This window comes from Dipteris shenzhenensis, chromosome 12, assembly GCF_047967505.1.
Source record: "Dipteris shenzhenensis isolate YYH24624 ecotype China chromosome 12, Dip_SZ_1.0, whole genome shotgun sequence".
NCBI lineage: Eukaryota > Viridiplantae > Streptophyta > Polypodiopsida > Gleicheniales > Dipteridaceae > Dipteris > Dipteris shenzhenensis.
The window spans coordinates 24,314,581-24,386,669 of record NC_141607.1 but is presented as its reverse complement, the minus strand read 5'-3'; the positions used below and the strand labels follow the sequence as shown (position 1 = coordinate 24,386,669).

General features: G+C 43.9%; 1 protein-coding gene across 2 annotated transcripts; it reads right to left on the bottom strand.

Annotated features, from left to right (window-relative positions):
* Positions 1 to 14,684: 14,684 nt before the first annotated feature.
* Positions 14,685 to 70,481, bottom strand: LOC147896015 (plasma membrane ATPase-like). 2 transcript variants are annotated; one of them, XM_087382934.1, is made up of 21 exons: positions 70,382 to 70,481; positions 70,002 to 70,091; positions 69,788 to 69,886; positions 69,456 to 69,593; positions 69,211 to 69,345; positions 68,941 to 69,120; positions 63,861 to 64,067; positions 63,596 to 63,715; positions 62,987 to 63,106; positions 55,098 to 55,220; positions 54,730 to 54,834; positions 54,491 to 54,635; positions 35,308 to 35,472; positions 28,616 to 28,854; positions 28,356 to 28,388; positions 28,144 to 28,225; positions 27,799 to 27,959; positions 27,490 to 27,663; positions 27,210 to 27,392; positions 15,082 to 15,254; positions 14,685 to 14,945 (listed from the first exon to the last, which is right to left on the bottom strand). In XM_087382934.1, exons 3-21 carry the CDS (start codon positions 69,854 to 69,856, stop codon positions 14,840 to 14,842), a joined length of 2,658 nt encoding a protein of 885 aa, XP_087239060.1. In that variant the 5' UTR covers positions 69,857 to 69,886; positions 70,002 to 70,091; positions 70,382 to 70,481; the 3' UTR covers positions 14,685 to 14,839. The 2 variants fall into 2 exon arrangements, with proteins under 2 accessions (XP_087239060.1, XP_087239061.1); XM_087382935.1 differs by lacking the exons at positions 63,596 to 63,715; positions 63,861 to 64,067; positions 69,788 to 69,886; positions 70,002 to 70,091; positions 70,382 to 70,481 and having other exon boundaries at positions 69,456 to 69,519.
* Positions 70,482 to 72,089: the final 1,608 nt, after the last annotated feature.

Sequence of the window (72,089 nt, the reverse complement as noted above, 5' to 3'; positions counted from 1 at the left end):
ATTGGGCTTTTAGTCTTTCATGCCAACAAGGAGCCATGGGATAGTCTTGATGAATTCTAAAGATTAAGAGGTGTGGGCAAGAGAACAAGAGCTTCCAAGTATCACAACTAACTAACAATGTAGTTGAGTATAATGCTTTGATTCTTGGTTTGGAGGGTTGTATTCAAAGTCAAGTTAAAGAATTGGAAGTAAGAGGAGATTCTCATCTTATTATAAAGCAAATGCAATGGCATTACAAGATAAGAAGTCCTCATTTAAAGGAGCTTAATCAAAAGGCTATGGCACTATGTAGTCAATTTGATATTTGCTAGTTTGTTCATATAAACAAAAAAGAAAATCAAAGGGCAGATGAGTCAGCTACTCAAGCCATTGTAGTACAAGACCGGGGGGTGGTTTCTTTGGTAGATGCTGGATGGCCAGAACTGCAAGATGTTCAGCAATATGTGGAAGAAGGCATGTTTTCTCAAGGGTTAACTCCACAACAGAAGCAGAGATTGGTTACTTTTGGCAACGCCTCCATAAGGATGTATATGAATGCCACCAATGGAACCTATCAACTTGAGGATGTTGATGGCATGGTGATAACCGAATGCACAAATGAGTATCACCTTAAATTCTTCTATGCTCAACCACCTTGAGGGCCAGTAGACCCTCTCTGTCTCACTAGAAAGAATCTGCTGGGGGGGAAAGATGTGATGCCAAAAATTGATATTTTTAAATTTGGCATTGGTATTGTTTTTTCTTATGTTTGATGAGAGTTTGAGTATCAGCCTAGTGGCTCTCACTTATTTCTATTTTCTAAGATATTGTATGGGATTGAGAGGATGAGTGGAATGGATCATTGTAAATACCATGTGTATGAATGATAAATACCTTTGTATGGAGTGAGAGTTATTTGTGTATGGGATATTATGGGGTTCTTAGAAAATAGGAAGAGAGTCATATAAAGAGGTGGGCTCATGTCCATGTGTTCTGATAATATAAGAGAGATCACATGCCAAGCATGTGGAAGGCATGTGGAGGAGTGTGGAGTCAAGAGGAATCCTTCTAGAATTTCTATGTGAAATAAGGAGGATGTCGACATATGGAAAAGAGAGGGTCCCTATGGGCTCCATGTGGGGAGACTCTTGACTTTGTCAATATTTTAAGAGTCTTCAGCATCTTTTGATGGGACACATGGCAAGAGTAGTCAAAAAGGAGATGGATGGTGACATACGGGCTTACGTATTGATAGGGAAAGGAATCTACAGGCAAATGGGTGAAGGAGGGTGATAAAATATCTATAAAAGGAGCCCTCCTCTCCCTTGTTCAACATCTCTTCCACCATTAGGCCTCATGTTGTTGTAGCACTAATCTCCTCAAGCCTCTTCCATGAGCCTTCTCTCCCTCTTGTAGATATTCTCTTATGTAGACTCTTGAGTCCATCTCTCTCTAGTTCATTCTCTCTCTATGAGTAGTCTTGGAGCTTCACTCCCTCTTGTACATATGAAACCTCTTCTTCTCCCTTGTGTTTGTAGTATTTTGACTTGCATTAGAGTGGAGTCTCACTTTATTCGTAATGAAGGTCACTTCAGGCTCTCTCTCTTGAGTGTCTCTTTCCTTTTTCCATTGTTTTCTCTTCTAAAGTGCTCAAAAGTGTTGTCTATTCGGCCGCTCATTGCGCATACATGGTTTATCTATTTCCCAAGCCACAAAGGGAGCTCTTCCTTTCCTCCTAGGTGACCTCTATGGGACTTGGATCGTTGATAAAGTCTAATCATAGAGGTAGCATTCTCTTAAGTCGGCACCAGTAGAAGGAGTAGGTGTTTTTCATGACAGTTTGACCCCCTATCAGTATTTTGCTCATAACTTTTTGCTCGGTGGTCTGATTTGGACAAAACTTACATCAGTGTGAAGCTCTCTTCAAGGAGCATCATGATATTCTTCAGTTATTGTATTAGATGTTAACCCTAAAATCTATGACTCTCTGTGTGACTATTTCATTTTCAGATAGTTTTTACCCCCGTCAAGTAAACTGCCCATATCTTTTTGACCCTTCTCTTTTTCTTACGAAACTTATATCAGAGCGAAGCCTATTTCAAGCATCTCAATATGTGATTGAGTATTTTATATCATGTCTTTGTTGAAAGTTATGGGTCTCTATGTCTTATGACAGTTTGGAGAGTGTTTTGAGCTAAGTATAAAGGTGTCTATGAAGGAGGTGCAATGTTTCCTTGGAACCTACCCATCCGACCCAAGCATCCCCTTCAAACTCCTCAATATATATCAATGCATGTCATGTTGAGCCACAAGATTTTCTTTCAACAACGTATCGCTCTTCTCTTTGGCACATACCAGCTTGCTAAGATCATGGCCTCCGTTGATCCTTTCCTTCTCCCTATGCTTGAGTACAACATCACTTGGGATGTTACCATCTTCATTCTCATATAAGGGAGGATAGTATGGTGTGGCCTCTTGGTATAAAAGCTTCTTTTTAATGTCCCTTTCCCAGTGATGAATATCTCTATCACTCAGTTCGAAAGCAACAGGAAGTGAAGAGGTGCATGAAGTTTATTACCCCCAACTTCATGTCACAACATTTACACCTGCTCCACCATCCACTATGGCTTGGACTTCATTATATGCTTTGTGGATCAAAGGCACAGTAATGTTGCGTATGTCATCTCTCTCACCCATCCGCATAGGGATATCTTCAATGTCATTCATAGGTGGAGAGGGATTTGCGAGTTCAATCCATCATTTGATACTCTCCCAGAGATTGGGACAATTCTGTAGGAGGATTCCAATGGGAATTGACATAGGGCAACTCAAGATGCTAGAGAGTGTGGCTCCTTCAAGTTAACGTGGTGGTACATTATGTTGTGGAGTTTGTTGTTGGAATAGAGGCTCGAGTACAATATCAATACTTTGTGGGTCCAAGTCATGGATTGGGTTTTGAGTTTGTTTCTCAGCCTCAAATTGAGCTTGTTTCTCAACTTCAAATTGAGCTTGTTCCTTTTGTACCCATTATTGAAGTGCCTAAAAATGAGCCTTCTCCACCTCTGCATTTGGGTATGGAGCTTCTTTTATTTGAGGCTCGGGAGTTGATGTGGATGAGCTTGGCTGCTCATTACTTGGCAGAGGTGGAGGCACTTGTGCTTTCTTTTTAAGAAGTCGCTTTGGTTGGATTGGAATGTTAGGGTCCTTAGTGGCCTCTTTCTATTGGCATGTAATTACATTCACAGCTTGTGATATTACACTTGCCGCGGACCCAGACTTTGATGGTCCACCTCAATGATGCCAATTGGGACGTCAGGCTTAGCCTTTGTTTGTTGTGGGACTTTATTTTTCATGGGACAATCCATACAGGCATGTCCTATTTCTCCTTGTGGATATCCTCAATCCACATCTCCATATCATGTAGTCCACATCCTAGGGTGGCTATGCTTTCCTTATACCATACCTTAGCCTTTAGTCTATGTGCACATGGCAACAAACCTCTCAACACCTCCCCTTGGTGCCATGATCCTTTGGCTATTGCAAGGTGGTCAGATGTGAGTTACAAGATCAAATCCTCCCCTGGAGGGTGCCTGGTGCAGGAGTGTGAAGGTGCCCTACAGAAGGAGTGGAACCAATAACCCTCTTACCTTTGTTAGGTTTAGACAGATGTGCAAGAGAAGGACTTGGCACGAACTCAGCATGGTGCTACATGACCTCGGCCACGTCTTGGCATTGTTCTCAAGTAAGGCACGGGTCTCTACCAAAAGGTTCTCCCTAGGTATGTGCTCCTGCACATGAACACCTGAAAGGGGGGCAGGAGCAGTCTCATCTGCACATGGAACCAAGATAGGAATGTCTTATGCTTGAAGAGACGGCCATTAGTGGTAGCGTGAGGTAGAACTGGCTCCCCAATTCTAACAGGCACCCAACGGGGGATGACCGAAATAGTCTATGCTAAAGAAGTACTAGGAGAACAGGCTAATGGTCCCCGCTGCACTGAAGAAGTACTAGGATGAGAGGCTGACGGTCTTGGCTATGAAGTTAAAGGTCTAGTGGGGCGTGAAGCAATAGGAGCTGGTTGTGAGGAAGATCCAGGTCAGCACGTGGAGCTAAGAGGCGCACCCGTGGATCTTTTACGTCTTTTCTTCTTTCTTTTCCTTAGGCAAATCTCTGGCAAAGTGCCCAAGGGTCCTGCAAATCCTACATTGATCCTATCTCCTTGAAATCTTGACTCTCTATTTGAAGAAGGAGCCATCTGGATGCTGAAGCATAATGTGGTCATCCGAGATGTTAGGGTTAGAGACAATGACTCTAACACGCAAAACCCCATCGGACCTAACTATCTCTATTGCTGAAGAAGGCATCCTAGGGAGAGGGGGGATCTCGGTAACTATCCCAAAGGTGACTCCAATGGAATGCAAAAGTCAATGGTACACCTAAGGAAGGTTAAAAAATCTGATGAAGAGTGACGTCGTCCAGCTGTCCTCCTCAACAGGATCAAACCCCAAGGAAAAAGGGGTCAAAAAATCCTCTTAGAGCTCAGTGCTAATGGGCTAGCTTGAAGCATTGTACCTACTACCTCCGAGGAGTCAAAAACAATCTGAAAGAAACCTCGCTCAAGCTGACAAACATCTGTGAGGTGCCCTGTGAGGTCTCTAGGTAGAGCGGTGAGCATCCAGGCCCTGGCCTGTAATCTAGAAGGGTGGGACCCATGGATGCGAGCAATGAGCGAAGTTGGAGCTCTCCTGCTTTGTATCTTTTTTGAGCTACTGCAACTCGTCTTTTGAGAAAATGATGGTTTTCGTGGCCGGTGGAAGCGGATGAGGATTGGTTGAAGGTTGAGCCATTGTCAAACAAGGTGTGAAGGCCAACTCGAACACATAAAAGCTCCATCCGACCAAAAAATGCTGCTAGGAAAGGCTAGGAAGAGGAGGAAAAGGATAGAAAGAGGATGAAGGAAGAGTAGGGGGAGGTTGAGGAAGGGGAGGGTGAGGGTTATGGGGAGAGAGGGGGATAAAGGAGGCTAAGGGGGGGAGAGAGTCTAGGAGAGGGGGTAGCAAGGGGCGAGATGAGAGAAGGAGGAAGCCGAGAGAAGGAGAGAGGGTTAGGAGAGTAGGGCGGAGAGGGAAGGGGGGTGTAGAGGGTAGGTGGAGAAGGAGGGAGGGCTAGGGAGTGAGGGCGGAGAGGCTAGGGGTAGGCAGAGAGGGTAGAGGGTAGACGGAGGGGATAGAGAGTGAGGGCAGAGAGTAGAGGGGGTGTAGAGGGTAGGTGGAGAGGGAGGGAGAGGCTAGGAGGTAGGCGGAGAGGGTAGAGGGTAGGCGAAGGGGCTAGGGGGTGAGGGCAGAGAGGCTAGGGAGTAGGTGGAGAGGCTAGGGGGTAGGCGGAGGGGCTAGGGAGTGAGGGCAGAGAGTAGGGGGTAGGCAGAGTGGTGAGAGGAGGGCAACGGGGCTGAGAGGAGAGGCTGAGGGGGTACAGGAGGGAGAGCAAATGGCTGGCAGAGAGGAGGACCAAAGTCGAGAGGAGAGGGGAGGCATACGGCTGAGGTGAGGGAGGGGAGCAACATAGGTTGGGGAGGAGCAGCAGCTTCTCGAGCTAAAATGTCTTTCTCAAATAGGTACTTTTCGGAGCTCCAGGCCTTGGCTACTCCAAAAAATGAATTTTAGTTCTATCCCCTACAATTTAGATGAGTAATGCAAATAATTAGTCTTGATTCTCAAGTGCAGAATATACATAGTGCTAAAAATATTTTATACTTCAATGTTGATCATTGGAGGACTCAAATGGGAGGTCGATTCTATAAACAGCTTTGCTCTACATTGGGCCTGAGACATAGTAGGGAGAGGGTTTTGTAGTTGATTGACTACAAGGGGGTTTTATAGTCAGATCTTGATGGCACCTTGCAATAGCTACTACTGATTTTTATGCCTCCCTCTTAGCAAATCATGGCATTATGGCTAGAGATGATGCCAAATATGCTATATGGCATAGTATTACCATTTTGGTGAAACCAAATATGCAAGTCTCCAACCTTGGTTGTTTTCTACCTCCTTCTGAGGAGTGTTTTTGCTCCTACTTAATAGAAGTATTTTTTAAGGGAGGGGGGCGCGGGGGGAGGGGGGAACATGTGAGCCTCACTTGATGCATCCTTCACTAATGCATGATTGGGGACCATGTTACCTCATCCCTGTAGGGCATTTGGGACTTTGGAGTTATGCCTAATTGACTTACTGAGGGTCTCATACATCTCATTCCAAAGGGAGGTTGCAAAAATTCGGTGTCAAAGTGGAGGCCTATCACATTTTTAGGCACTTGTTACAAAATTTTAGCTAAAGCAATCAGCATATATCTGCAGCCGGGGAAAGATTTTAGAGTTCTAGATCAGTTCATCAAGGATGTCCTCTTGCCCCCTTTCTCTTTTTGTTTATGGCTAATACTATGAGTATCTTTCTTAGATCTCAAATTGATATTTTTGGGCTGAGACAGGAGCAAGAACTTCTAGATAGTGAGTTGGCAGATGACAAAAAAGGAGCTTCCTCTTGATGCTCTCCAACACGGGAGCAAATTGTTGTGATGGAGAGATGCCCATCCTGGCCAGGCATCCCAAGTATCTGACAGTGACTCCGCTCTGAATGCAAGTGAAACCAATATTAGCTCCCACCGATCCAAAGTGTGCTCGTCATTAATCCAAAGTCCATGGGATTTATTCCAATTCATGTGTGCTCTTGCTACATTATAAAACAAATCCAAGGAAGCTGTGAAGGAGGTAAGAGTATGAGGAAGGGCATCCAAGAAGACCATAGTGGAACTATCCAAAATTGACCTTGCTTCCAAGGTGGTTGTTGTGAACAAAGTTCTACTAGCCACAGCTTGGTTTATTTTTTCTTATTGGTGCCACTCTAGGGATTGTATAACTCATCTTAAGAGACCTATAAGAAATATTTTATGGAGTGGAATAGATGGTACATCAAATGGGGATCAAATGCTTTATCTAAGGTATCTTGAGAGACCTTGATCCTTCCTATGTGAGAAGGGGGTCGCAATGTCATAGATCCAAACTTGCACTTTGCAAAGATTGTGGTTAGAGGACTTATGCCAATGCAAGAGCTATGAAAGGATTTCTTTATTTGCTGCATACGCTCCTGTACTATTTCTTCAAGTGGAGACTGGATCCCTCCTCTCCTCTTATGGCTGTGATATTGAAGGCTTGGTCTAGCTTCACAAGTACTCTTCAAATATTTCCACCCTCCTCTCTGAAAGGGATCAACAGGCAACCCATCATGTGGAATGAAAGCATACTGGATGAGCATGGCGACCACTTGGCACTTCTCATTATATGCAGTGGTCTAGATGGGAGAGAGGCGATGCCTCCTTTGTGGGATCCTGGAAAGCTTTCATAAAACTTCCAAAGGAACACCGATTACAATTGACAAGTCACCTATGGGATTGCAGAATGAGAGGATTATTTAGAAGGGGATTGCTAGGATTTTCAGTACGTTTGCATCTTTCCCCTTCGTTATGACCAAGCGTTTGGTGGCTTTCTCTTCATTTTTCTTCATGAAAATGACTTTTATTAAGTGTGAAAAAAACCTACAAGAGCTACCTCAAAGAGGAAATACACCTACATTGCATGAACTAAAAGTCGTCCAAAATGGATCAACAAAGAACTTAGTGTAAGAAGCTAGAAAGAAATCAGGAAAGAGGTTGAAAGTGCCACCTTAGTTCTACTATAGACTTTGACACAAGAAGGAAGAGCCTGTTTCTAAGAAAAATATCCCTCCTATTAGAGGCTACCCGGGAACCTTGCATGGTCGCTCAACTAGCCATCAAAGTATGTGTGGTATTGAGACATAGAACTAGCAGTTTAGTTCTAGTTACATCTCCAAAACACATATTGAAGAGAGGGAAGGAGGTAGCAACACTAAATGAATTCAAAGCGAGGGTTAATCTCTGCCTTTCTATATCACTACAAAGATGTAGACGTCAAAGGTCAGGTTGTACTGTAGCATTGGATATAAGAAGGGTTGAGGGGAAGCATTGATTTGAGCTAATCTGTCAACTTCAAAAGTAAGGGCAACTCTTTGCTAAAAGAACATCTTATGGCTCAACACAATGTGAACATATGTGAAAGGCATAAATTGATAAGGATGATTGGGTTGAATTGGACGAAGCATTTTCAAATCTCAACTAGTTCCAAAGATAAGGCTAAACACAAGGATTATAGAGAATGATACACCATGTAGGTAGGTAGCATACTAGGTAGGTGGCATACTAATTCAACTATATGAAAGACCGACCAGCTGCACGAGGAGATGGTTTGAAAGATTAAAAAAACCTCTTATGAAAAACTGATATTGTATGATCAAAGGGATTTAAGAGAGCTTTGCATCCATGTAAGAAGAACTAAAATCAAACCTTTGAGGGAAGAACTCTCGCAGCTTTACTAGAGACTAGTAAAACTGTCCCAAAACACAGACCCGATTACTCAAAAACCAATAGATTTTTTCTCTTCGACTAAAACTAGAGATCTAAATATTTCACTAGATGAATCTTGAAAATACAAAGATTCTAATATAACTTTCGTGAAAATCCGAGTTCGGAGTAGAAAGTTATGATCGTTTGACTTAACGTTGTCAAAACTATCCGACTTTGAAAGGTAGTAGCAATTTGTTAGAAAATGGAGTCAAGATGAGTTAGTTTGGTGTGTTCTACTGAGTTCTAGTCTAGTGTGTCCTATGGATTCCACATGTCACATTGGGAGTTATCCCATATACATTGGTGTTCATATGTGTGTGTGTGTGTGTGCTCTCTCTAAGTAAAGAGTAGTACTTGTCTAGTGTCAAATCAAGTATCAAGCCTACAAGCTCTTTGGTCTACATGGTGAGTACTTTCATTTTGTTTATTGCTTTTGCTATTTCATTTTCATTTCATATGTCTCTCTTTGAGTATTATTATGTCTCTCCCTAGCCTACCCTCTCTCTCTCTCTCCCTCTCCACCAAGCACCATCATGTGGTATTAGAGCCTCCTTTCCTACCTTTCCCTTCTCCATGCTCAATCTAGAGGATAATGGAAGCCCGCAAATAGAAGCCATCCTCTCCTATATGATTGATCTCCCTTCCACTCCTTTCTCCCCATCTTGTTCTCTTCTCCTACCTTAGCCTCACCTTCAGAAGCTATGGAGCTTGGTTTGCTGCCCATGTGAAAAGGAGCAACTTGGTCACCATTCTTGCAAGCATTAGTGGGCATCCTTGTAGAGGAAAAAGACAGCCCTTTTTTGCTCCGAAATAGCTCGTTTTTTTTTGTTTCGGGGGCGTTTATGTGAAAGAAATATTTGCTTACTGTTGTGGAGATGTTTCTACTACTGGTCGCCCTAAAAATGACCTCATTTGAAGCCCCCTTTTGAAGAAACGACCTACTTGAAGAGAGTTGCTCCTACATCGACCATTGGCGTCATTATGCGTGCCATTGCTGGTCATTGCCTCTTCTCTTCCACATGAGCTGCGCTATCCTCATTTTGCCCACAAATTGTTGCTCCATCTCTCACATGATAACAAATCTATCCTCCACCTCTTTTGCCTTCAGTTCCAACCCTCAGTTACATCTCTTTTCTAGCTCCTAAAGTGCTGAAGATTGAAGTTGCTATTTCCCAAGGTACACAATGAGCTCTCTCTCTTCAAGGGGGAAGGATTCCCTACTTGGAAAACTAAGTTTCAGTTGCTCCTCATGAAAGAAAATGTATGGGATGCAATTGAGGATGATGCTCCCACAACGGATCCTCAACAACTCAAGACATGGAAGCAACATAACTCAAAAGTTATTGCTATTATCGTATTTTTCCTCGATGATACTTTGATTCATCACATCGACTTCAAATCAACATCCAAGGCAATATGGGTGTGTCTCAAGAATCCTTTTGGTAACAAAATCACAAAATCCAAGGTTTTCTTAAAGTTGCAATTTTAAAATTTGAAAATGGATGATGGTGATACCTTGAGTGCACATTTGGCAAAAATGCAATCTCTTGTGCAACAACTTTCCAGCCTGAAGTGTCCCTCAAACGACGAGGACAAAATGGCTGTCCTCATAAAGAGTATGGAAGGAGTTACTTGTTTTGAGCATACTCTTGTAATACTTAGGCTTGCCATGACTACCTTTGATGATAGGGTGACTCTTCTTCTTGAAAGAGATCGCTGCAACAAAGAATCTCCAATCTCTTCTTCAGATACTATACAGAGGCTCTTGCCTCCACCAGAAGATGGTAGCCCAAGCCCAATACATGGAAAGACAAAGCCATTCAAGCCTCTCAAGTGCATCTTTTGTAACAAGCTTGGTTAGACAAAGGACAGATCTACCAAAAGCTTGCCAAACAACAAACTAAGAACCATGCCAGTTGGATTGCAGCCGCCATGAGTGACGATGAAGATGATGACCCTCTGACACAAGTTCATGCTCATATTGCTCCTAAAATCCGATATCTTTCTTTCCCTCTAGAGGACAATGGAGATGATGATCCATACATTTTCTAAACATGTTCTATTTGGGTACTTTGTCTTGGGATGTTTTCCCAAAAATGAATGCAATAAATCATGTGTGTTGAGTCAATAAAGGTCCTCTGCCTTAGATAGTCCTCCTAAATGATATATTGCTTTTATGTTTATGGTGTTTAGCTCCATGTCGCTAATTAGTCCGTGGAGCCAAGAGGGGATGTAATGTGGGAGCCATGCATTGGATAGGTCTATATATCAGGCCTGGCATGTGAGTTCCACAATGTTGGTGCATTGGTCTCCTAGACCTCTAAGTTGGTCATGCATCCATGCACGATGAGCCTCTGAGCCATGCTATGTGAGCCGCTGAGTCTATATCATGCTTACTAGCCTCTGAGCCATGATCACTTGTCTCTGAGTTAGCATAGGAGCCATGTCTAGTTCTAGACTGTCACTTCACAGTCCGCCGATGACCGTTGTTGTCATGTCTTGTTATTGGTTCCTGTTATTGGTTCCATTCTAACAGTAACTTACCTTTCCTCCATGGGAGGGTGCTAGAAAATGGAGTCAAGATGGCCAGTTTGGTGTGTTCTAGTGTGAGTTCTAGTCTAGTGTGTCCTATGGATGCCATGTGTCACATTAGGAGTTATCCCATGTGCATTGGTGTTCATATGTGTGTGTGTGCTCTATATAAGAGCTGTACTTGTCTAGTGTCAAATCAAATATCAAGCCTACAAGCTCCTTGGTCTATATGTCAGTACTTTTGTTTTGTTCATTGCTCTTGCTATTTCATTTCCATTTCATTATGTCTCGCTTTGAGTATTATTATCTCTCTCCCTAGCCTACCCTCTCTCTCTCCATCTCCACCATGCACCTTCACGATTTCCCTCAGTGTTGGAGGAGCTTCAATAATTGGTAGTGGATGGAGGTCGCCTATCAGAGTAGGAAATGCACTCATAGCAGATCTGGAAAAGCACTCCTCATGTGGACACATGAAGCTTTGAAAAAAGGAGGGAAGAGATAAAAGAAGAATGAGGCAAAGAAAGCATAAGCTTTTTTCAAGACATCCAAAGCGAAGAGAGGGATACAAAGAGAGAGCCTAATGCTCTAGGGAGAGAGAGAAGGAAGGAAAAGATAGATACAAAGTGATGGCATAGCTACAAAGAGATAAAATGAGATGCTTGAGAGGGAGGAGAGAGCCCTCTTTTATAGAGGAAATCTCACCCTCCTTCACTTTGTTCTATTTCCAACTAGTAGATTCCTTCACCCCTTGGTGACATAAGGGCATGGGTCACCATCAAATATCCTTTTGGGCATATTTTGACAAGTGTCCCATCACAAGATCTTCATGACTCTTTAAAATTTGAGAAGGTCAAGAGTCTTCCCCTTTGGAGCCCACAGGGACCCTCTCTTTTCCACATGTCAACATCCTCCATATTCCACATAGGAATTCTAGAAGGATTCCTCTTGACCCTATACCCTCCGCATGGCTTCCATGTGCTTGGCATGTGACCTCCATATTATTTTAGTCCATTATTGAGTCCATGTAGTCATTTGGCCCACTCAAAATATATGACTCATTTCTATTTTTCAAATACAATCCAATAATATTTCACTTCAAACACTCTATTTCCATACCAAGGTATTTATGATTCATACTCATGGTATTTACAACTATTCACTCTAGTCATACTCACATACCACACTACTAAATTATTACTACATGAGCGATTATCATCAAACAATCGCCGAGCCGTAATGGAGACTAGTTGCCGCCGCCGCCACCGTCCCTCACTGCCAGCTTGTTCATCATGCTACTTGTCTCCTATCGCATCATCTTGTGGGCCCCTCAAGCTTATTCCACAAGTATTGTTGTTGCGAAGCCTCTTTGATATGTACAAAATCAAGATTGAAAAATATTAAGTTTTGGTGTCATAGTATTAAATATTCAGATTGTAGCCAGCACCTGCAGCCATACCCTTGATTAGTTTCTTCTGGGTGACAGATTTCACTCTAGGGACACGTGGCTAGGAGCCTTTACGAGATCAAGGATCCCACTTCAGGACAAGGATCAGATGGGGATGCCTTGGTCTTTGATGTTTACTCTAGGGTTAGGTTATCTAGATCTATGGATGATATTATGTAAATTGCACTTCAGTATGTTAGGATTGTGAGTGATGTGAGTTCTCATTCCCTTGAACTCATAGAGGCTTTGGCTTTATGTAGGTGTCCCTATAAAGTATTGTAGTGGGACTCCGGGGAGTGGAAATGGATTGATGCAGGGCATCAAGAGAAGAGCCTCCCCTTCTTTCAGTACACGGTTACTAATGCTAGGAGATTTCAGCTCCGCCTTGGAGGTTGTAATCCTACCAAAGCTCCTCATTGGGAGAATTTTCTGATTTTTGCTGATTTGCAAAATTCTTTTGGAAGAGACTCTAAAATCTCTTAGGAATAGAAAAATCTTTCTTTTCTTTTGGCGCTCTATTCATGGAGGGATTACAGTAAACCAATGGAGGTCGAGGTTTGAGGCAGATTCCATATGTACTCGTTGCCTCTCTATTGACGAGTCTATTTAGCATTGCTTATGGGATTGCAGACAAGCGAGGATCATTTGGAAGGAGATGGCTAGACTTTTGAGCAACTTTATGCATTTTCCTTTTTTAATGACCTGGGGCTAAGTAGCTTGGCTCTCTCTTTTGGAGCCTCCATTGAGGACACTTGGTTGAGGGCCATGTTTTCTAAACAGTGTTCCTGGCTCTTTATACAGACCTACACATGCATCTGTGGTGGATATGTGGGGGATTCCGGCAAGCATAGTTCATAAAAAGAACTTCTATTTAAGTATGAACAGAACCCGAGAGAGCACGTTCAATGAGGAAATACATCATGCAAGCATGAAAAAAAAAACCTAGAAGGGGCCAAGAAAAACCTTTTCGAAACAAACAAGAGATAAACCAAGGCAGAGGCTGAAAATTCCATCTCAATGTTGCTGTGGACAAAGGAAAAAAAGGGGATCCTATCCATTCCCTAAGGAATATAATCCTCCCGAAAGAAGCTGCTCGTGAGGTCCCCTGCATGCTTGTCCATATACCATCAACATATGAATAGTATCATCCATATAGCCATCAGCATCAACATTTGAATAGTGTCTATCTAAATAATGGCCAAGGTGTGAGAAGGGTAGACACTATTCAAATGCTGATGGCTATATGGATGATACCTTCCAACGCCTCTGTGCATCTGGCTCTCCAAATATGCCATGCTGAAATACTCGCCAATATCTCTCAAGAAGAATCCACAGAAGCATGCACGCGCATGAATTGTGAGAAGGGAACATCATCTAGAGAGCATGAATCAACTAAATATCATTGTATCGAGAGAGCCCAAGAAGGTTCATGTCTCTTATAGAAGACATGAGGCCCCAAAAGTGAGAGCCAAGCCATCCCTCTCATACCATGGCCAATATTTGGACTTACATGGTTTGCAGTCCCATAGGTCATATTCAGCCTCTTATGGACGTTGATGTACCATCACCTCATTTCATTATTCTCTCTCTCTCTCTCTCTCTCTCCACCTCCACCGTTTAGTGACATAAGACTACTGTAAAATAATACCAGTAGAGCAACCCCTAGAATTTCTTCTAGATCATATGACCAAGACTATACAAAGTTGTTACTAGTAACCATGTTGCTGAGTGAGAAAGCAAATGATGTTTCTTTTTTACATGTAGTTTGTGTCAGAAGGCTGACATCAATGTCATATTGATACACAACCTCATGGCCAAAGCCCAGGGTTCTTCATGTGCAACAGTGGCCACCATGACAGTAGCTCTCATGAGAGAATGGGACCATGGTTCACAGCCATAGGGCCTTCATGGCAGTTCCATCTTTCAGACTGTCTATGCTAGCCTCATTTCATGTCAGCTTGACATATTTGAGGGTTTCATAGAATTTTATCCTGATTTCATAAACTGTGATCATACTTAATAGAAAATTCATTTTCTTGCGAAATTTGGATGAAGCATGAGAAAATTTTGTTACTATAAAAACATGTTAGGAGAAACATTGTACAGATCCTAGAAAGGTCCAATGAGAAGCTCAAAGTAATTATAAATAAATCAAATGAAATGTAGTATTCACAGCTTACAGAATTTAAATTAAATGCATCAATATAGCTGCCACTAAAATAAATACAATGAGAGACAATTTACTATAGTAATCTCAACATAGGACCTTCCTGTTGTACAATACTGTATACAAAAGGATAGATCCTGCTCATGATGTTTAATAAGGTAACTCTTTTTCTTTGCTGTAATAAATCTTTTATTGAATCTTATTCTTAATGTTCAATGATGATGTGATCCTAAAGGAGAATGAAATTACAAAATCACAGTTCCTGTGATAGTTTCCTGTATATTTTTAGTACTTGAACCTGTCCATGCAATAGCTTCAGCCTGGCTGTTTGAAGTATTAGGTTGATGCAACCTATAAGAAGAAGAAATCAATTAGCAAACTTATCTAGTGCAGAAATATCGATGTTCTAGAACTTATCTGAAAATTTTCTGGTTTCGCAAAACATGCACTTGCCCATGACACCAAAGGCAAATAAGGCGACTCTTACCGTGCAATTTCTGCTCGCCACCTAGCTTGTTCAACGATACGTGATACTCTTTTAGATTGGTTCCTTTCAAGAAATATCTTAGTGTCCATAGGTAGTTTAGTTATAAGCTTGGACTGGACCGATTGTGCCGTTCTTTCCCCCTGGGCGTAGTCTCTTTTGCTTGTAAATGCAATCTGCAAAAGCATGCACATAGTTAGCCACATATTATTTAAATATATAAGCTTCATGTATAGGATCCCCCAAACAACTCATTGAAGCTCCCAAGAGGACTACAAGATGGAAGATAAAGGGTGAAGGATGGAGGCAATATTATTACAATAGAAGGAAAGAGGCATACACTATGTCAGCCCAAGGCTCGGTGGGTCCAACAAATAGGGCCCTAGATGAGTTAAGGAGGCTTGTGCGTAGAATCCACTAACTAGAGCTCAAGGGCAGTGATTGAGGGAACATGCCTTAGGAGAGGCCCCCAGTCACTAGTTTGAAAAAATATATTATTGAGCTAATTATGAAGTGATACATAAGAGCAAGAGTCCACATATCAAAGAGCCAAAAGTAGGCTACTCATGCCCTACCTTAGGTGATTAGGGGATCTACTAAAAACTCTTGCTTCAGCCTTCACCTTTCCAAGGCAACTATATAACGTGCATTCAAGGACTAATTTTAAAACCCTTTATTTGTGCTTTTTTAATGAATAAAACACACCGCTTTTCTGTTCAATATATGGACACCCCTTTAAATGGTACCCTTTTGTATGTAAAAAGGTTTGAAAGAAAGCAGACAAAAGGGTAAAAAAAGTTTAAAAGAAAACATATCTAAATCCCTTCCATTAAACACACATGCTATGCTTACATATTTATGAGCAATCCCCTTGAGTGTCAAGGTAGAAAGAGAAAGATAAATAATTTTGTATATGAAGGAACAAAAGGAGATGGTTGTGAGCACTAGTGAGCAAGAATGTGGTCACACAGAAGGCAGAAATAGCAGCAGTAGGAGCTGGAAATGAGGCGGAATTAGCAATAGAAGTTGGGGTGGAAAGAGCAGCAGCAGATGGTGGCATTTTTGAGACTCATGGCCCAGCAAATCTGTAGCGAAACCGAGGCTAATGGCACAACAAATCCGCAGAAAACTTGAGGCTGATGGTTGCAGCAGAAATCCGCAGCAAAACGTGCAGCAACTCCATGAATCACCTCCACGAATCAGCTCCAATGTTGTCATAGATCAGCAGCTCATAGAGAGGCTAAGGGTGGAAGGGCAAAAAGGGGCTGCCTTCCAAGAAGAAAAGAGGGAGAGTAGCTCCTCTTTCTTGGCCTCCCCTCACCTCAATCCCTTGGAAGAGCAAGGAGAAAGAGGGAAATGACTAGGAGAAGGAAGGATGGTGGAAGAAGGAAAAGGAGGAGGAAGGATAGCTCTGATATCACATGAAGGAACATGGTGGAGAGGAAGAGGGTAGGCTAGGGAGAGAGAAGATAATACTCAAATGGAAACATAATGAAAGTGAAAGGAAATGAAATGAGCAATAGACCAAAACAGAAAGACTCACATTAATAAGCTTGATGTAGACTCCTTGATGTATGTGGATGTGACACACAAGTACAATCATATATAGGATAGGCACACACTAGAATACCTAAGTGTATATGGGATATCTCCCAATATGACACGTGGCACTCACACATAAGACTCTACTAAAAATCCTAGTAGAACACACTAAAACACACTCAACTTGACTTCATGTTCTAACAGACATGCTATATGGCGGTGTCTTTTTATTTTTTTCCCTATGAAATAGACTTCTATTAAGTATGAAAGAACCTCCTAGAGCAAAGCTCAATGGAGAAATACATAGTGCAAAACATGACAAAATAAATCCAAGTACAATCAAGCTCCTGTAGAAGGGAGAAAGAAAGAAAGAAAGTCTATTAACGTCCATTGGAGACCAAATGGTCTATGGGACAGCAAGAAACCCTCTAGTACATCTGCTTTAGGGAGGGCACATGGCAGCTCCCAAGGAGTGCAAAAAGCAACCCCAATTATTTAGAGTAGGTACTTGATATTCTGGAAGAGTAAACAACTATACATCAGTTTAAGACTGAGAGTCTTTTGGTTTTGATTTAAACTCTGATTAGTGCTACGCCTTCACGGTAAACTGCCCATTTTTCATGCTTTCTGGCAGCCCTGACTTTAGCTAATTCAGTTGCCTTAATCTTGAGTTGAGTTTGTGAGAGAAAATAATCAAGGTTGAGGCTGATAGTGCTAGCTTAATCCTATGGAGGCTTCTAAGAAGAATGGGGAACCTCTCCACTCTCTCATGAATGCATTCCTCCTAGTAGAGACTGCTTGTGAAGAGCTCTGCATGATCCTCCAAGGTATGTACTGTGTCAGTCTAAATATAAGCCAATATATATGCTAAATGGACCTGGGAATCATCCAAGACCTTTGTACATCTGGATCTTAATATGCCACACTGTTATGCTAGCCAGAATCTCCCACGAAGTATCCACCGAAGCATGTGCATGTCTATAAAGAGAGCCAAGAACCTAGTCTAGAGAACATGACTCAACCAAATGACATCAAATCAAAAGAGTCCAAGAAGAGTCATGTCTCTCATAGAACATCTGAGGCCCAGATGAGAGAGCCATGCTACCAATCCCAAGGTCATGAAGAAAGGAGACCACTTAAAAGTGCTCAATAGTCTAGCGCTCCCCATCCAAATGATGCCTTTTTGCAGTACCATAGGCAATGCTAAATAGACTCATCTGTAGAGAGGAAATGAGAACAAGTGGAATCAGCCCCGAACCTGCACCTCCCACTGGTTCACGGAAATCCCTCCATGAATAGAAATCCAAAAGAAAAGAGTGATTTTTCTGTTCTCGAGGGATTTCTAGAGCCTCTTCCAAAAGGATTTCTGCAGATCACCATAAATCTGAAAAATTCTCCCAATGAAGAGCTCTGGTGGGCTGGAATTACTAACGGTGTATTAAAAGAAGGAGAGTCGGTGCTTGAATCTATCCATCCCACTCCCTAGGATCCCACTATAAGTACTTTATGGGAAACCTCCATAAAGCCATAGTCTCCATGAGCCCAAGGGGATATTATGAGATTTAGGGTCCAGGTACCATCCTGACTCCAAATCTATGCTCCACATGACCTACCATCCTAGCATTCTGAATTGCAATTTGCAAAAGAATCCCATCCACCGATCTGCATAACCTTCCCCTAGAGTAAACATAAAAAATCAAGGCATCCATATCTAATCCTCATTGTGCCACAAGCTGAAGCAGGATCCCTAGTTTGTAGAGACTCATAGCCATGTGTTCCCATAATGAAACATGTCTCCTGGAAGAACCCAGTCCAAGGATATGGCTGCATCCATCTGTTGGATTTTTCTTGCACTTCTTCTGAGGTGACTTACCAACTCCAATCTGCGATCAACTGGGAGCCATTTGAAGATCCTTCATGAACTTATAGAGGAAACAAGACCTCTCTCTCAAGAAGAACATGGCATATAATGGGAGGTACCTAAGGATCTGCCATGCTCGTCAAGTATGAAGGAACATGATGGAGAGGGAGAGGGGGAGAGAGAGAGAGGGCAGGCTAGGGAGAGAGAAGATAATACTCAAATGGAAACATAATGAAAGTGAAAGGAAATGGAAATGAGTAATAGACCAAAATGGAAAGACTCACATTGATAAATCTTGATGTAAACTCCTTAATGTGTGTTGATGTGACACACAAGTACAATCATATATAGCATAGACACACACTAGAATACCAAAGTGTATATGGGATATCTCCCAATAAAAAATGACACGTGGCACTCACACATAAGACTCTACTAGAACTCCTAGTAGAACACAATAAAACACACTCAACTTGACTTCATGTTCGAACACCCCCCCATGAAGGAAAGGTGAGGGACTACTGGAATGGAGCCAAGAATATAACATGACAAGGACGGACTACTAATCTATGCACCCGAAGTAACTCAGAGGCTAAAGTTTGAGCTATGTTGAGAGGTTGATCCAAGCACTCTCATGGCCTAAGACTCAACATGACTTAGAGGCTCATGTCTTAGCATGGCTACATGACTAGCTCATAGGTCTAGGAATACACCAATATCCTGGCAGATAAAGAGACCCTATCAAAGACAATACATGGCTCCCTCAATACATCCCCCTCCTAGCTCCAAAACAGGGTGACATGGAGCCATACACCATAGATAGAAAAACATCATTTTAGGAGGACTATCCAAGGATGAGAACCTTTATTGACTCAAAGAGATTATTACATTCAATTTTTAGGGGACTACCTAGGGCAAAGTACCCATATACATCAAGCTCATGGACATATTTTAGAAGACATATTCATCATCCTCATCTACCTCCCGAGGGAAGGATAGATTTCAGAGATGAGCAGTGAGAGAAAAAGTTGATATTGGAGTGTCATCTTCTTTTTCTTCTTCACAAGTGGTAGCTCAGCCAAGTTAGCATGCTCCTTGGATTATTGCTTGGCAAGCTTCTGAAAACAACGGTCCTCTGTATGGCCAAGCTTCTTACAATACGTGTCATGATCTGTGATGTACCTTAGACTTATGGATGGTTTGATGAATGGACACTTGTGGAAAGGTCAATGTAACCAGAAAACATGTTTCGCCTAGGCGAAACGTGTAGAAACGTTTCTAGGCGAAACATTTCGCCGAAACGGGTGAAACGCGTGCAAAACGCCCTGGTGCCAGAATGTTACTTTTTTTGACTCTTTTGAGAGTGCTCAGTGTGTATATGTGTATCTGAGAGCTCTTTTCACACAAAGAGAGAGAATATGGAGATAACTATTTATGTTTGCTACATAATTTATAAAAAATATAAATTTTATACCCGTTTCTAGGCATTTCGCTTGGCAAATTCTTGTGACACTGGGAAGGGTATGCCCTTTCGATGGGACACTTCCCAGTGTGTGACTCTTCACTCTCTATATAAGAGAGGCCCAACTGTATGGATGACACACTACAGACACTCAAGCAATACAAATATTCCTTGTTCTCTGCTATTCAGTCTCCTTTCTGTTCCTAAGCACATTTCTAAATATAGTAAATCTAGGATTTCTTACGTTGTTATCAGAGCAGATTTTCGCTCCTGCCTGTAGGAAATGGCCCCCACCTTCTAGTTCCTATTTGATACCTCTACTTCCGCTAGAAGAAAATCCATGAACGTTGTGCATGGAAGAGATGGAGAGAATGAGCGTAAAATTTTTTAGCGCCAACCCCACCTAAGTCATCAGTGGCCTCTCCATCTTCCTCACATCACAAGTTGATGTGAAAGGACATGACAAAAATCGTGTCTTTTGATGTGCTTGGGTTGTCCCAAAACCAAGGGACATACCTTTTTCACCATTGGACGCACCTTTTGATGAAGAGTTTTTTACTCCTCACCCAAGGGACACACTCCATCGTGAAAAAGACACCTTTTCTTATAGGGACACCCCTTTTTAAAATCGGGATACATCCCCTCATGAAAAGGTACACCTATTCCAAGGGTCATTCTTAGAATAGGCACACCTTCTGACCATAGGCATCACCTATCACTCAATATCGTGTTCAGATTGCACAACCAGCCCACTTTGGAGCCTTTGCATCGTGGGTCTTTTGTGTCACATGCCCTTCTAGTGACTTGGACTACATCCTATATCTTCTGCGTGAGCCACCTCAGTTACACTATTTCCTCAGCACAGTCCAGGTTGTGTTTCACTAGACACGTAGATACCCAGAACCCAATATTCCACACGAGTTCACTGCCCACCTTTGGAGACCAAGACAGTATTTACACTCTAAAGGCACTCCTTCTCTTGGATATCCTCCCCTTCCGACAGCAGCTCCTTACCCTTTCTCAGATCCGTGGACTCTGCAACCAACTCTTGTCTTCTTACGAGCAGTAACACCCATTTCGGCATCACCAGTGTTACCTCCTTTGCCAGATTTTCCATCCTACCTCGCCTGCCCCATCCAACATGAGCAATCTCAAGGAGCAGCCAGGATCTTCCTCCAGGAATGGTACAAACTAGAGCGCAGTCTCGTGCTCTTCTCACAGGGACCTCAGACATGTCGAACTACTCGCGTCCAACCTCTGCGGAGATAAGCAACTCTAATCCAAAAAAGACCCCTGAAGTAGATATACATGGCGAAGCATTACTTCAACTTCAAATTTCTCAACTTCAGGACATCATTTTCAATTTGGTCTAGAAAGTCCAACAACTCCAGGATTCTCACAATACCACACATACAGAGGATGACGTGACGCCACTCGACAACTGTGGACCCGATTCCACCAGAGGTAGAAAACGTTGAACTTCGTGCCCTCGACCACTTACTGGTGGCAACATCGCTTAAAGGACGGAAAAAGTGTGTTAACCTGGGAACGTTTTGAACACGTGCTCCGTAAGCGGTTCATACCTGCCAATGCGGACTTCCAAGCACGCTCAAAACTTCGACAGTTGGAGCAAATGGGCTCCCTGTCTTCCTACATCTCCTAGTTCATCACATTGGTACTGGAGATCCATGGTTTGACTGATCATCTCACGCATAAATACCTCGTTACGCATTGATGTCCTCAAAGCAAACATCACCACCATTGCTAGCGCTATTGCTTACGCAGAGCGCATTACATATTTTCAGAACACAGGGAAGCAGGGTTCTAACAAATCACAGAACTCTACATCGGCTAAGGGTCCTCGCCCTCAGGATAACTTAAAGTTTATAAAAAACTCGGGTAATCAAGGTCCTCGATAGTCTCAAGATCCCAACAAGTCTCAAAAATCGTATGCTAGATCCCAACAGAAGCACTCCTCTAAGGATCATGTCTCTCCCTCTTCACAAAGTCATGACCGTCATCACCACACAAAGGTGTGGACTCTGACAAGAAGAACACCTCTAACACAAGAGGACTTTGTACCATCTGCACTGGCAACCATAGATGGTTCGATTGTCCAAAGTGACCCAAGCAAAGTTCCAACTTGGAACCTAGCACATCCCAGGCAGAAGATGCTAACCCTACACGAGACAAGAAACACAACCGAACCTTCCCTGGCCACTCAAGTACTTTGCGTCCAAGGATCGATTTGTGGAACAACAGTCACTATCCTCATCGACAGTGGCTGCTCTCATAATTTCACTAGTTGGTTCTATGGTCGAAAGACTTCGGTTGACCACCAGTCCTAGTCCCATAGACTATTAGATCGAACTCGCTAATGGAATTGTAAGAAAATAATACAACGTCTGTGCTTAACAGATAACAGGATCTCGTACACAAGAGAGAAAACAAAATAGTATGGAGAATCAAAAATTTGATTACTGTAGAACTGATACAATAGATGGCGCTGCCTCCCAACTGTGCACTCATGTAAAAGAAGCTTCGATGGCGTGCTGGAAACAATAGAAGACGGAGGCTAGATGCTAAGGAATCAGGGTTGCTGTAGCCAGTGATAAAATGGGCTTCACGGGCTTGCTCTTATATAGCCACCAGTCGTAGTCGGTTAGGCTCAATTGGGTGACCGACCCAGTCCGCCCAAAACAGTCGACTAGGGGTCGGTCCCGAAATAGGCCACCGACCATACGATAGAACCGGTGCGCAAAACAGAGCAACTAACCTACAGTCTCCATTCGGCCCCCATCCAGGATCATCTGAGGCTCCAAACGGGCCCCGCAACCCGAGAGTGGGCTGCCCCGGGAAATGCTCCGTATACCCTCAGTGCGGCCAGTCAAGGGATGCCTTCCCGCACTTGCATGTAGCCTAGTTGGCAGTGTGCCAACTCTATCTCCGTCTAGCCATCAAGCCACACATGGCCCCCATCTGGTGTCCAAACCAGGACCTACCGGATAACCGAGCTACTCAAATGCCTTCTCCTCATATGGAGGGCTTACAAGTAGAGTTAGCTGGTTCCCGCGTAGTTACACGAGAGTGGAGCATTAATATCTAACACCCCCCCTCAATGTCCACCCGCAAGTGAACTTACTTTTTCGGCCCAATGCCAAGTCGATGAAGATGCCTCTCCAGCAAGTCTCTTCCAAGAGCCTTCGTGAAGATGTCCGCAACATTCTCTGTAGTCGGACAGTACACCAAGTCGACCTCTCCATCCATGATGAGCTCGCGTACAAAGTGATATTGAATCTCATGTTTTGTGCGAGCGTGGAACACCGGGTTCTTTGCAATCGCCATGCAACTCTGATTGTCACATGATAACTGCGTAGGCTTGTTCTGCACTGCACCCATGTCCCCCAAAATCCTCCTCAACCACACTGCCTTGCAAGAAGCAAAGCATGCAGATTTGTACTCGGCCTCAGTAGAAGAAAGAGCAACTGTGGGTTGCTTCTTGCTGACCCATGACACAACTTCAGATCCAAGTGAGAAACAGTACCCTGTCACTGATCTCCTGCTGTCCACGTCTCTTGCCCAATCCGAGTCACAGAATCTGGTCAAGATGTTGCCCTTGGTATACGTGATGCCATAATCAAGTGTGTCTTTGATGTATTTCAGCACCCGCATCCCTGCCCTCTAATGGTTCTCCCGGGGCTTATTGAAAAACCTGCTTAGTACACCAGTCGCAAAACTGATGTCCGGCCGTGTGTTGCACAGGTAGATCAAGCTGCCCACAAGCCTTCTGTACTTCGCTTCGTCCACCAGTGGTGATGAATCCTCGTTTGAGAGCTTCGTGTCAACCTCCATAGGCGTACCAACTGTCTTGCACTCAGCCATGCCAAATGCCTTCAGTATCTCTCCAGCATACTTTAGCTGTGAAATGAAGATCTGTTTCAGCTCCTGCCAAACTTCAATCCCCAAACAGAAATGCATCAGTCCGAGGTCTATCATTTCAAACTCTCTTCCTAGCAAATGCTTCGTTTGCGAGATCTTCTCTTCATGGTTCCCTGTTATGACAAGGTCGTCCACATAAAGGACCACAATCATACACCTACCTCCTTCTCTGAAGATATACAAATTTGCATCAGATGGGCTCCTTTTGCAGAAAGTAGACATCAATTCACTGGTACCACGCTCGTGGGGTCTGTTTCAGCCCGTAAAGTGCCTTCTTCAGTTTGCAGACTTTAGCTTCTGAACCGAGGATCTCAAAACCTGGTGGTCGTTCCACGTATACCTCCTCCTTGAGATCTCCATTCAGAAAGGCAGATTTCACATCCATCTGAAACACGGGCCAACTTTCCTGGGCAGCTAAAGCCAAAACACTGCGAATTGTGGTTAGTCGAGCTGTGGGAGCAAAAGTATCTTGATAATCAAAACCATATACCTGTGCAAATCCTTTGCCACGAGTCGAGCCTTTTACTTATCCAACGTGCCGTCGGACTTATACTTGGTCTTGTACACCCACTTGGTTCCGATTACCTTGTGTTTTGGTGGTCGATCCACAAGGTCCCAATTGTTGTTCTTCATTATGGAGCCATACTCCGACTGCATAGCCTCCATCCACCTATCATCGCCCTGTGCCTCTTCAAGACACTTGGGTTCATCAGCACGGATCACTTCTGTCATCAAAGCATAGTTGACCAAGTGTTCCTGCGCCCTTCTTTGCTCCTCTAATCTCTTGGACCGGCGGTGCTCGGATGGTTCCTCCTCAATGGCTGGAGGTTCTCTGCCGTCCAAAAGCTGCTTTACCCACTTCGGGAATGGCCGTTGCCGTTGTGGTTCTGCAGGCTCTTCTTTGTCTTCTTTATCTTGAATCCTCCCAAGCACCGTTGGGGGAGTTCGGTCTGCTGTTGGTGGTGATATTGGATGGATATCCTGGTCCTGGTTGTCTGGGAAGGAAGCATCCTCCTCCAATTGATGCGGCTGTTCTGAGAAGACCACATCGCGACTTACAATTACCTTCTTGGTAACAGGGTTATAGAGACGGTAACCCTTCGCCTCTTCACTGTAGCCCAAGAAAATACACTTCCGGCTCTTCGGTTTCCATTTGGTCCTGGTAGCATCAGGGACATGCACAAAACAGTCACATCCAAAAACTCTAAAATGTGCAGCTGAAGGTTTCTTACCAGAAAAGGCTTGCAGTGGAGTCATCCCGTTCACAACCTTCGTGTAGCTACGATTCAGGATGTAAACTGCAGTGTTACATGCTTCAGCCCAGAAATTCTTTGGCAAATCTTTCCCTTTCATCATACTCCGGCCCATTTCGCAGATGACGCGCATCTTGCGTTCTGCTACTTCATTTTGCTGTGATGTATGTGGCGCGGGTTTCTGCCTCTTGATTCCGTGACTTTTGCAGTAACTTTCAAATTCAGTCAATGTGAACTCTCCACCTCTATCTGATCTCAGCTTCTTCACCTTCCTTCCCGATTCTTTCTCGACCATTACATGCCATTCCTTGAACCTACTGAAAGCCTCGTCTTTTGTCTTCAGGAAGTATATCCATATCCTTCTTTTGTAGTCGTCGATCAGCGTCATCAAGTAGTAGGAACCACCCAAAGCTTCCGTCTCCATCTTTCCGCAGAGGTCCGTGTGAACGAGCTCTAGAGGAGCCTTTGCCCTGCTGGCCTCTTTAGGAAAGGGATGCCGATGCTACTTGTCCATCATGCAAGCTTCACATACATCGGGCAGATCTTAAATTTCTGGTAGGTCTGCAATCATTCCACTTTTATGCATCTCTTTGGTTTAGATGACCAAACCTCTCATGCCATAGCTTAGTGTTCTTCACATCCGCTTGAGCACTGAAAGCTGAGAGTTCGTAAATGTTGTTGCGCCGTGTACCTTTACCAACGACCTTTCCTTGAAGATCCAAGATCTGTGCACCATTCTTATCGAATTGAACTTTGAGGTCCCGATCCGTGATTGCAGAAATGGACAACAAGTTCCTCTTGATATCTGGCACATAAAAAACATCGGACAACTGTTTTACAACTCCATCTGACTTGAGAGCAATCGTACCTTTTCCTTTTGCTTGACATTTTGCATCATTGCCGACTGCTACCAGGATGTCATTGCCTATCGGCTGTAGAGAGGTATACCAATCCTTCCGACTGGTCATGTGGCGCGATGCACCACTGTCAATGATCCAAGGTTCATCCACAGGTACATGAACTGGCTCCGTGCAAATCTCCTCAATTGCTATGAGCAGCTCTATTGGTGTTGCCTGCGCGCTGTTGCTGGACTCTTTCTTTACTCCGTTCTTCTCATCTGCAATCTTCTTTCGGCACTCATTCTGCTTGTGCCCTGCCTTGTTGCAATAGAAGCACTTGATCTTCTTCTTTCTCTTTTTATCATTAGAAGAAGATGGGTTACCCAAGAGCATCGCGCTGAAATCCTCAAAGTTGAGGGACAGATTTCTGTTCTGCGTATTCAGCGCCATAACAAGACCGTCGTACTTTGGTGGGAGAATCCGTATGCACCTTCGTGCTAGATTCTCGCTGGTGATGGTGATGCCAATCGCAGTCATCTGATCACGCAAATTCTTCACCCTAGTGATGAACTTCTCTGCTGCTTCAGACTCAGACAACTTCTCGTTCGCGAGTTGAGTCTCCAGATTCTGAATCCGCGTCTGATTTGTGGTCTCGTACTGATTTTTCAAGACCGTCCATGCCTCCTCCGCTGTGGTGACATGTTGAATTAACGCCATGACGGAATCACTAACACTGCAGACAATAGAACACAGCACATCTGCATTTCTTCTTGTCCACGCGAGAATCTCATCCGCAGTGAGGACAGCAGAAGCAACATAAAAAGCGGGTGAAGCAGCCAGCCGAAAAGCTAGGAAAATACTTAAAAGAAGTCTTGGAACACTGCAACAAGATACTCGTACTAGTGCACAAGCTAGCTCAGCAAGTACTCACTACATAGCAAGTTTGTAATATTTTGTGTCATTAGATGTAAAAGATCACTATTTGTTAATAGTGATCACCAGTGTTGCAACGTTATTGTCCTTGTGTGCCAAAACCAACATGGCATTTTTCATCTCTAAATTGCTTTTATTCTTCCTAAGTTGAGAAAAGCATCCGAAGACATGCAATAATTTCTGTGCCTCTTCTTGATAGCACAAGAAAGGATCACATTGCCTACACACTAGAAGGATGATTTTTGTCTGCAATGGGGCGTTTTCCCTAAATATCTTTATAAAAAGAGTTCTAGTTTTTTCACCTTCTTTTCAATCAAAAGGCTCCAAGGGTTTTCTGTCAAAAGATAGCGCACAGCAAACTTGATAAAGTCAAGAGGTATATAAGCTGCCAAACTGTAGAGCCAGATAACTCCAGTCCATCTCCAACCAACTCCTCTGATGTTGGCAAATCCCCACCTTGCATAAACTGCTAAGAATGTTGCGATCTGCTCACAAGACATGACAATTTGGCAGTGTATAGTATGAGAAAACTTCCTATTAATGTTTAACATTGAAAGAAGTAGCATGAGAGGTGGTTCTTACCAACTGAGCTATGATAAAGGCTGCTATAAGAAGAAACCCTGGCCGATCCATCACAGAAAAATGTTGAGTACGGGTGACAAAAATGAGAGCCTGGCTGATGATGCTCACTTGCAAGTAGACAGCAGCTGTCAATTGACTATGACTGTCACGTATATTGTTCACATGGAAATACATCTGCAAACCACAAGGACAACCCCGTTTTTCCCTGTAAGTGGTACAAAACTTGATGGGTCATATCGATTCCCCATGAAAAAGCATGAATATCAGAAATGGATATGGTCAAGCAGAAGAGAACTTAAAATGGCATACTTCAAAGAAATCAGTTTTATGAATAGCCCAGAAAAAGACGATTGTCGTGATTGCAAGGTATGTGCCCAAAATAATGCCAGTTGCAAAAATCTCTTTCAGCTTCCAGCTGTCTGGGGAGGGAGAAGGCTTTACACGGTCCTTGGATATGGTCATGATTGTACCTTTGAAGTGAAACGGGTTGAAAGAAACTTCCATAAGTAAATGTTAAAAAATCAAATTGCAGTCATCTGCAGACTTTTAAGGATGTTTGGAAGGTGAACTAGATGAGCATAACAATGACATCACAATCATTGAATTTCTACAAAGAGGCCAAAGTACTTATTTATAAGTGAAACACAGACTTACCATCATTCAGTATAGCTATAATAAGAACCATGAAAGGAGAAAAGTCAAATTTCCAAATCAAAGCCAACAGCAAAAACCCAAGCTGCAAACACGTCCATTAAAGGTTATATAAAATATTGACATTCCATCTATTTGATGGTTTGACTCACAGAAAACACAGAAAGTTCTGACTGAAATACTGAAGATGTAAAGATCCTAATAGGTGTTATTACCACAATACGAATTGTGATAGAAACTGCATATATCTGCAAAATGCCAGAAAATGAAAAGTTGTCATTGATTAGTTCCAAGCGGTACTAGACTTGTCCTGCAATTATACAATGATGTCAAGATGATCCAAGTAAACATGTCAAGATGGTTTTTCTTTCTGTAAGGGAAAACTTCAGAACAAAACAGAAAGATCATGCAATCAAGAAAACCAAAGGAAAATAACAAATGTTGATAAAATAGATATGTGATCCCAGTGACTTACGGTATAGTTCTTCATCCTTTGAAAAATTGAACGACTTGTAAGAACAGCACTAATGATGACGCTCAATCCTGGCTCCGTAAGAACAATATCAGAGGCACTTCTTGCAGCATCTGTTGCATCTGCAACAGCAATCCCAATATCTGCCTTCTTCAAAGCAGGAGCATCATTGACTCCATCTCCAGTCATCCCACAAATATGCTTTTTCTCTTGAAGCCGTTTTACAATCTCATACTTGTGCTCTGCATTGATTTAAAACAATTAGTGTATCCTTGCATTTCAAAAACTAAAAAGAAAGACCCTTCTTTGCAATTCATCAAGGTCTTTCAAACCCGCCCCTGCCCCCCTGTCCCTCCCTCCCTCTCTCTCTCAAAAAAAGAAAAAAAGGCAGCAAGGAGTATAACTATTTTGGATATATCACCGGTGGCCTAGGGCAAGGACACTGCTTTCTATTCATGGTTCCTATTTTGTTGCTTACCCTATCTGCTGATGGTGCAAACAAACAAATAGTTTGATGCAGAGTGTACGAGGGGTGTTGTGGTAAGTGTACGAGACTAATGGTACGCGTGCACATGAAGATGAAAGAACACTTAACAAGTAAGAATAGAGATGAGCATACACACAATCTGCTAACACTGCATACAAATACGAAAGAACTTTTCCCCCAAGAGAAAATAATGTTTTATTACGTGACATGCACACCAAGGAAAGTTAACTCGCCAATGATGGGTACAATATAAAAACACAAGGATATCCCCATTCTATGGGGGATTGCCTCATACAAAGGTCTAAGCAGATAGCCACTCAGGTTGTTTATAATGCCATATTATACTACCATATGTGAAATGACAGAAAGGTCCTAGCTCCCATATACTGATAAAAGCCTCCCTCATGCACCTAGCATGAACTGAATCTCCCTGGAGCCTATCCCATCTACCTCTAAGAGTATGAATGATATCTAGCCAAATGCTGGCCAGTGTCTCTGAGGCTGATGTTGTCTGTTGCTCTATGGACTGCTTGCACCTACATGTTCATATGTACCAGGCAATGATGCTCGCTATCAGCTCACATCTATGATAATGTCTAGGTGTCCATACAGCCTCTGTGAAGTCTGGAGTAGGATAAATGTCAACTCTTTTGCTACCAATCTGAAGGACGAACTCCCCTGAATGTCCCCGTACCCACAAGTGGGTCCTCTGACTGTAACACAGGCCCAGGTCACCATCATCTTATCCTGGATCCCAACAAAGACTATCCTCAAAGTTCTCCTATGCTAGCGGGAAATCCTAAATGTAGTTCCCTGGCCCTTGAGATTCCTGTGCGAAACCAAATTGTGAGCACGTAGCTGGAAAATGACTGATGAATCCAAGCCACATGCCCATTGCAAGGGCTCTGTGTGCCAACAACCAAGGAAGTGGGAGATTTTCCTTGCATATACCTGTTCTAGGGCTTGTGGCAAAAATCCTCAAGAAACCTTTGGGAGAGTCCCTGTCTGTGCCAATGCTCTGCTACGAACCAATCCTCCCCATCTCAATGCTCTTGCCCAATCTCACTGAATAGGTCACTATCATATGTCCCACCAAAGTCTCTACAAGGATTGATATATATATAGTTGGGATATGACTATGTTGTACTTAGGACTTAATACTGCTATTTTGCATTTTTTTGCATTCTGCATTGGTGTGGATGCTCGTTTAGTAGCTCCACTACCACAGCTCATTGTATCAGTTTTTTCACGGTCTCATAGACCCATCGGTCTTCTGAAGACTTTAATAAACTTTCTTTCTTTCTTTCTTTCTCCCAAACCCAAAACCTTCAAGCCTCCTCTACTGTGCATGGATTTGGATCATTGGATCAAGCTACTATCCGGACTCTCTGAGTGTACATCCTCCAAAGTTCTCCATCCTAACCTCCTGATGCCTTAGTTCAACCCTGTGGTTGGTTCTATCACTCACCAAGAAATCGAGGATGCGGTGGCACAAGAAAGTTCAGCATTGCAGGAAGCTAAGACAGTCCCTCGTTGGCTGCTCCGTACTTTCTAGTAGAGCAAGCTCTCTACACCTCTTCCTGGCAGCACACGTAATGGCACTAGAGACATTGAGGATGCCAACTTTTGTGACTCAGCTTGGGCTAATAATTTGATCATCTTTTTGCACCATAAACATGAATGAGAACTGACCTGAGGTACCCGCCATCAAGAGAAAAAACAAGCCATGAATGAGCATGTGCAACATGGGGCTCCTGAACTGCTCTCTAGTCCTCTGATACTGCACTCTCAAAATTTCCTCTATCATGGTTTGGGATCCTGTAAGTCCCTAAACTCTCCGTCTTTGAGCAAGTTAGGGCAACCCAATGAAAGAAAACTATTCTCCCACGATGCTGGCCACTATTTGAGAAAAACCTCCCGAGGAGATGGATCCATTTTTTGACTTTCAATTGAGATTGTCGGACGGCGTGAGCATTGTCGGATCACAAGTTTTTGGGGCATTTTGCCAAACATTGCTCAAAAAAGAAAAAAGAAATTCCCCTCCTCAAACAATAGGAGGTTTGCAGATTCTTGCTACGTTGTGTACAAATGGACAATATATAAGGTCATTGAAGCTTCCTCAATACATTCCAATCAAATGTAGTGATGGTGATTTTCAATGTCTTCATGAAAGACAATATTTTTTGCAATGAAGATGCAACTTGATTGTCACAGTAAGTGAGAGTGGACACACCATCTCGTTGTTGGGAAGTGGTGGGAGAGAAGAGATGCATCATGGCAAGAGTTGAGAATACAAGAAAAATCCAAAAGTGTGTTCTATTGATTGTGAGAGAGAAGCCTCTCATGTATACAGTGGGAAAGAGGGTGGCCTAGATCATAGGCACCTCTCCTACATCAGAGGCAATCAGCCCTACATCATAGGGACTTCCTAAATCATTGGCACCTCCTGAAGAGGATGCCTTCTACTGCATCATCACATGTGCCATGGTCCTAGATAGCACTAAGTGTGCTTCACTAGACACACACACACACACACACATGTGTGACTGCTACTAGATGCACACATGCAACTTAGAGCAAGCCCTTGATCACAAATGTCCCAAAATACCCCTCCTCAAGGGTTTGCCTAATGCTATGTCAAGGATACATCTAGTCACAGTTTTAGAAGCCATCTCATAGTGATCAAGGATAAATGTATGGCTAGGGTCTCATGCTAGCAAGGGTGCCCAAGGGTTGAGGTTTACAAAATGGGATAAACCCCCCCCAAATGGTTATCTGTCTTGCATGTACAAGGATTAATCTTAGGCCTTTGTGTGGACCTACTTTCTCATGTCTGCAAGAGGTACCATGGAGGCAAAGACATATCACATTGCCTACATCATATGGTGACCAGAGGTGATTTGCACAGACTATAAGGACTAAAACACATAACTATAACATTCTTTTTGGAGTACTACAACCAGGTAGAGAACCTCAAAATTGACTACATAACCAAGTGATAACAAAAGTTCAAAGATGTTGGACTCTAGAAGGTACAATCTTTATCTACCATAAAATTTGTTGCTTCATTTGCTGATGGAGTTCTTTCTTCAACCATATTTTCTTTGTCTTTATTCTTCTCATTGCAAAACTCTTCAGAGTGATTGTTTTTGCCACAATAAGTGCATGAATTGATCCTATAGCGATCTTTTTCAAGATGATTGGTCTTTCCACAATGCTTGCATGCTTTGTACTTGCTATTTGATGAGAACTTCATTGTAAGTGTTTGAGTCTGATCTTCTATCTTTTTTGAAGTCTTCTTTCTCTCTTCTTCTTGTAGAGCACTGATGATGCTCTCTAGTGTTTTATTGGGGAAGATTCTTCAAAGTAGTCACAACATAGTCAAAATCCTGGGGCATACTCTTCCAGAGCATAGCCATTGTATCATCTTCAATGAGTTGATTGAGGCCAATTGTGTCATAAGACTCTTCATACTGTTGACATGAGCTGCAACAAAGTCTCCATTCATCTTAAGTTCAAAGAACTTAATCTTCAAAGTCAATTTAGACTTATGAGAGCTAGCACCATATAGCACATCTAACTTTTGCCAACCCTCATAAGGAGATTCCAAATCAGAAATATGATGCACATAATCATCTCCCAAACCTAATGCAATAATTGCATAGGCTTTCTCTAGTCTTTTAGCATCTGCTGGTGGTGGTATTGAAGTAGAGTCATTTGCCTTCTCCTTTCCTTTGGTAGTAGTAGATTCACCCTCTTGTGATGACTTATTCCTTGGCTTGAATAAATCCCATAAATTCTCCTTTATAAGCACAAATTTAATTTTCATATGCCAAGTATGGAAGCCTTGGCCATTGAATTTGTCTATTTTAAAGGTAGCCATGAGCGGGTCTTACCTTTATGATTAGGCAGTGCTTGCTCTCTTATAAATGGCTATAAATCTCAACCATACAAGTGCATATTGCAAGCAATTAAATCAAAGAATCCTAGTCTTTTTGCATCAGAATAATAATATGGCTTTTTCTTCATAATCTGTCACTTTTCTATTGACATATCGAGGTGCTTCTTTCTTCTTCTTTTCTATTGCTTTCACATATGAAGCAATATAAGAGCAACAAGAGCTAGGCATTTTGAATAAACATAACTAACTGAAAGTTTATTGACAGTAAATCATCCTCAACACTCTTTCAAGCTTGCATCAAGCATCCAATTAACAAAACTGTCCAAAACTATAGTGTAAAAAATGAGAAAGGTGGAGACCTCAATGTAAACACCTTGAAGCGAATTTGAGAGGGATTTTGAAGCCAAAGTGAAGCTTGTATACCAGCCTAGAGCCACCAGTAAGGACAGGCGCAAAATGACGCAATGTCACCTAGGAGAGCTTAAGCAAGACCGACTGGTTCTTTGTTGATTTCTCCTTACCCCTTGGAGCACCAAAAATATTCCTCAAAAAGTCGCCCAATGGAGGACTGGGTGATATTTGTCTTCAGCAGGGATAATTTGACGTGAGGTCGCCGGACACAATAAGTGTCGCACGGGCAGCAGAGAGGATATTTCTCTAATTCCTATCAGCCAGAGGTGCACCCTATCAAGGGGAAACTATACTTGAAAGGGCTCAGGAAATTGCGTAGAAACGAGGGAGAACAAGCTTAAGCAAAAATCGGGGCAAAAGAGGAGAGAAAATATAAAGGATGAGAGAGATGGACAGAAGATGATGATGTGGCAACTATGGGGCTAGAGTTTTCTAGAACCTAGAGCTTTGATACCACATGTTGGGAAGTGGTGAGAGAGAAGAGATGCATCATGACAAGAGTTGAGAACACAAGAAGAATCCAAAAGTGTGTTCTATTGATTGTGAGAGAGAAGCCTCTCATTTATAGAGTGGGAGAGAGGGTAGCCTAGATCATAGGCACCTCTCCTACATCAAAGGCAATCAGCCCTACATCATAAGGACTTCCTAAATCATTGGCACCTCCTGAAGAGGGTTCCTTCTACTGCATCATCACCTGTGTCATGGTCCTAGATAGCACTAAGTGTGCTTCACTACACACACACAAACATGTGACTGCTACTAGATGCACACATGCACCTTAGAGCAAGCCCTTGATCACATTTGTGCTAACATTTGTGAATGATGCAGAACATGCATTAACTTCCTTAACCACATGCTTTCCACAGTAGCTATGCTTGTTGCCTTATATTCTGCTTCATTGGTTTTAAGAGAGACTCTAGCTTGCTTCTCACCGAGCCATGAAGAACAATTCAAGAATCTCCAAAGGGAGAGTCGTGAGCTTAAAATGCACATGGACATGCACATGGACACTGCCATAGTGGAGACCAACTAGATAAGCAATCGAACCAATAATGCATTTAAGAAGTTGTACGAGAGTGAGTGATCTCCCTTCGCACATTATTTCTAAGCTTGATGATTTGATTTTGCATGCGGTCAAATTAAACTCAATAAACATGTGGATTTAGCATTTACAGAGGAGGAAGATAGTGAGAAACTTGTACTTATTGTACGGATTGGGGGTTTGCCAGAGCATTGGCGAAGCAATTATTTCATAGTCCTACTACCGTTTGAGCAGTGACTTGAAAATATAGCGAATGCCATGTCAATGATCACTTGAGACACTAAATATTTGAGGTATTCCAACACACACCACAAGATCTTGCCATAATCGAATTCAAGACACAAGAGGATAGTTTGGCAATTCTTCTCCAAACCAAGGCCTTGCAAGGTACCAAGAGGTGGATAGCAGTGGATCTTACCCCTCAACTTCTTAAGATGAAGGCTAATGAAATTCAAAAAGTATGAGAAGCTCAAAAGAATTGCAAGTGTCCCAGGAGTATATCGTGAAGGCATTTTTCTCATTAAAGATTTCAAATTTACTAAGACACCAATGTAGAGGTGGAGATACTTAGTCCATAACTGATGTTATTATATATTCTTTCTACAACACTAGGATGGACTCTCAGTCCTTAACTGACATTTTTGGTTTTGTTGGACTCTCGGTCCTTAACTGATTCTGGTTTCTTAATCTCATAGAACTTTCGGTCTTTCGTAGACTATAATATACTTTCCTTCTTTCTCATGCACACATGTGCGCGTGTGCATGCACACACACACACACACTCACACACACCTGCACAAGCATGCACATACATGCAAGAAATAGCACCTTCTTAAGTTTCATTGTGATGATACCTGGGAAAACTCCAGCAAATCCGTCTGCATTTTCAATAAGTTCATCCAATTCAAGTGTATCGTTGTAACCTTTGCTCTTATCATTAAGCAACGAAGATGAACGATACATGTTTGTGCCCATGCCCAGAAGTCGTCCAGTCTCCTTTGCGATTTCCAATTGATCACCTAATTAAAAATAAACCAGATAGTTTGAATATAATCTACCATTTGTCAATAAGTACTTTTATTTTTTCCCAAGTTCCAAAATAAGAATCATGTTGGTGGCACAAGAACATAGGGCAATACAAGTACTATCATGTTAACACTTTCCTTTACACAACTTTTGTTGTAAGCATTATGACAATAATCTTTGTAATCCATCAAGATCATGTGAAGTTAATAAACAAGATTTCAAGTTCACAGTAATGCAACATTTATGATTTAAGTGAGATTTACTGACTGAGGTCAAAATGGTATGCCTATAATAGGAGGAAGTTTTTACACTTACATTATTATGAGTCATATCTCCTTGAACTCTTTCCTTCACATACCTTAGGTTTTACACCCTCTTCAGTATTGTCCTTGCCTTCCACGCCCCTATCTCTTTCTCTCTTCCTTGGCCTTATGTCTTCTCGTATCATTTCCTTCCTCTCCAACATCCCCACTCCCTCCTTGCTTCCATGCTCTCTCTCTCTCTATACATGTGTGTGTGTGTGTGTGTGTGTGTGCCCAGTATAATATGAGATCCGAGGGTGATATCACTGCCTCTTTCAGGAGGGGCGTGGCTTTGGTCCGCTCACATGGTCGATTCATTCTCCTGACCAGGTTTGTGTGGGGATCTATTTGATTGAGATGCGACGATACAGAGATATAATGATGCGACAGATCAGAGAGCAATAGGAGGCGATGCCACAGGTCACCAAGATCGACTAGAGACACATGTTATAGACTTCTATGCATTTGAGTCACCTACCGGGGAGGCTAAGGGAGAGGAGCTTGATGAGATGAGAGCATCTTTTCATTGAGCATTATATCGGAGTTTCTGTGTGACCACTTCTTGTTCACTTGTGTTCACAACCTTTCTCCATTTGCTTCTTCATGTGGTATCAGAGCCACACTCACTAGCTCCCGATTCCTGTCTTGCTTCCCGTCACCAAGCAAGTTCTCCGACATCAGTGTGGTGCTCCTGTCACCTTAGCTTGCTCGTTGACTTCAGAGCACCTTCGTGGGAGCACTTTCGTGGGCTCTTTGAGTCGTCGGGCCATCTTGCACGTGAAGGTCAACTTGGTCCACCACCGGCCTATAGGAAGGCAAGTGACTGGATTTGGGCTTGGAGATATGATATAGAAATGCCTCCTCCTGGTATGGAATGGCTGTCAATCTTTCATGAGCTTCCATATTGGGGTGAGTTATAAATCAATCATCTCTGGGATCCCATGCATATCTTCAAGAATGTGGCCTCATGGAGCTCTTTTCTCTGAATGCTCTGACCCTGTATCCGGTAAGTTGGAGAGACCTTAGCAATCTGGAACGCGTGATCTCCCTTAGTCAACCAGGACACCATCCCCGAGGTATAGTCCCTCTGAAGGCTCTGCAAGCGGGTCATAATCTTGAGGGATCCCATCCAAATCCTCATTGCGCTACGACAACTCCAGAGGCAGGTCTCCAGAAATCCAGCAGAGCAATAGTGACACTGCCCCTCCACCCGCATTTGCTCCAACCACAGGCCTATGGGCAAGCCTTCGTGGACCGCCAGCCAGAAGAAGCAGGAGATCTTCCTCGGTGCAAACTAGACCATAGATGCATCCAAAACCTGGAACGGACCTCTTGGGGTACCCTCTGGGCCACCAATGCCTCTCGCTCGAACGGGTCCAAATCAAAGAGTCCATCTGAAGCCTCCTGCCAATCCGAGTGGTATAGAAAAAGAAAGGCACCTCGTCCACCTGCTCGGCGAGGCCAATCCTGGAAGGCCAAAACCACTCTCGCGGATCCCACTGGACCTGTCTCAAGGGCCTACCTTCCCGAAGCCAGAGGCGCCATCCGAGGGCATCCTGCTCTAGGATGTTGAGAGGATCAATGTGCCACTCCTTCCCCAATCGACCCACCACTCTGATCATCTGCCAGTGAATCCCATCTAGACTCCCATCCATCTCTAGATCTCTCCCAGTGAGTGTCTGAAGTAGGCCTCCAGTCCTACACGGAAGAAACCAGGCTGCATGCTACCTCGCTAAATCATCATCCTCAAGGGGACCTTAGTCCGAGAAAACTGAACACGCATCTGTTGTCCATCCACACGCGGAGTCCTTCCCTCCGAGACTCAGGGATGGCTAGGTCAATCTCTCTCATCCGCTGCCCTGCCCCTTGCATATGTGCTAAGGCTCCAAGCCTCGCCTCTACCTCCATGGGTAATCTACTCCATCTGCCAAAGAAGCAAGCCGGGCCACTATCCCACTGTGCCCATCCAATGTGAGTCTGCTACCCGAGCATACACCCATCCTAATCCTGGTCTCCGGGTGCCAAATGAGGGGCTGACGCTCGAACTCCTCTTTGCACGAACGGTGCTGAGCACGAATGAGGCCCCCTACTAATCTTTGCCATACCCTATGGAGGCTCCTCCTCATGGGGGGCCTCTGAAAAGATCCATCTGTGTGAATGCTGCCACTGCCCCTCAGTGCGTGGGGTGTTCATGAGAAGCCCTTGCTGTAAGAGGAGCTTCCAAGGCTCTGCGCAGGGGGTGAGGCCGCGCACAACCAACTTGCCCAAGAGGGATCTGCTCTGCATCTCCGGATCAATGATACCCAAGCCTCCCAATGCCTACGGCACTGTCTGCCAAAGCGACTCGGCTCTGGTATTCCTTGTGCCTTCCAATCTTGCCCGAAGGAAATTCGGAACCAAACGTTGGAGCTGTCCAGTGAACCCTCTGTGGCTAAGCTCTAGTAAAGAAGCTTGCGCCGAACACTCTCAAAAACTAGGGCAATCTACTGCTTTGCTATAATATCAATACCCACCTAGCATCCACGGTATCTCGTTGTCTAGCCCCGCGGTATCCAGCGGAAGCCAAAGGCCCTTCCCCAGTCTCGGATCTCCTGTGTCTCCTTAGAGCCTATAAAGAAACTGATGGGTTTTGTCCAGTTGATCCGTGCACCTGAAGCCTCGCAGTAGATAGCCAGGGCTCCCCTGACTCTCTCCAAGCTCGTTGTGGTGCCCTCTACATACAAGGCTGTGTCATCTGCAAATTTTGAGTCTGGCAACTGCTCTTGCCTGATTAGGAGCCTCAACACTGTGGCGTGCCACCTAAAATCTCAAGTAGTAGCCCAATGCCTCCGCCACAAACAGGAAAAGGAAGGGAGCTAAGGGACAGCCTTGAGAGACCGAGCGAGAGAGAGGAAAGGCCTCGCCCGTGTGTCCATCGCCAAGAATCTGCTGACTAGAGCTCCCCGCATAAAGCACAGAGACTCCTCTAATCTATCCGCTCGAGAAACCCAACCTCTGCATAGTGCCATCATTTTGTTCATTGCTCTTGCTATTTCATTTCCATTTCATTATGTCTCTCTGTAAGTATTATTATCTCTCTCCCTAGCCTACCCTCTCTCTCTCTCCCTCTCCACCATGCACCTTCATGCGGTATTAGAGCCTCCTTTTCTACCTCTCCCTTCTCCATGCTCAATCTAGAGGATGAGGGAAGCCCACAAATGGAAGCCATCCTCTCCTCCATGATTGAGCTCCCTTCCATAGTTTTTTCCATACGTTACTATACGCATACGTCATACGAGTATAGAAGTATGATTGGAGTATGGTTCAGCCCCTAGGGTTGAAACATACGTGACCCTAATTTTACTCAAAAGCATTTAGAAAGATATACATTGTACACATTACCAGAGACCAGAGTCATTTAGAATCTCGATTCTGATACATAGTGTCAATGATAGATCAATACTACACCAAACATCATGATCAAAGGTAGTAGGTAGTAGAAACTTGGAAGTAGGTACTACACCAAAACATCAAAGGCAAAACATCATAGAAGAAAAGGCTACCACAGCCCGAAAATAAAGCTGAAAATTGAAATGCATCACGATTCACAACCGATGAGGCTCAAGCCTCAAGCTGCAGCCTGCATCCTCATCCTCATCCTCATTCTCTTGCTCATCCTCATCCTCATCCTCATCCTCATCATCATCATCATCATCAGTGCCATCCTCCTCCTCCTCATCCTTCTTCTCCTTGAGACCATCCTTGAGGCCAACCACAGCCAAAGTTGGCCAATAGTGTACGGAGTACGGATTAGCAACGTACGGATTAGAATAGTGCTAAAAATGTGCTTTCCAAGGTTTTGGCCACGCACAAAATCGATCCCCCCTCCCAAACAAAACACCCCCCCCCCGGCCCCCCCCCACACACACACAACAAAAAAACCAAACCACACCCGGCGAGGATGGCTTGACCTTGGCCTTCTTCAAGAACTTCTGGGAGACCATCTCCACCCCTTTCGGACTAGCTTGCCAAGATATATTTGACATAGACTCCCTCCCTCAGTCCCTTAGCCCAAAAGGGGGAGATAGGTCAGATATCTGGCAGTGGAGATCGATCACTTTGCTTGATACCGTATACAAGATCCTAGCCAAGGTCTTGAGTTTGCGGTCACGGCCCTATCTTACTGACATTATGAAACACAGACCGGGTTCGTCCATGAGCGTAGCATCCTGGACAGCATCTTCACGTTCTGGGAGGCAGTGGATTAGTCTAGGGAGGAGTCACAGCCATTAGCCGTCCTCCTCTTGGATTTCGAGAAGGCCTATGACAGGATGGAGTGGTCCTTCCTTGAGGATACTATGCGGAGATTGGGTTTCTCAGACAGATGGGTCAAAGGATGTTTTGTGCTTTATATAGGGAGCTCTAGCCAGATGCTTATCGGAGGACACACGGGCGAGGCCTTTCCTCTCTCTCACTCAGTCTGCCAAGGCTTCCCCCTCGCTCCCTTCCTCTTCTTGCTTGTGGCGGAGGCTTTGGGCTACTATTTGAGATCGCAGGTGGCGGGCCTCACAGGGTTGAGGCTCCCAATCAGACAGGAGGAGGAGCTGCTGGACTTTGAGTTTGCAGATGACATGGCCTTGTATGTAGAGGGCACCACATCGAGTTTGGAGATGGTTAGGGGAGCCCTAGCTATCTACTGAGAGGCCTCAGGTGCACAGATCACTTGGACTAAGTCCATAGGTTTTCTCACAGGCTTTGAGGAGACACAAGAGATTCGTGTGAGTGGGGGAGCAACTTTGGCTTTAGATGGATACCGTGGGACCAGACGACGAGATACCTTGGATGCCAGGTTGGTATTGACACTACAGCAGAGCAGCAGATCGCCCCGGTCCTTGAGAGTGTTCGGAAGTTTCTCTACTAGAGCTTGGCCAAACTCTCCCTAGAAGGTCGTGCCTTAGTGGCAAACTAGGTCCTCTTTACCACGGTGTGGTATATTACCTCCTACTGGTGTTTTCAAAGAGGGTGCATTGGGAAGCTCCGACAGTTGGTTAGAAACTTCCTTTGGGTAGGTTCAGATGGCATGAGGAACACTGGGGCCCGAGTCGCTTGGCAGACGATGATCATGCCGCAGGCACTGGGAGGCTTGGGTATCATTGATCCGGAGATGCAGAGTATGTGAAGAGAGTGGGAGAGAAGTAAGGAGTCTCACTTGCAACTTTCTCACATACACAATGGGGGAATACACACAAAGGTGGAGGCTGAAAACAATTTTCCTCTTCTAGTTGTGAAAGCCAAAAGAACTCTCTCTCTTAGTACAAAAGGAATAGATGCACCCTATATGTGGGTCTCAAACCAAACTTAGCTGATCTAGGTGGCATACTAACTGAGCCACTAACTAGAGTACATAAAGATAGCTGTCATCCAGCTATTATTCATGGGCGGTGTACCAACCGCATCTGCAGGTAATAAGTCGATGACATAAATGCACAACGGTCACCCTAGCATATCACGAGTGAAGCTCGATATCTCAACACTCTCCCTCGAGCTTAATCCCAATTTCTACACACCAAGCAGGTCTCTGAACTTGCGCAGCTTCTCTACACCTAATGCCTTCGTGAATATGTCAGCTACCTGATCCTCTGTGCTGACATAAACCAGATCAATAAAACCTACTAGAACCTTCTCCCGCACATAGTGATAATGCACCTCAATGTGCTTTGTTCTAGCATGATAGACTAGGTTATTTGCCAAGTGTCATGTTGTCACAATAAATGACAACTGACCCATCTGTAGACTGATGCATATCATAAAGTAGCTTACCCAACCAAGCTACCTCACATGCAGCCATTGCTGTACCCCTGTACTCAGCCTCTGTGCTCGACAAGGCAACTGTAGGCTATTTCTTGCTGCTTCAAGTGACTGCAGCACTCCCAAAAGAGAACACATATTCACTGGTAGATCGTCTATCAGAAATACAACCAGCCCAATCAGCATCAGTGTATCCATGCAATTGTATCTTAACCCCAGTCTCATAAAATAGTCCATACTGCATCTGCAAAAGCCATATCCCACTTGTGGATCTAATCACCTTAATGCCCAAGAAGTAACGCAGCTCTCCCAAATCCTTCATCTCAAACTTCTGCTTCAATAGCATTTTCACATGAAGGATATCTTCATCACTATCACCTGTGATGATCAAATCATCAACATAAATGACAAGCAGCATAATACCTTTCTCTATTTTTCTTGCATAAAGTGAGAAATCTGCCGTGGAAATCTGAAAGCCAATAGTGACAAGATACTGTCCTATCTTGTCAGACCATGCTCTGGGTGCTTGCTTCAAGCCATACAAGGCTTTCTTCAACCTGTAAACAAACTCAGAATGAACGGCATGCACATAACTTGGTGGCCGCTCCATATAGACCTCTTGTTGCAAATCACCATGCAAGAAGGCATTCTTTACATCCATCTGATGTAAAGACCATCCCTTTGATACAGCCATAGCAATGACTGCTCTTACGGTTGCCATCCTTGCAATCGGACTGAATGTTTCTTCATAATCAATGCCATATGTCTCTGCATACCCCTTGACAACTAGTCTTGCCTTGTATCTGCTCACAGAACCATCTGTATTGTGCTTCACCTTATAGACCCACTTGTAGCCAATTGCATTCTTGTCTTTAGGCAAAGGCACCAATTCCCATGTAGCATTTACTTCCAAGGCGTCCATTTCTTCATCCATGGCTTTCTCCCATTTTTCTTTTCCCATGGCTTGCTCAAAAGAAGTGGGTTTTGGTTCATGTATCACTTTGACCATATAGGCATAGTGAATGGCTATAAATCCATCACATTTCAGCCTATCCACAGGATACTTAACTCTAGTAGACCTGCGCAAAATAGGCTCACTACCAGGTGCTCTCAAAACATCCCTTGTCTTCCTTACTCCAGGTGTAACAACAGAAGGAATACCCAACTCATCATTAAGGCTCTGTTCTGAGCCACTGGATTCACCATCCACATAAGAGTGACCTGCATTCACATCAACCATGGGCTGATCTACTTTCTCTTTTCCCTTTCGTGATACTTGCATACCACTATCTGCATTGCTTTGAGAAGGTTCTCTTGATCTCAATCTGCCTGTCCATGGCGAAGTATGTGAACCACTACTAGAGGACACTACAGGTCCACTAATATTTTGTGATTGCTGCTGTGAATTCTGCGCAACATTACCATTTTTGTGCATCTACATCATCAATCACATTTACTGGTTTATACCAGCTGCTCATCTCATCAAAAACAACATCTCTACTCAGAGTAAACTTACGAGTAGAAGGATTATAGCATCTATACCCTTTCTGCTGCAGAGAATAACCAATAAAGATGTACTTCTCAGCTTTTGGATCCAATTGCTTTTTGTAGCAGTCTTTAGCCATATGACCCATTTTACCACAGTAGTAGCATTCAACATTGTTGTTTGCATTTTGGCCTCTCTGCCATCCACCACGACCTCTTTGGCTCCCCCTGCCTCTAAAGTTACCACGTCCTCCTCCATAGGACTGGTTTTCTTGAATTTGATGCATATTCTGATTTTTGCCACGGCCTCCAGATCGGCCTGCTCTACCTCTACCTCTACCTCTACCTCTTCCAGCATTTGAGTAGAAGACAGCTTCTTTTGAAGTTCCTCCTGAAGAAGATGCACCACCATTTCTCTGCTCTTCAAAAATTAGAAGAGCAATCAACTCCCCAAAATCAGAAAAATTCTCACAGACGGCAATGGATGTCCGGAACTGTGCATAATCCTTTCCTAGACCATTCAAGGTCACAGAAACTAAATCATCATCTTTCACTGGCGACCCAATGGAAGCAAGTGCATCTACAATCTTCTTCACGCTCATGTGGTAGTCATTGATGCTCATATTTTCTCTCTGCACATTATGTAACTCCTACTTGAGCTGCATTTTCCTGGCTTGCGTATTTGTGCTATACATTTTTATCAAAGTATCCCACGCCTCTTTCGGCGTGCTTGCATCCTGAATATGCACAATCATAGAATCTGAAATATTGATAGAAGCCAGTACATAACTTTCCTAGCTCTCTCATGCCAGCCTTTAAATGCCTGCAACTCCTGTTGATTGGGAACATTAGGAATAACTGGTTCTTGTTCAACTCCAGTAATGAACTCCCAATAGCCTTTTCCCTTAAGGAAATTCGTCATTCTAAACTTCCATGCTGGGAAGTTGTTCTTGTCAAGCTTTTCAGTGACTATCTGTGAAAGAGCATCAGAGGCCATTACAGACCACTGCAAAAATATTTTGTCACTGCAAAAAACACAACTTCTACCTCACAAGGACAATCTTGCAAAGCTGACGAAAGTGGTACTTCCTAGTGACGATTATGCATCAACAGGCAATAAGAATGATTCTATCACTCCCAATGTCTCTACGCACAGGCATACGATGCAATTTCGGCGGTAACTTTTCACCGACCTGCGAAACAATGGTCGCACAGTAAAAACAGGGTACCTTTCCGAGTGCATACGGAAAACTTCTGCCACCAAAACGGGCCTCGAAACTCCCGTAGCATATACTACCCTCTCGCCGCACCGCGAAGGGCGTCCCAATCTGAGACAGTGCACTCTTGCACTTTCCGGCTATGCTACCTGCAGAGATTTGCTCCCAAACTCGAAAAAGGAAAGCAACACTGATCCTTTTACCAAGACACCGCGAACTTGGTTTGCTTTCTTGAGCTCCTTACCACGAACCGAGCTCTGATACCATGTGAAGAGAGTGGGAGAGAAGTAAGGAGTCTCACTTGCAGCTTTCTCACATACACAATGGGGGAATACACACAAAGGTGGAGGCTGAAAACAGTTTTCCTCTTCTTAGTTGTGAAAGCCAAAAGAACTCTCTCTCTTAGTACAAAAGGAATAGATGCACCCTATATGTGGGTCTCAAACCAAGCTCATCTAAACAAGGTGGCATACTAACTGAGCCACTAACTAGAGTACATAAAGATAGCTGTCATCCAGCTATTATTCATGGGCGGTGTACCAACCGCATCTGCAGCTAACAAGTTGGTGACATAAATGCACAACGGTCACCCTCGCATATCACGAGTGGAGCTCAATATCTCAACAGAGTAGAGCCCTCTTGGGCAAGGTGGTTGTTCGTGGTCTCACACCAGGTACAGAGCCTTGGATGCTCCTCTTACAACGAGGACTTCTCACGCACTAGGGGGGCAATGGCAGCTTTCACACAGGTAGATCTTCTGAGAGGCCCCCCTTTCGGGGAAGGTTTCCCCCTTGATGAGGAGCCTCCATAGGGTTTGGCAGAGATTAGCAGGGGGCCTCATTCGAGTTCAGCCCAGATGCGCAGAAGAGTAGTTCGAGCGTCAGCCCTTGTTTGGCACCTAGAGATCCGGGATCAGGAGGGGCATATGCTCGGACAGCGGACTCACATTGGTAGGGCACAGTGGGACAGTAGACTGGCTGGGTCCTTTGGCAAATGGAGCAGATTACCCATGGAGGCAGAGGTGAGGCTTAGCGCCATAGCGCATCTGCGAGGAGTAGGGTAGAGGATGAGAAAGATTGACTTAGCTATTCCTGAGTCCTGGTGGGAGGGACTTTGCATATGGATGGACAGTAGATGGTTGGGCCAGTTTTCTCAGATTGGTGTTCCCTTGAGGATGATGATGCAGCGAGACAGCACGCAGCCTGGTTTTTTCCGTGTAAGACCTGGAGGCCTACTCTAGGCACTCACTGAGAGAGACCCAGAGATGGATGGGAGTCTGGATGGGACTCACTGGCAGATGATCAAAGTGGTGGGACGCTTGGGGAAGGAGTGGCAGATTGACCCTCTCAGTATCTCAGAGCATGATGCTCCCAGATGGCACCTCTAGCTTTGGGAGGGTAGGCCTTAAGGGAAGTTCAGTGGGATCTATGAGAGTGGTTCTGGCCCTCTAGGGGCAGCCTTGCCGAGCAGGTGGACGAGGTGCCCTTCTTTTCCTACACCACACAGATTGATAGGAGGCTTCAGATGGGCCCCCTCGAGAGAGAGGCATTGGGTGGCCCAGAGAGTGCCCCGGGATGTTCGTTCCAGGTTGGATGCGTCCGGTTTGCGACCGAGGAAGATATGCTACTTCTTCTGGCTGGCCGCCCACGGAGGCTTGCCCATTGGCCCGTGGTTGGAGCAAATGCGGGTGGAGGGACAGTGTCACTATTGATCTGCTGGTTTTTTGGAGATGATCTTGCACTGCCTCTAGAGTTGTCATAGCGCACTCGCATAGTCACAAGAAACGTTTCTAGAAATGTTTCTAGAAACGCGTTTCGAGATTTTGACAGACATTTTCTCAAGAAACGTGTAAAGTTAGTGTATTTTATATAAATAATAAAAATAGAGTATTTTTTATTTTAAAAAATTCAAAAAAACTTTCACGTTTCGCACGTTTCTTAGAAACGTTTCAGGCAAAAATGTTTCTTCACGTTTCTACTGCTAGAGATGCATTTTCTAGTGACAGAGGATGGAAGCCCTTAGGATTATGACCCGTATGCAGAGTCTTCAGAGGGACAACACTTGGGGGATGGTGGCCTAGTTGAATGCGTTCCAGATTGATGAGATCTCCCCAGCTTACCGGATACAGGGTCAGAGCATTCAGGGGATAGAGCTCCATGAGGCGATCCTCCCTGGCTCCTCCCTCTCCTCTCCGGAGGACAGCGTTTGGGAGGTAGTAGCTAGTATCACTGCATGGAACATTTGGGTTGCTTGCTGCAGTCTGGTGATGGGTGAGCATCCGGTTCCACCCTCGGCTACCTTGGTCGCCATCTGGCAAGATATCGTCTACACCGTCCGCTCCACCTGGGAGCATGGGACCCCAAGCTGTAGGGCGACTATCACGAGGCATGCTCAATTCTGCAAGGCTTGTCTTGCAGGAGTTTTTACATTTTCACTCCACGAGGGATTCATTAGCTGTATAGTCCCTCCACCTGGTTATTGGCCCCATTAGCAGAGATCCCCTAGGCAGTGAGCTGGGTTTCTCTAGAACAAGTCGGTTTTTCTTTCAGCCTTTTTCCGGTTTTTTCCATACTCAGCACCTTCGGAGCTGTTTTGCGTGAAGTTTTTCAAGCTTTAATAGAAGGTTCCTTTCTTTGCAAAAAAAAAAAAAACACCAACATGCTGGAACTCACATGATAAATAGACCTATCAAAGCCAATACATGGCTCCCACAATACATCCCCTCTTGGCTCCAGGGACTAATTAGGGACATGGAGCCAAACACCCTAAATATAAAAGCAAGATATCATTTTAGGAGGACTATCCAAGGCAGAGAACCTTATTGACTCAACACACATCATTTATTCCATTCATTTTTGGAAACAATCCAGAGCAGAGTACCCAAAATAGAACATGCTTAGAAAATACATGGATCATCATCTCCATCGTCCTCTGGAGGGAAAGAGAGATGTCGGATTTCAGCAGTAAGAGCATGAACTTGTGTCGGAGGGTCGTCATCTTCATCGTCACTTGTGGCAACTGCAACCCAACTGGCTTGGTCCTTAGTTTGTTGTTTGGCAAGCTTCTGGTAGCATCTGTCCTCCGTATTTACCAAGCTTGTTACAAAAGGTGCACTTGAAAGGCTTGAATGGCTCTCACTTTCCAAGTGCTGGTGTAGGCCTGGGTTTCCATCTGCTAGTGGAGGCAAGAGCCTCTGTAGTATTTGAAGAAGAGATGGGAGAATCTTTGTTCCGGCGATCTTTTTCGAGAAGAAGAGTCACCATATCATCAAAGGTAGTCGTGGCAAGCCTAAGTATTTCAAGAGTATGCTCAAAACGAGTGACTCCTTCCATACGCTTCATGAGGACAACCATCTTGTCCTCATCATCGAGGGGACACTTCAAGCTGGAAAGTTGTTGCATAAGAGATTGCATTTTTGCTAAATGTGCACTCAAGGTATCACTATCCTCCATTTTTAAATTATAAAATTGCAACATCAAGAAAACCTTGGAGTTTGTGATTTTGTTACCAAAAAGATTCTCGAGATGCCCCCATATCACCTTGGCTGTTGATTTGAAGTCGATGTGATGAATCAAAGTATCATCGAGGCAAAGTCCGATGATAGTAATAGTTTTTGAGTTGTGTTGCTTCCATGTCCTGAGTTGTTGAGGATCCGTTGTGGGAGCGTCATCCTCAATAGCATCCCATACATTTTCTTTCATGAGGAGCAACTAAACCTTAGTTTGCCAAGTAGGGAATCCTTCCCCCTTGAACTTCTCCACGAGCAATGAGTTTGAAGAGAGAGAACTCATTGTGTACCTCGGGAAATGGCAACTTCAGTCTTCAGCACTTTAGGAGCAGGAAAAGAGATGAAACTAGGGACTAAAACTGAAGGCAGAAGAGGGGGAGGATAGAGATGTCATCATGCGGGAGATGGAGCAGCAATTTGTGGGCAAAATGAGGATATCTCAACTCATGTGGAAAAGAAGAGGCAATGAGCAGCAATTTGGCACGCATAATGAAGCCAATGGTCGATGTAGCAGAAACTCTCTTCAAGTAGGTCATTTCTTAAAAAACAGGCTCCAAATGAGGTTGTTTTTAGGGCGACCAGTAGTAGAAACATCTCCACAAGAGTAAGCAACTATTTCCTTCACAAAATTGCCCCCAAAACGGCAAAGCAAGCTGTTTTTGAGCAAAAAACGGGCTATTTTGAGCAAAAATACGGGCTGTCTTTTTCCTCTACGAAAAGCCAAGAATGGTGACCAATTTGCTACTTTTTACGTTGGCAACAAACCAAGATCCATAGCTTCCGAAGGTAAGGCTAAGGTAGAAAAAAACAAGCTGGGGAGGAAGGAGTGGAAGGGAGCATAGTTGCATCCATACGTGTTTCAAAATATGTTTTTCCCGTACGGCCGTACGTACGGACGTCCGTACGGCTTTTCGTATGAGTCCCCCCCCCGGCGGGTTTTGTTTTTTAGGACACTTTTGGGTCGGGAGAGCCTTGAGGGCTTCCCAGAGCCCCTCATCCGTGAAGGGCTCCTCCAGACAGCTGCATAGATCCTGCGAGACTGTCGTCGAAACGTGATCCCAAACTACCTCCCGGGCCACAAGACCAATTGAAGTCATCCTCTCTGTCAGGAAGAGCTGGCTGTAAAAACCTGTGGTCAGGTCTAAAATCTCCTGCAAGTCAGTGTGCATGATGCCCTGAGGATCTCGGAGACGTTGCAAATGCGTGCCTGCCGATCGGGGCCCAGTGGTCTGAAAAAACTGCTTCATCATCCTGTCCCCCTACTGTACCCACCGGGCCCGAGAAGAGTGATAGGAGAACTCAGCCCGCTGAATCTATGTGTCCTAAAGCTCAAGGCGAGTGCTCTCAAACCTGTCACTAAGCCACTGAGATCCTGGGTCTTGCTTCCTAAGCCGCTCTATGGATGCGAGGTCTCTCCTCAGTGCCTACTCACTCTCCTCAAGAGTCCTCGTCCGCCTAAGGGCATGAGCCTGCAACTCCTCACTGCTCCTCTAGATTGCATCGACCACCCACGAAGCCCAGCCCTCGCACGGTGCCATCTCTGACTGCCGCCAAATCCCTGCCATGACCTGCTGAATCTCCTTGTCCTACGGGATGCCCTATGGAATGCAAACCCCTTTTGGAGAAAACCTTGATGGGGCTGCTCTAAGCGAAGTACTACTAGAGAGTGGTTTGACATCGTGGTACCTACCATAATCCCTGTAGAGCAGCCTCTAAGCACTGCCCAGTCCCCAATGTAGAAGTGGTCTAGCCTCTCAAGCAGCCCATCATGTCTCCTCTGTCCGAAAGAGAAGAGGAGACTTCCAGGTATCCTGCTGAAATCTGACTCTCGCCATGGCTCTCTGCCACTGATCATGAAAATGAACTGCTCCCAGGTGCTCCGCTCTGCTGCTGGCATCTCAAAGAAGGAGGCGTCTCCGTGCTTGTCCTCCCCAAACTCCAAGTTGTTGAAGTCCCCTCCATCAATCTTGGAATCTACATCCGGAAGACACTCTGAAAGCCTCCTCCAAAAGACCGGACGATGCTGTCTGCACGCTGGGGCATACACGTTTAGGATCCCAATCCTGGACTCTCCCATCCGAACTCCCATCCAAACTGCCCCTGGGATAAGCTCGTCCTGATCATATACCTCTGGAGCCACATTCTGTGAGACCGAGATGTAGACCCCTCTGCTCCATCCTACTGTAGGGGACCACACCTCTGGACCTCTCCCTGGGAGGAGGTGGTGTTGTTGTCTGATGTCTGATGCTGAGAACATGTGCTCCTGAATCAAAAGGATTAGGTATTGTGGAGGGGACATGATGTTGAGACAAGGAAACGGAAGGGGGTGTTGTCTTACCCTTGCCCGATGGGAGGGGAGTTGAGGCAGGTCCAAGAGGGGGGTGGGAAGGGGGGGAGGCTGAAGAAGCTGCTATGGAGGGGGGAGGGAAAGAAAGTGACGGGAGGGGGGCGGGTGGTGAGGATGACCATTGCAGGAGTGCCGAGGGGGGGAGGAGGGGGTGGGGGGAGCTTGGAGGAAGGGGAGCGAGTGGAGAGGGAGAGGGATCCGGGGGGAGGAGTAGGGGAGACCTCAAGAGGGGGTGGGGGAAGCTCGGGATGAAGGGAAGCGAGTGTAGAGGGAGAGGGATCCAGGGGGGGAGGGGGTGGGGGTGGGAGCTCGGGAGGAAGGGGAGCGAGTGGAGAGGGAGAGGGATCTGGGGGGGGAGGGGGACGGGGAGGAGTAGGGGCGACCACATGTCCACCCTGCTGATCAAGCTCGTCGGGGCTTTGGATCCCCTCCTCCTCAACCACTACCGGGCTAACCTCCGCATCACTACTTACGCATGGGTGACTGCAAACGACGGACCTCCATCACAGGAGGATCAACTAGCTGGACGGTGGCCCCTGCTAGCAGCAGAAAGGGTCTCCAACTAAGGGCTTTGTCATGAGGGCGTGAGTTTTGATACTCACATGTGGCCTTGACCGTGGTAATCAAGTGGCGAGGTCACAGGATGTGGGTGTGAGTTTCCCCTAGGCAATTGTGCCTTGGGGGCAGCTGAAAGGTTTAGGGCCAAGAGGGGCGCAAAAACCTTAGGCCTTTTAAGTTGGTCAGTGGTGGGCTTTTAAAAAGGCCCCACTAGAGGGGGCCTAGGGGCAAATAAGGCCCTTGGGGGCAACCCAAGGCATGGGCTGCCATGTGGCAAGCCCATGCAGACCTTTTTGGAAAGGAAGCCCAAGGAAGGCCTTGGGCAAAGAAGGATGGCAATGTAAGCTTACGAGGAGGAAAAAGAAGGCGGCCCGCGCAAGGTGATGGCATGAACAGGAGGTTGGCTAACGGATGCTTGCGGGAGGCTGTACGAGTACAGAAAGCATTAAATGCAATCCGTACGACAGTACGAATGGGTAAGACAGACCGTACATGCGCAGTAAATGCATTGGTACGGATTATTCAGGCTACCTTCTACGAGCTGTATGAAGCATGCCAACCATTAAATGCAGGCTGTACGAAGGAGTTCCTTGCTGTTGTACAAGCAAGTAATTACGGGCTGTACGAGCTGCTAGATGGTCATGGGCTGCAAGATCTTGTGGGCTGGTACGGGCTGCTCAACGCCCTTTCCATTGTGTTTGAAAGGGCTGCTGCCAAAGAGGCTGAGTGAGAAGATTCTCAGCTTGGCAAGGCGCCCACTGAGTTCGTGACTGGTTTGCATTAGCTCGTTAGTAAGCTTGGCTGAGATTTTGGCTTGTTGAAGAGGAAAGGCAAGCTTTGATGGGAATGCCTTCAGCTATGAGCTGTTTTGAAGAGACTTGCTTGGCAGGGTGATCACAAAGTATGCTTATAGATATTTTTTGCACCGAGCACAACTCAGTTATGCTTTCGCCCATTATTTGGGTATCCCAATGGATCAGTGAACAATTGTGATTGATTGGGGAGCATGTGGCCTTGCTTGGGCTGTAAACAATGGCAGGTGTTTGCACTGAGTATGGATGCTTATGGTCACATGGGTGTGATGGCAGAGCTCCACAGGGCTAACGTGTTGTGAACTGAAGCCTCTGAGTGAGGGAAGAGCATTGAATGTGTGTGAGTTGGTACTCATTGTGTATCCTATTTGCTGGCTTTGGCAAGTAACATGTTCCATGTCGGAATATGTTTTTGGTTTCTCTAGGAGATGGGTCACATGCACGAAGTGGTTGCTAGGCAAACAGCACATCTTTGGTTCAGCCATTGCTGAGTAGGCAAGGGTCGAAAATCCATACTTGGAATGGGAAGTATCCTTGGAACCCCGAGAGGGACGGTACAAGTGTGACTGCCATAGTGTTTGTTCTATTGTGATGCTAGATCGAGCTTGCATCCTATGCATAGCATCACCAGCAAGGGGAGGAGGGGCGGACAGGTGAAGAACGGGAGGGGAAGAGAAATGCTAGAAGGGGAGAGGCAAATAAGAGACGGAAGGACGGAGGGGAGGCAAGGGAGGTGAGAGATGGGACGGAGGTGGGAAGGCGGCGGGAGGAGAGGCAAGTGGGAGGTGGAATGGAGGCGGGGTAGAGGCGTAGGAGAGGATGGTGGGATGAGGCAGAAGGGAGGGAGCAGAAGCGGACGGGAGGAGGCGAAGGAGGAGGCGGAGGGTGGGAGAGTAGATGGCGGGAGGTGGAGGGAGAGAAGGCGGGAGGCAAAGAGTGCGGGAGGCGAAGAAGGGAAGGAGGCAGGGGGCGGAGGAGAAGAAGGCGGGGGTGGAGGAAGAGAAGGCGAGGGGGGTGGAGACGCGGGAGGCAGAGAAGGGGCTAGAAGCGAAGGAGATGGCGGAAGGCCGGGGGGCTGCAGGCGGAGGAAGAGGGCGGAAGGAGGAGACAAGGCGGGGGCATAGCAGCTCGAGAGCTAGTACAGCGAGCGTTCTAGGCGAATACGGCCAAGGCCCGTCTTGTTGCCAAGGGGTATGCTCAATAAGAGGTAATTGACTATTAGGAGACTTTTTCTCCAGTAGCCAAAATGACTACCATCCATTGTGTCGTTTCTGTTGTTGCAAACTATGGTTGGTCAGTCTATCAGATAGATGTTAAGACTACCTTTTTGAATGGGGATCTTAAAGAAGAGGTCTATGTGTAGCAACCCCAAGGTTTTCAGGTAAAAGACAAGAGCACAAGGTGTGCAAGCTTAGGAAACCTTTATATGGGCTCAAACAAGCATCCCGTGCATGGTATCACAAGATACATAAATTTATGTTGTCCCAAGGCTTTGTCAATACACATACAGAGCCTAATCGCTATGTTTTGCAAGAAAACTCAGATTTGATCATTCTAGTGCTTTATGTGGATGGCATACCAAGTACTTGTACATTCATTCTACTGAGCATTCTATTGGAGTTTCTTTGTGACCACTTCTTGCTCACTTGTGTTCACAACCATTTCCATTTTGTTCCTTCAATTTTAAATGAATAAATTACCCTTTCGGCTTAAAAAAGATGAAAAATGAAGACAGAATTTAAGGGATAGAGGACACAAAAGAAACAAGACACGGCATAAGGCAGGGCTGGAGAGAAGGAAACAAGGAACCACTTCCAATATAAGATAGAAAACTAGAAGTATATAAACAAAAGAGGGATAAATTACATAAACGATTAATTTCATCAACGGAATCAAAATATAATGTATAATATTAAGGTCAAAAGTGATAAATGAACTGTAGGATTATAAAAGCTTTTGAGGATGATTGGGATGGAGATAGCTCTCCTACCTCTCATGTAATGATTGTAATTCGGTAAAATATGAAAATGAAGGCAGAATTTAAGGAAAAGAGGACAGGAAAGAAGCAAGACATGACATAAGGCAGGGCTGGAGAGGAGGAAATGAGGAACCATAGCCAATGTAAGACAGAAAAATAGGTAGGATATAAACAAAAAAGGGGTAAATTAAATAAACGATTAATTTCATCAACAGGATCAAAATATGATATATAATATTAAGGTCTAAAGTGATAAATCAGCTGCAGGATTATAACAATTTTTTAAGCTTTTAGTAACAAAGAGAAAAATATGGAAACCGAAATTAATGATAGGAACGGAAATAGAACAATAATCTCAACGGAGTCATGGAAATGTGAGATAGAAAAGTACTTTTGCTCCCCTTCATGGGAGATTCTGGTGAGCATATCAGCATGGCATGTTTAGAGAACTAGATGTAAAGATACCTTGGATGGATCCCAGGTCCACCCAGCACACAAATTGGGTAGTATCGGGACAGACACATCACACACTTTATATAGCCATTTGAAGGACTATGCAGGGGTCGTCACAGCAGCCTCTACCACGAGGAATGTTTTCTTGAGGGAGTGGACTGGCTCCCCATTCTTCTCGGAAGCCCCCATAGGGTTGAGGTGGCAATATCAGACGTCAACCTTGGTTGTTTTCTCGCTCTTTTACTGCAGGATCTTGATTTGGATTTTTTCTCATGGCTTGCATGATATACTTTTCCACTAACCTTTGCTCTCAGAGGTTTTTCATCCTCGATAGAAGTCTTTTTTTGGGGAGGGGATATACAGTTAAACAATGGTTGTATGCGAAGTGTAGTTATTTTGACTATTCCTTGATGGATGTACCAGTGTCTGCACCAAAATTTTATTATATTAATAGAAAAATAAATATATGTGATTTCTCTACATTGTACATGTTTGAAAGCATCCAAATGATGCTTTCAAGAAAACAACGTCACAACATGAAAATCATGCAAATGGAAAATTTACCAGTCAGCATTTTCACATTGATGCCAAGTTCTAAAGCTCTACGAATGGTCTCGGCACTATCATGGCGAGGTGGATCAAAAAGAGGAATGATGCCACAAAATTGCCAAGGGCTTCCTTTGCTCTCTTTGCTCCTTTCTGGAATTTCCTGATGAATTAGGATTTTAAAATAGAATGAGATACCAATAGGAGTGCAAAAGAAACACATGCCAATTCATAAATTCATTAAGTGTGGGTTTTACCTGCCATGCAACTGCAAGAGAGCGAAAGCCTCGTTCTGCAAACTTACGAATAACTGCACGGAAATGAGGTTCTATTTCTTCTTTATTGTGACACAAGTTCAGAATCTGCGCGTGGCAGGTTTTTGTTCATTCCAGACATTCCAACCAATCTTGATATATCGCCCAGTACAATTTTCAACAATGATAACTTACAAGTTAACTCAAAGACTACATTGTGTTCACAACCGAAGGATTCCCCCCCCCTTTTCCAAAACCTCCCTTTCATCCCCCAAAATAATAGAAAGTTCCTCCAAGGAAAATTGTGCCCAAGATTCAGATATAATCTTTATACCTTTTACCTAAAATTTATGTTAAGTACTTCAACAAACCTGCTCTGGTGCACCTTTGCTGACTCTATACCAATCACCTTTAGAATCCATGTAAGTAATTGCAGTGCGCTTGTCAACGGGGTTGAAAGGAAGAAAGTGAACTTCTATGATACCTTCTCGAGCCTGATTTAACATTCATGTTAATTCATTCTTTGTAGTTTGAAACTAGTAAACTCTCTGTCTCTGTCTCTGTCTCTCTCTCTCACACACACACATACACACACACACTTTTTTTTTTGGGTGAAATCTTTGATTGATTATATTATATGAGTAGCAACCTCAAAATAAGGTGCTACAATTACATCAACTGAAAATTTCAGTATATGCCAAAAAGACCTCATGATCTATGCAGCGGGTCTGCAAGCAATCAAAGAAAGATTGCTGCAGAGAACGCCTAAAAAAGCCAAGCAGAGAGAAAGTAGGATCACCAAAGACTTTACCATTCCTATATGTCCATAAAGTCCACAGTGCCCAGTAGCGAACCCAAACGAAGAAAAGATGAAACTCCGGTCTGGATGGATGAAATGCAAATAGCCTAAAGAACTTCCCAAATGGAACAGATGGGAATCTCGCTCGCAGGCGCTGTCGAAGTAGATAAAAAAACTCACGAGAGCACGGACAATACCAAAACAAGTGAGGCACAATCTCCGAAGAAGCAGAACATCTGTGGCAAAGTGCAGGAGCAATGTGTCGAAGAGCTAATAGATGTCAAGATGGAAACACTCCCAAAAGAACTCGCCAAAAGAAAACCTGTTGCCGAAGCGGTACTTTATAGGCCCAAAGTTGCTATAATCTTTTCCTCCACCACTTAGCTAGGCGATGCATTTGCCAAACAGAATCACCTCTCTCTGAAACCCAAGGTTGAGGCAAAAGGATTTTATACAATGCAGGTACAGTAATTTGAGATAGCCTCAAGGATGAGAAGAGGACCCTGGAGAAGTCAAAGTCCAATCTTCCAGCCGGCGGTCCTGGAGTTCCAAAGGAGGAATCGGAACAAAAGGTGAAAGCATAGAAGTAATTTATCACCACAAAGGACGATAATGAGAGCCCAATCCATATGTAGTGGCCACTAGAGAAAAGGGGAGCACAGTACCAGCATCATCTATAACATCAGCAATCAAGGTGATGCCTTTAAATGAGACAAAGTAGGAACGTCGAGGTTCCTGTAAAGCCAAGGGAGGTTGAAAGACTTTTGACCAGTGAATGCTTTCAGCTCTCAAAGAATTCCCAAGCAAAGATTGCCGTCCATTCCATTTCGGATGAGAAAGAACATGCTTCCAGTCAAGAAGCAAGCGGGAGACAAAAGGGTAGCCATGCAAAGTGCCATCAGTGCAGCCAAAAAAGAAATCCCATTGATCGAGTTGCCAATGACCAAACGCAGAAATACTGATATGAGTGACCAGAGTCCTAATCAGAAGAGCCCAAGGCTCTGATCACCTTGCAGAAATTGCAGCAAGATTTTCCCCCTGTGGGCAAGAATATGCACATGAATATCCGTGATGTTCAATCCACCATGCATCTTGGGAGAACAAATGTGATGCATCGAAAGCAGCCTAAGACTTTTTCTGCCATGTTTGGATCGCCAGAAGATTTCCATAAAGACAGACATGATAAATGTAAGATCTGCCTTAGTGAACATGATCAATGGCAAGTAAAATTGAATATATGCCATAAGGATGGACTGCACTATTCGAAGACGAACATGCAAAGGCCAGGTTGCCAATTTCCAATACTCAAGCTTTTTCCGAAGCTTAGCCAAAACCCAATCAGTTTGTTTTCAGCGAGTGAGTTCCCATCCCAAATGGTAACCAAGATGATGAACAAACTGAGTGGGTGGAATGCTATCCCCGGGCCATAATAGTCCATGCCAGTCTTTGGAATGCAAAGGGAGCAGCTTAGACTTCTGAAAATTAACATGAAGACCAGCTGCCAAACCATAAACAGAGAGGGTCTGCATCAAGGCACTAAGATCATGGGGCGTATTCTTCGGGGTAAAGAAAGAATCATCAGCATAAGCTTGAGCAACCATGCTGCAATTAGCATCCAATTCCAAGCCATGAAGTGATCCTGTAGCCACAAGACGATCAATATATTGCAGCATAGGATGAGTAGCAATGGCATATAGTAAAGCACTAAGAGGGCATCCCTGGCGGACCGAACAACAAAGAGTCCACTCATCAGAGATATCGCCAGAAAGAATGCAAGGCGCATTGCTATCTCTATAAAGCCAGTAAATAAGCTGCTGCATTTTTTGTCCAAACCCCAAAGCTCGCATAGTTTGCGAGATGAAATCCCATCGAACTGTGTCAAAGGCTTTTGCAATATCTACCTGCAAGAGTAGAACATACTGTTGCATGTATTTGGCATATTCAATCCCAATATAAGCATTGGCAATGTTATCTGTGATATGGCGACATGAAACAAAGCCATATTGGGAGGGATGCAACCCATCATGCAAATAACCTTTAATCCGATCAACCACCATTATGGCAATGATCTTATAAATGACTGGCATAAGCGTGATTGGCCTCCAATCACCAAGTGAATCACATAGCTGCTTCTTTGGAATCAACTTGAGAAGATCCTTTTTCCATGACACAGGCATCTGTTGATTTTGCCATGCTATATTTACCATTTGCAGCAAGGTGAATTTAAGAAGATCCCAGAATGCAAGAAAGAATTCAACAGTGAGACCATCCCATCCTGGAGATTTCCATCTGCCACAGGATCTTAGTGCATCAGACAATTCCCCTTCAGTGAAGGGATGTTCAAGTTCCAAAGCCTGAGCATCAGACAGAATTGGATGAATATGCTGCAAAAGAAGCTGACGTGCAGACATGACCCGAGGAGAAAGAGTATCCACATGCCCAAAATGAGTGGAGAAGTGCTGCACACATAAATCAGCAAGCTCTGAACGAGATGTCGACCAAGAACCATCAGGCATCCGGATCCGACAGATATTGGCAGCCTGTCTTTTGTAGTGTAAACTCTTAAAAAATTGCTTGGAAGAGCAACCTTTATCCAAAAAAGCCCGTTGTCTGGATCAGGTTTCCCATTTAGCAAGCTTTCTGCAATCACTGGATTGAAGAGAGAATTGAGCCTAACATAAGAGCATGCTTTCCTCTCAAGACAAAGGGTGAAGATGAGCAAGCTCAGTCAAACTTTGACAAGTAAATTTGGCATGTGCTACAGTCTCCCTTGTGGCTTGCATATAGGATTTGCCATAATCTCGAATAACTGCTTACATCCGAGCAACAAAAGCCTGCCAGGCATAATCCAAACCAATGTGTATCTGACGAGAGAGAGGATGAATTGCATCAGAGACCAAGGCTTTAAAGTCAGCATGCTCCAAATAACTATTATTAATCAACAAAAGCCTTCGGCAAGGCAATCTGTTAGTGGGAAATTCATGTAAGGAAAGCCTCAACCAAAGAGGAGCATGATCCGAATGTGTGAAAGCATGATCAACCCAAATTTGACAAGTAAAGGCATCACAATGCTGTGGATCAACCAGATACCATCTGTCCAAGCGTGCCCGATAAGAAGATTGAGCATTATGTTGAAAGGTATAGCCCGGAAGCATGGGCTGTATTCCTTCTAGAGATCAACCAGGCGCAATTGAAGCAAAAAATCAAACCATGCCTGTGTTTCATAAGCCAACATATGAGTGTGGCCTGAGGTGTTGTCACCCGATTGAGGGGCATTATTAAAGTCACCACAAATGAAGGCATGTTGTCGCCATGGATAAGTATGCATGGCAGCCCAGATCAAAGCTCTATCACGAGAAGATTGGTGGGCATAACACACACACACACACACACACACACACATACCAAAAAAAAAAAAACACAAACACACACACACACACGCATGCACACTTCTTTTCTTTTGGGGTGAAATTTTGATACTTTATATTACAGGTTGGCTATCCCAAAAAAAGAGATTTGCCAAATTACATCAATAGAAAATCTCACTATATAACAAGTTCTATATAATGAGCTTGTAGACAATCAAAGAGAGATTGCTGTAAAGAGTGCCTAAAGAAAGAGAAAGTGGAAAATGTGGGATCACCAAAGACTATGATTTCTATCCTTCCATAGAGTCAATGGTGCCCAGTAACGAACCCAAGTGAAAAACAAATCGAACTCTTGTCTGGGTGGATGAATCCCAAAAAGCCAGAAGAACTTCCCAAGATCTATCTCACAATGACCTCTACCTTGGCCAGAACACAACCCATTCCATTTGCTGAGACGATATGGACCAAAATGACATGTTTCAACTTTCAAGGCAAAAAACACACATTTCTTGGAGAGGCCTCTCTGCAATTCTGAAAGACCCATTTGACCTTCTACAAATGGTCTACTTGGATCAATAGATCTTCATCAAAAGAGACCTTCCCAATGTAGACACAAAAGTCACCTATGAATATTTCCATAAACTTTCCCACATTTCCTTTTAGTATCTTTGCGAGGAGCCTCTGGAAGGTGAAAGTGAAGCATTTTTCATTCCAAATAGCATCATGTTATACTTATAGGTGCCCCATGGAATATGAAAGTGGATTTATGTAGGTCAACTCTCACACAGAAGTGGTTGTAACCACTATATATCCATCCATAAAAGATGGACAGAAACAATTTCCAGCACTTTCTTTGTAAATGCATGGAAAGCGGTCAAGGAGAATCATGGCATTTAGAATTCTATAGCTCACACATACCCTGATATTGCTGCTTTGTTTCCTAGGGACCATGACTATGCCATTGATTCATTTTGCATAGTCCACTTGGAAGATAAGGCCATCTTGTACAAGGTTGCCTTCATCGCTTGGGCATTAGTTTGGTTCATCTTGCATGGCCCCTTTCAAACTCTTACTGCAAGAAGTAGATGCTGCTCCTCCCCGTACACCCCATGCTGCCCTCCTCAGTCCCCTCCCTCCCTCCTCCCTCCCCTCAGCCCCCTCCCCACCTCCCTTCACCCCCTTCCTCACCCCTCCCCGCCTGCCCTCCCCATCTCCTCAGCCCCCCTCCCCCACCTCCTTCTCCCGCTCCTTCCTCCTCCCTACCCTGCCTTTCCTCTCCTCCTACCTGCCTCATTCTCAGCCCCTGTCCTGCTCAACCCCTCCCCCTACCGCCCCCTTTTCTTTCTTGCCCTCCTTTTCTTGCTTTTCTCCTCTACAGCCCCTTCCTTCCTTCGTCGCCCTATCTAATTGCAGCAGACATGATGGATGGATCTTTCAACTGGGTTTGAATTGGCCTTCCCACCTCGATTGGCGATGGATTTCCAATCAGCCAATCCTAACGCGCTTCCACCGGCTGCGAAAACAGTTACATTCTCAGAAGAAGTTGCAGCAGCTCAAGAAGGATGTAGAACTTGAAAAACTCACTTCTTTCAGGGCAGCCTTCGATTTAATTTTGTTCTACAGCAAGTGCACATATTAATTGAAGTAAATCCAATGGATTCGGGATTAGTGATGAGGACACTCCAGATTGTACATGGGATGCCCGGTTGGAGTGGGCATCCCTCCACAACAAAAAATTGCTCCTGTGTTAGAGAGTATTAGGAGAAACTCCTCCTTTGGAGTTAAATTAAACTTGACATTTCTTCTAAGATGGTTGTGATCATTCAAGTACTATTTGTTTGCTCTTATTGGTGCCATTCTAGGGATCACATCACTTAGATCAAAAGTCCCATAAGAAATTTTTTATGGAGCATACTAGATGGTTTGGTAGACACCCAAGCCAAGATGTCTTGGAAGACCTTTATCCTTCCCACGTGAGAAGGGGACCTCAATATCATTGATCTAGACTTGCAATGCAGAGCCTTATTATGCAAGGTGGTGGTCAGGAGGCTTTTGCTAGCACAATAACCTTTTCATCCGATGCATACAGTCCCATATCCTTCCACAGATGATTAGCAGTAGTTGGATTTTTATTTCAGCCCATCTCAAGGTGCCCACCTCCCTCTGGATGCTATCTTGAAAGCTTGCTTGGGGAACTTTCAAGAGTACACGTTGGAAGTTCCCCCTTCCTCTCCATAAGAGATTGTTAGATAGCCTATCATGTGGAATGACAGTATACATGATGGTCATGGCAGAGCACTTGGTACTTCTCACTAAATGCAGTGGGATTTCAAAAACCTTCAAGATGATCCTAAACTCCAATTAAGTCACCTCAGAGGAAGTGCATGTGAGAATTTGGCAACTGATGCAGCCATATCCTTGGATTGGGTTGACATAAATGACACGTCTCACTATAGAGCTACTTGGCTAGGGGCCTTCTCAAGGTTAACTATCCCAATTTAGGTTATAGTACTACAATTTTTATGCCTTGGTCTTTCATGTTCTCTTTCGGTTCGACGACATCTATTGAGTCATACTCTCTGGATGATGTTCCCGCCGGCTCTCCTTGCACATCGGCACATGCCTTGGTAGATACTTCCTGGGAGATTCTGGTGAGAGTTTCATTGTGGCATATTTGGAGATCTAGATGCATAGAGGCTTTGGATGGCTCCCATATCGACTCTTAACACACCTTGGCCAGTATTTGAACAGATAATTACACCCCTTATGGCCATTTTGGTGAGCATGCAGGATGCTTCCACTAGGAGGACTGTTTTCTCAGGTAGTGGAGTGGGTCCCTGTTTTTCTCAGATTCCTCTGCAGGGTTGAGGTAGCACTTTCAGCCTCAACCTTGGATTTTTTCTAGCTCTATTGGATGAGCATGGTATTTTCCATCTTGGGGTGTTTGAATTTTCTTCCATGATCTTTGCTCTTGGAGTTTCTTTCATACTCAATAGAAGTACTTTCTTTGAAATAAAAAATAAATAAAAATACTGCAATATTCCAGAGCTTTGGATGGAACCAATGAAATCATGTCATTTCCTTTAACAAATAGGAGGAATACAACCTGTATCTACTAAACTAATATACGAAAATAGTCCCAGATAAGACATCAAACTCAGCCCAACATCAGGCTGATATATAAAAGCTCAAAACTCTATAATCAATTTGTCACAGTCACTTTTGATAAACATCCAAACAGAGGCAATATGCTCAATCTAATACCCAAATAGCCTCAACATCTCAAATCGTCAAGCCAAATGGACCTACAAGTATAAAAATCCCAAAATATTGCCAAAAATAACTCTTGGCCAGAACGCAATTACAGCAACAACCTCTTTCTTAAATTGCACCTTTGATGCTCAGATAATGCAACCGTTAGGTCTAGATGGCGCCAGGAGCACCAAATAGTGAGCATAATAATCAAAGTTAGCAAATGCAGCTGTTAGGAATAGGCAGAGAACTGACTTTTGCAGTGTGGGTAGGCTAGAACTGAGCAAGGATGGCATGCAACTAGCAGAAGTGTATAAACATATTGGACTAAATTTAAACCGTGGTTTAGGATAGAGCATGTGGGTGGTCGGTAGCAGGTGCAAAGAAGCAGCAGGATGCACTAGGAGTTCACTCACTATGGCGGAAGATGGAGATAGCTGGCTTGTTTTGTAAGAGTATGCAAGAGTTCTAAACCAGAACATTATGATCAAGGTAATCTGAATAGTAAAAAGAATATCCAAAGTGGGAGGTACATATGTGTGTGCATGTGTTTGTACATTACTTAGCCGTTGTTCATTTGCATATGCTTTAGGGTAATGCAGGCAGACAATTGAATGTATACCCGTGTATTATACTATCACATGCTTATGCACACAACTATGCATGTCTACATATATGCATTCTATTACATGCTTATGCACACAACTATGCATGTCCACATATATGCATTCAAGCATCCTTTGCGTATGTATACACAAGCCATCCTAATATACACCTACGCATCATTTGCACATACATGGATATGCCGATTAAACCTATGTAATAATGTGTGGCATGCTACCTCTTCTGGAGTTGCCAGCAAGCTTACAATTGCTGAATCAATTGCATCCTGGTTCTCTATTTTGGATGCTCTTGCTGCGAGCACTATAACCCTTTCTTTATTGGCATCTTTTTCAAAGACCTGTGCAATCAATGAAGTGAATAAGAAAATTCATTATTGAGAACTCCATCTCAATGGATTCGACAGAAATAATTGACAACTTGGATCATTTGCATTTAAAATCCTGATTCTGAAATTTTTCTTTTAAAATTCCTGTGAAAACGATGCGATGTATACTTCGTCATAAAAGACAAACAGACAATGGACTAAGACAAGAATGAACCAGGAAGTTGTTACTGTCCAAACAATTTACTCTACCTTAAGAAAACTATGAAAATAAGATTACAGAGGCATGGAGCCGACTGCATATTTCAACAACTGAAAGAAATAGCCATGTGTATCTATCTTTTAATGAGGATTGACGAACCTTTATGTGCTTGGCATGCTTACTCAAAACAGGAAAAATAGTCCAAAATTGACCACCCACTTTGCATCCACATGTATGTATTTTTTTATATTTAATCCCATAGAAAATATTGGAAGAAATGTGTCTTCTAAGAGACTGCTTACCTCAATGAGATGTTTATCTACTGTAAGCCTATTTAATGTAAGTGTTCCCGTCTTATCGCTGCAAAGAACATCCATGGCTGCTAATTCTTCAATGGCAGTCATACGTTTTGTTATGGCACCCTGTGAAATATGTTTCCATCAAACATTAAATACTGTTTACAACTTACTAATTTTTAATATGATAAATATCCCTCCATGTTCGGGGTCACAGATCACAACGAAACCTAAAATATAAGTACTTGCATTTAATTGATCTAATATTGACCTGTTGAGAAAGGTGATGAGATCCAATGGCCATTGTAACAGAGAGCACTGTGGGCAGAGCAATTGGAATTCCCCCAATGAGGAGGACTAAAAGGTTATTTATCCCTTCCCTATATGCTCGATGCTGAACAGGGTACATCACAATAATCTCAATGAACATTCCCATGGCAATGGAGCATATACAGAAGTTTCCAATTGCTTTGAGGACCTGGATAGAACAGGACCAATGATCAGTTTTATTGAGTCAAATTACACAATCTATTGTCAGTGTTGAAGTTAAAGCATTGAAAGGTCTATGAAAGGATGCTTACAACAAAAAAGACAGAGGCTTTAAAGCATAGAGAAAGTTCTTTGAAAAAAGCAAATATAATTTATGACACTTGGAAAAACATACAAGTTTAGAACAAGGGAAACATTGACGATTAGAATTCCTCCCTGAGAGAGCTTTACAAACAATTGTACAGCCTACGTTCTAAGTTGCTTTTGGTTGAGGCTGAGACCAAATGGGAATATCACTGTCTGGTCCATCAGAAGAAGAGGGAATTCATCTCTCAAAATGAAGAATAATTACTAAACATCCTGTTTAGCAATAACTCCATATATTTTTGGCAGACGTTTCTCGAGTGGAGGCTATTGAGGATGATGTAAAGCATGTGACCACCTGTCTGCCACATCACACTCCATCCACCACCATCATTTTTCTCTCTCTTGTCATCAAAATTTGGCTATCCTTTTAGGGGCCGTATATTTTGATCCAGAGGGAATTTTGCAGCACTCCAAAAAGCAAAATTGCTCAGCAGGTCGCACCTCAGATTTCACACCTGAGATTTCCACAAGTCAACATCGTTAAATATTCATCATCAGAACCACCTCCTAATCCATTGCAGCGTACCCAGCACATAAAATGAATCAAGATAAAATTCATTTGCTGCATGTTGCGCTTCGACGTGTAGTCTAGCTGTAGACTAGCACCGCCATACAAAAGATCCAACTCCACCAAGCCAAGTAAGCCATTGCTACATTACCTGATTAGTTCCCAACGGTGTCAATCCCATCGGATCTATCATTGGTATACACTTTCACACATCTGACACCAGTTCAATACTCTTGGCATTTGGCAATTCATCACATAGTGTGACACTCTTCCTTGGATTCAGGATTGTTGCACACACATGCCACCCATGTAAAGTCACATATTGTTGACTATTATCTGGAATTGGTTCCATACACATACACGTCAGTCTTGTACAACCTCTTGGCTACTCCTGACACCCAATTGTCATCATTTCACTTCCAGTTTGATCTTTGGCATACACGTAGTTATCATGACTTGGTTTTGACCGTTTTAAGCGTAAGCCCCCGAGTGGCAGCTCTTTTACAGTGTTCTCATGGGTAGACACTCATACCGGTACACAGGTAAGCCTCTTAAACAGAGCACTAGACCGCCTCCAGCATCGAGTTAATCTCATCACACAGTTGATGGTACACCAATCATGACTTCAGACGAGATTCGTGAGTGGAAAGAGAACCTACTTCAACAATTTATTGCCACAAGGTTTGTACCAGTGCATGATGCCGACTCAAGCCTCATTGGTCTTGAGAGATTGGATGCAGATGTTTTTGATATTAGCATGGATCAGCCCACATTTTTTGTAAGCATACCTTGGACACAGTTTCCTTCAGTAGTTCAGATCAGCACATCAGTCTTCAAGACCTTCTAGCATCAGCTCAATCATGCCGCATTGTGCCACCCTTTGGTCCAGTGATCACCACCTCTTTCGATATGCAGATCATTCCTCAGCACATGAGGACATTTATGCATCAGTGCAGTCCTGCCTCAGTGCAGTGGACATCATCAGGTTCAGTCATAGCACAACCTAGGGAGACTCAGTGTTTCAGCATGTACTTATGGCTGTTGTATACAGGTCCATTCTTGATGCAGATTAGTGGTTGGATCCATGACTTCAAATCAGTCCCTAGATCAGCATTTGGCACCGCATATGCCTCAGGGACATCTTATGTTTCCTCAGTTATATTTCAAGCTTCTAGCCTTTATATTGTCAGCTCCACTTGAGCCTATGGCAGATGCTACATCCCATGCCAATGGATGTTTAGCTATGCACACATCAAACGACCTTCAGCTCTTGATAGTTTTATGGGCCTCTTCATCAACAGAGTAGTATATCATACCTACACCTTTGGCCCCTGATTTTTAGCCCCTGGATCACTCTACCCACATCGACTATGAAGTGTTCTTCGACCCTGCACCATTTGACAGAGATCATAGCTCTACTGCAGCATACCTCACACATTGTTGTCAATTCCTTTGGGTTGTGACACCCTCGTATGTCACAACCTACCGGATCACATCTCCATGACTACATCGACTAGCCTCACATCCGGATGGCTCTTCTTCAGAGTAGCTGCACAATCCACGGTGACACATGATGTGCTCAGCACGCAGCCATACAAACAGTTCTCCACGCAGTCATCTTTTGATCGACCGGTCTTTGATTCAGGTGGACTTTACCTTTTGAATATTTCCTTCCTCTTCCTTTCGGCCTATCTTCTGGATTTTATTCGTAAAGGCGAAGGATGACCATTAGGGGAGAAATGGGGTCTCAAAAGGGCCTCCAATTATTTCAAGGGATTAGAGAGGGATTTGAGGTGTCCCAATGAGAGTGCTCCTTTGTGTGGGGCAATGGCATGTTGAGGTGGCATCTTGCATTTACTATGCCTAGGTCATAGGTGGGTTCAAATAAAAAAAGGTGGTTTTTATTTGAAAAAGGGGAAGAGAAAATCATGGATTTTGGGAAAAGAACCACTCGAAGTGGGAAGGGAGCACCATGTGCTGCCATGTGTCCCAAGATTCAAAAGGTTGGGAGGGATTTTTTTGAAGGCAAATGAATGTGGGACTGCCAAGTGGGCTGGAAATGGCGGCGCATTGGGCGTGGAAAGAGATACAGAGCAGGCCGCGGGTTGCGCGAGCATGCCACATGTCCAAGAGCTCCCACTTGCGCCCTCCCAAAAGTAAATGGACTGTGCAGGCGTCACCCTTGGACCCTTACCACTAGGCCAATAAGCCAATCATGTAACACATTGACTGTCAGCTTGATTATATGTAGACGTTACCCATAGCTTTTTTGGCTCCCCCCTCTTAAGTGCCTACAAAACCATCCCTAGTCTACCAAAACCACCTAAGCCTCCATTATGAGCCCTCCACATAGGATTGGATTAAGTTTTTTATCCCTCTCCTAATCCATTCCTTATGAGGCCCTTTTGAGACCCCATTTCTTCCCTAATGCCACAACTTAAGAGGAGGAAATCCACGTGAACTTTACCTTTTAAATATTTCCTTCCTCTTCCATTCGGCCTGTCTTTTGGGTTTTATTCACAAAGGCAAAGGATGACCCACAACTTAAGAGAGGGAAATCCACGTTATGTACATGATCTAGTAAGTTGTACTCATTGTACATGCTTCCAGTACGTAGTCATTGTGTGGGTTTATTCATGGATGGGGTTGGTAGAAAAGTTATAGTATAGTACTATGGATCCTTCTTAACTTTGAAAAAGATTAATGAGGTCACAGATAAACTAGGATTGCTTTCAAACGTAAAACTTCCCCTCTGGTCTTTCATGTTAGAGACTAAAAGAGATGAAGATAGTTGTTTTGCCCCAAGAACTTGTGGAAGTTGAGGATTTGACCTATGTTCTATGGGCCTGAAAAAGTTATCAATCTCAAGAAAAGAAAACTTAAGTTAATTATGGAGTTCAAAGTTAAGTGGAAGGATAGTTCTAGAAAGGAGTCAACTTCGGAGTCGATTGCTAGTTTGGAAAAGAACTTTCCCAATTTTGTTTAAAAGTATACACTTAAAAGAGGGGAAGAATGTTATGTACCTAGACGCTAATCCTCAGATTAGTGGGCCCTGAGATTAAGGGAAGTAGGCTAATGTGGGACTAGAGAACTTGAATACTGCCAAAGGCCCACTTGGCTATATTTAGCTAGGATGCTTTCCATACAGTGGGATGCGCTTCTATATAAAAGTGCCAAAAAATTGTGTTAGTATTCAGTGTGTACATAGATGGTCTGGTCTGGATCTTGAGCCTAGAGTCTTGCCTTCTACATGGCAGATAGCGAGATGCTGTGCCAGCGGTTCCTTTGAATGGGTTCTGGTGGTATGGGATGCCAGAGCTAGAGGCATGGCTTGTGGGAATCTGATCTCTAGCCCACATGCTTGGGGGTGGCTGGGAGGTGAGTCGTCTGCTGATTATCCTTGTGTTTTGGTTATAGTTTTGGACTGTGTTTACGGTGAGATCCTAGACGTGATTCAACACACACGGTGACACCTCTACCTTTGTACACTCATAATAGTTCTGCACTCCCATTGGCTACCAACAATCTCCCCTAATCCGATTGGTGGGGATAGAAACCAAAGAGATTATCGTAGAGTGGTTCCTTGACTTAAGAAGCTACTTGAGGGTGAGACGGAAGTGCTTGACGTATTTTGTCATTTTCTCTTTGAGTCACACAATACTTCTGCTGATTTTGGAAATGCTTTTGTTGCTATTTTTGAAAAGCTACAGATGGGTATAGGATACTTCTGGCTTTGGAAATGGTAAATTTAGAAAAATATTACTGTAAGGAAGTAGGTTTAAATTCCCTTATGGAAAGGGAAATATTTCCCTGTAGATTTGCAGAGAAACTAACGTAAAGCAGGTTCTGGACACCTATCGTAAACCTGCAATTCTACATAAATGTTTTTCTCTGACAAAACATAAATTCCTTCATCAATCTCTTTCTGTACATGACTCCCCACCATGAAGAAACTCTAGCCTGCATGGAATGCCATCTATAGATGCACAATTCTGATAAATTTTCTCAATTTCAGATTCACATTGGGGCTGAGAGAGAGAGAGAGAGAGAGAGAGAGAGAGAGATGACATCTGGCAGGATTGTTTACAGGATAAAGAACGTGCTGTCAACAAGAAAAATCTTTTGAAACAAAAGATACCAGTTTAATCAAGATAGAAATGGTGGCAAATTTTGTTATATATGAGTTCATCCGATGCTAGAATCAAACCTTCTGAAAATGGCCAACTTGGTGTGTTGAAGAAACAAGGTGGGCAGCTTTCCCCAAAAATGTGTTCGCACCTGTTGCAATTACGGCCGCTTTCAGCTCACCCTGCTTGCATGCTGAACCAGAAAACACCTTCTCCCCAGTTTTTCTAATAACCGGCAAGGATTCTCCCGTCAATGCTGACTGCAAGAGAAAATTTCATGTCAAAGAGCGCTTAATCAAAAAACTTTTCTGCTGCATGTTCTCTCCTTTTCAATGCTGAGAGCGGCCCACCTGGTCAATCTGCAAAGGATCCCCTTCCAAAAGTACAGCATCAGCTGGAATAATGTCACCAAGTTTGATATTGATGATATCTCCTGGTACAATGACTGAAGCATCCAACTCTGACCATTGCCCATCTCGTAGAACCTGAGATTGCATCGGTGAGCTAAATTGTGAGACGAGACTACCTGCCTAGTCAATACCTGGCCACGATACGCATATAATTTCCTTAATGTTGAAACTTTGTGCTTGCACACCTTTGCTTTGAGTGCAAGACGAGACATGAGAGATGCTGCTGCATTGCCTGCATTGTTCTCTTCAACAAAGCTTATTGTGGAGTTTATCAACAACAAGACGACAATGCCTACAAAGTCTTGCCAATCTGGAGGTCTATGCTGTGATCCAATCCAAAATAACACGATATCCAAAAGTTAAAAGTTGAATACAGTTTAACTTAAGATGCGAGCAAGCATCTTAAGTTACACTGTATTCTCTCTGAACCCCTCTCCTTTTTCTTTCAAATTAAAAAAAAAAAAAAAGATGCGAGCAAGCATATCCTCCAGAAGTAACAATCGGAAAAAATACTCACATCGCCATTTGCTAGGGCAATTGCCATAATTGCAGCAAATTCCATGACCCAGGACAGTGGATTCCACATAAATCCAAGGAACTTCAGGATTTTGTTTTCCTGTCGGAAACAGAGTTATAAACAGAGTAAAAAATAGCTAGAGAATCATACAGAATAACCTAACCCAGAGGATGTCAAATAACTACGATTAGGAGCATGACGCTGAGAGGCTTACAGGTGTCTCTTCAAGTTTGTTAAGTCCAAATTCTTTAACGCGTTTCTCTGCCTCCGCCGATGTAAGTCCCTCCCTTTTAATGCCTTGTAGCTGTTGACACACAATTCTATCAGAATTGAGTATATATCTGGTTATTTTCATAAGAATTGTCAAGGTTACGAAGTGTTGAGGAGATCTAAAAGTTCCTTCATTTACGACTAACCAGCGTGAGGGGTGAGTAAATGAAGTTTCCGAGTGAGTATTCTTAGGAAGAAGAGCACTCAATATCTTAAAATGGGCTTGTTTGTGCTGAGATTTTGTGTGGATGACAAAAAGAGGTTTCTGGGCTGACCAGTGACTCATTTGCAAACAAGAAAAGCGAAGCCAGGTTGATAAAATACCAGCAGCGAACATGCGTAGCATGATCGAGGAGTTGGGTTTGAGCCATTGGAGAGTCACAAGACTCGACGATATCCAGAAACTTAGCCGCCAGCGCGATCATCATTGTGTGCATGAAATAGCAACGAGCATGCAAGGTGACGGCCACTGCCAATCAACAATCAACAGGCACGTAACTTCGTCTACAGCTTGTCGATTTCAACAATCAACAAGCACGTAACCTTGTCGATCTCAAGGTCATTGCTCAAAAATTTGAACAATCAACAAAGTTCAAGGCACAGAACCTTGTCTATTTCACAGTCATTGCATTCTGCCACGTGCATGGTTCACACTTGGATGGTTCACACCATCAGGCTCCTAATTTTTGTCACCACCCGGTGATTTGTTTAGTGGTTGGAGGAGATGAAATGGTACCAATCATGTCGCAGCTCGAGGAACCCTTCCCTCTTATTGGGCCAACTAGGATGGCAACCTTTCAGAGGATGGCTGGTGGCTGGTGTGAACCCAGCCTAAGACATGATGATAGAAAGATGGTCACATAGTACTTTTTGAGGCTCTCAAAATATGTGAAACACTTTTCAGAAAGTAAAAGAATTTGTGTTCCAACATGTTTGAAAATTACAACAAATTTGACATATAAAAATCGTGAGTTTCATGCTACAAAAGAAACACATGCAACCGGTCAATTGATTGTTAATCGATGCCTTTTATGTAGAGAAAAAGCCTCACTCGCATGGGTGTTGTTAGTGGGGGCTAGACCTAGGGATGAATGTTCCTCTATGAATCTACCGACCCTTAAAATTAATTTATGGGAATTCCACTAGCTTAACACTAACTAGGCTAGATCATGGGGATTTTGAAGGGATTGCCATATCTCATCTAAGTATCTCGACCACCAGCAATCTTCAAGGATGAGGTTGCATTTGATGATATGGGGAGGGCCTATTGCACGATTACCCACTACGCATTCGATACTAATATGCTCTTTGATTTTTTTGATATGAATGTTTTAAAGCTAGATGCTTATGCAACTAGTACATACATAGATAGCTATATTCCTCAACTTCAATCACACATTTAATAAGCATCGACTTTTTTTCTCTCAAGCACACACTAGCATAAACACACATTTTATAAGCATCGATGGCCTTTTTTTTCTCAAGCACACATGCATAAACACACATACACACACACACACACACAGAGGCCGTGGGGGGGTGGGGGTTTGAAAGCTTCAGATAATTTTGCATATTTGAAGGTGTCATTATTTGTAATATGTAGAAAACAAAGTGACATCTAAAAAACCATGTGAATGTCCCATAGCCCCCCTATTGTTTGGCATTAGTTCGATACCTCTCTTGCAATTGTTGAAGGGGGCAATAAGGGCAAGCCACTTGGAGGGGGTCTCCCTCCCTTGAGGGAATCAGATCGGCTCGCAAATGTTTGGTCATGATTTAATGTCTTTTTGCAAAGAATCTCGTCAGTGTCTCGAGCTGCTACGGGAAGTTATGCACATCTTTTCTCAAGCATCGGGCTCTGTATGTAGTTGGCATAAATCTTTTGCATTGAGATCCTCATTAGATCAGCCACCAAAGTGGGTAGAATATATGCCTATACGATGGATTCAAAGAGGAGAAGTGGTGAGATGTTTGGGGGCGGTGTCGATAGGTCTTGGTCTAACAGTTAAACAAAGGCTTGAGTGGTTCAGGG

Coding starts and splice junctions, on each gene's coding strand:
- LOC147896015 (XM_087382934.1), bottom strand. CDS start 69,856: ATGTGGAATCCACTGTCCTGGGTCATGGAATTTGCTGCAATTATGGCA. Junction 63,716..63,860: donor CTCATCACCTTTCTCAACAG/GTCAATATTAGA, acceptor CATATTTCACAG/GGTGCCATAACAAAACGTAT. Junction 14,946..15,081: donor TGGCGAGCAGAAATTGCACG/GTAAGAGTCGCC, acceptor TTCTTCTTATAG/GTTGCATCAACCTAATACTT.